Source organism: Crinia signifera, chromosome 4 (genome assembly GCF_055691185.1).
Source record: "Crinia signifera chromosome 4, ASM5569118v1, whole genome shotgun sequence".
Lineage (NCBI taxonomy): Eukaryota > Metazoa > Chordata > Amphibia > Anura > Myobatrachidae > Crinia > Crinia signifera.
The window spans coordinates 260,996,961-261,057,908 of record NC_139220.1 but is presented as its reverse complement, the minus strand read 5'-3'; the positions used below and the strand labels follow the sequence as shown (position 1 = coordinate 261,057,908).

General features: G+C 44.2%; 2 protein-coding genes across 16 annotated transcripts in view; both read right to left on the bottom strand.

The window, feature by feature from the left end:
- Nucleotides 1-8,639: 8,639 nt before the first annotated feature.
- Nucleotides 8,640-36,537, bottom strand: KIF23 (kinesin family member 23). 9 transcript variants are annotated; one of them, XM_083184415.1, is made up of 24 exons: nt 36,378-36,537; nt 29,164-29,230; nt 27,439-27,567; nt 26,871-26,976; nt 26,653-26,789; nt 26,319-26,434; nt 26,071-26,241; nt 25,778-25,810; nt 25,433-25,545; nt 24,499-24,620; nt 23,229-23,331; nt 22,709-22,788; nt 19,301-19,420; nt 19,058-19,217; nt 18,803-18,970; nt 17,665-17,822; nt 17,414-17,587; nt 17,059-17,247; nt 16,307-16,585; nt 14,132-14,365; nt 13,754-13,842; nt 12,906-12,987; nt 12,125-12,195; nt 8,640-10,596 (listed from the first exon to the last, which is right to left on the bottom strand). In XM_083184415.1, the coding sequence occupies exons 1-24, from the start codon at nt 36,389-36,391 to the stop codon at nt 10,581-10,583; spliced, it is 2,931 nt and encodes a 976-aa protein (XP_083040541.1). In that variant the 5' UTR covers nt 36,392-36,537; the 3' UTR covers nt 8,640-10,580. The 9 variants fall into 9 exon arrangements, with proteins under 9 accessions (XP_083040541.1, XP_083040543.1, XP_083040544.1 ...); XM_083184417.1 differs by having other exon boundaries at nt 17,095-17,247; XM_083184418.1 differs by lacking the exon at nt 16,307-16,585 and having other exon boundaries at nt 36,378-36,536.
- An 8,178-nt stretch (nt 36,538-44,715) lies between these two features.
- Nucleotides 44,716-60,948, bottom strand: part of PAQR5 (progestin and adipoQ receptor family member 5) — a 61,954-nt gene continuing 45,721 nt past the window's right edge. For 6 of the 7 annotated variants that reach the window (XM_083184408.1, XM_083184407.1, XM_083184413.1 and 3 more), the window contains 6 exons: nt 60,631-60,836; nt 59,523-59,649; nt 54,940-54,984; nt 53,773-53,869; nt 47,523-47,667; nt 44,716-45,852 (listed from right to left, as the gene is read on the bottom strand). In XM_083184408.1, coding sequence (XP_083040534.1) covers nt 45,611-45,852; nt 47,523-47,667; nt 53,773-53,869; nt 54,940-54,984; nt 59,523-59,649; nt 60,631-60,836 — 862 coding nt within the window. In that variant the 3' untranslated portion in view covers nt 44,716-45,610. The remainder of the gene's footprint in view (nt 45,853-47,522; nt 47,668-53,772; nt 53,870-54,939; nt 54,985-59,522; nt 59,650-60,630; nt 60,837-60,948) is intronic. The other variant, XM_083184412.1, reaches the window with a different exon arrangement.

Genomic DNA, 60,948 nt, shown 5'->3' with positions numbered 1-60,948 from the left:
TTCTCTTTGTGCTTACTACGGTTTCCTTTCACAATCCTAAAATATCCTGGTAGGTTAATTGGCTCCCAACAAATTAACCCTAGAATGTCTGTGTGTGTGCGCATATACATGTGGTAGGGAATATTGATTGTAAGCTCCACTGGGGCAGAGACTGATGTGATTGTTCAACTATTATCTGTACAGCGCTACAGAATATGTGTGCGCTATAGAAATAACTGGAAATAAATATGGTACAGACACAGGGTTTGCAGGTTATAGAGTTTTTTCAGGTTTTATTCTATTGTTAGATGCTTGCAGGCTATGTCTATTATAAATGTCTATGTATGAATACCAGTCCACCATGTGACAAACACAGAGTTAGACATGTCACAACACTAGTGTAAACACTGATGAATCTCCGTCTCAGAGGCTGGCAGGGCAGAGCCTGTGTAAATAACTATGCAGACTGAGGCCAGACTGGGGACCTGCCTCATAATTAGCCATGATCATAACAGAGCAGACAGTGGTATGGGCAGCATTTGACCTGCAAGTCCCTTTGTCTACCCAGTGGTAGTAATTAGCTGGCCTCAGCTCACCCAGAGGTCAGGATTAAGCCAGTCTCTTAGCACATAATGTGAGGACACATAGCTGGCTCTGCTGCTAATCAATGCATCGTTTATTCTCAAGCAGGAAGAAGACACCACTTAGTCAAAATGGCAACCTACAGCGTTCCGTTACAAAATTAAAGATTTCTATTTACATACAGTATATGAAAATTTGGCATAAACTGGGATGCAGCAAATTCAACTCATTGATAACTGCAAAATAAACCATGACAACAGCAGGGACTTCATCTAAGGAGTGTATGCAATATAAATATTATTATATACCATCATGTGTGTGTAAAAGTTAATTTGCATGTAATCTTGTGATTTTTCTAGAAACTAAGCATGGCAGTGTGCTTCTGCACCAGGGCAGCATAAGGGGGGGCTGTCCCGGGCCACCGCAGTCAATAAAGGGGGCGGGTCTGGCCCCCCTGAAGTCCCTGAGCTACAGGGGAAAGCTCCAGGCATCATCATCTACGGCGGCGCTGGGCACACCAGCGGGGACAGGCAGCAGGGCGCATTTTGCCCTTTAAAAATCAGGCAGGGCGCAGCACCCAACTAAAACAGCCTAATAGGAACACTATAATCATGGCAACACCCTTATATTTAAAAAAAGAAAGAAAGGGAAATTTGTAAAGGCCCTAAACACAGGTCTGACTTATCCAAGGGTCAAGTCTAACCTAATTTTCCCTTTCACTTCCCCAGCATGGGTAAGTATGATTTGGCACTTGATGTGACATTTTTACATGTGATGAATCGCATGTAAGGACTCCCAGTGGAGAACAGGCTGTGGTGGCGGGCAGGAGATTTTAAAACTCCCATTCAATGATTGGCTGCTAGAGCTCACCTACAACAGTCAGACTGTCCATTCATTTGAATAGGAGATCTGAAATCTGACCGCCATCACAGTTTCTCATTCCGGCTGCAAGCAACAGGGGGAGGATGCAGAGGTCTGCTTAGCGCTTCCCCATTCTGCAGACTATAGGTGTGCCAGTGGCTGCACACCTATGGCCCTACAAAAAAAAAAAACGGTACTTGTGGAGTATCACGGCTCCCATCGTATGGCATCGTATGCCATATGTAGTGGCATACGATGGCATGCGATGCTTACCGATTTTTGCTCAAAAATCGTATGCCATCGCATCCCCATCGTATGCCATATGTAGTGGCATACGATTTTTTACCGATTTTTGCTCAAAAATCGTATGCGATGGCACCCGATTTTGAACTGAAATGTGTATTAAACGAGTGAAATGCCCCCAAATGTCATTTTTCAATGCACCACCCCCACTATCAATGTCAACCCGAAGCGTGGCGAGCGCAGCGAGCCCGCGAGGGGCGGCGGTACGCCTCCTACGACATTTTCATACCCCCACTATCCATGTCGGCGTGGGGTTGAGAATAGAATAGTGTGGCGAGCGCAGCGAGCCACCGAGCCCGAAGCGTGGCGAGCGCACGCGGATACCTGTGAAGCCCGTGAGGGGACGCGTATAGCTGTGAAGGTATCCGCGTGCGCTCGCCACACTATTCTATTCTCAACTCCACGACGACGTGGATAGTGGGGGTATGAAAAGGACGTAGGACGCGTACCGCCGCCGCTCGCCACGGTTCGGGTTGACGTTGATAGTGGGGGTGGTGCACTATGAAAAATGGCATTTGGGGGCATTTCACAAGTTTAATACACATTTCAATGCATTCTGATGCATTTCAGTGCAAAATCGGGTGAGATTGTATGCTAAAAATCGCACGCGATGCAATCAGGATACGATGAAGAGGGAGCCGTGATACTCCACAAGTACCAAAAAAAACCTACAATGTACACATAAATCCGATTCAGATCATAAAAGGTGTGATCTACAAGATCCATTCCAATGCACACTGGAACAGGGGTCTGATATCAAACAGGTCAGATTATCCAGTTTTAATTGGAATGGAATAAAAACCTGCCAATTCAGATGTGTAAGGGCACCTTAAGGAAATATTTATCCAGTGATATGGGATTGGGGAAAACCATTTAGGGTAAGATATGGGAATGGCAGATGCATAACTACAGTCTAAATTACAAAGTGAGTTGCATCATATTACATAACCATTCTAGATTAAAGCACTCATTTATTTCAAATAAGGGAGTTTTAATCTACAGCCAGTAGTGGTGCATAACACCAAAACACAAAGATTCTAGATTGGACTGGATTTTGTCAAATTAAATATTTACGACACTCGGTTTCACTGGTCATCACCGGTTTTTTTTTTATTAAACAGCCAAAATTTCGTAAACTTTGTGATTGCAAAGAAAACATTTTCTGCCTTCCTAAACAATTTTTTTTTAAATTTAGGACCAGTTATATCATAAGTACACCATATATACAGCAGTTGTGAAAAGTGCTAAAACAAAAACAAAGCTTGTAAGACCAAATCAGAACCAAAAAAACAAAATCACTTAACAAAAATGTGCCAACACAAACAGAAGAGATTACACAGTCAGTGACAACCATTTGAATTTGTAGTGAAAGGGAACAAAGCAAACAAAAGAGGTGTAATAATTAAACAGGGCGGCTGTGTTGTAAGAGGCAAAGAAAAATAAATGTGTTACTATAGACCAAATACAACTGTATGTGTATTCGCAAACTGAAATGTAGGATTGAGCACGCTTTAGTAGTAGAGAGGCAGCCATCTTTCTTGCATACAATCAGCTGCACAAGTGCTGCCAAAAACTGCTGTTCCTTTCACATACATCTGATTAAAAAGCGACCCAGCCAAGGAAACCGATAAAAACAAACATTAAACAATTATTTTGTATATAAACTAAAATCTCTAGCAAATAAGGCTGCCTCATGATCTCATTCATAGTCTTATTACAATGTTGACGTTTGCACTCTGCAGCCAGGACAGTCCAGGAACAGAACTTGGCAGAAAGCGCACTCTGAATTTACTTAGTAGTGTAATTGTATAAAAGGCAGACGGCAGACGGTCAGCGACTCCTGAACCTGAATTTGGGCTGTCTGGGAAGAAATGCTATATTTGGCAGCTGCACAGTGCCGTGTTCAGTTCAAAATACTCTCCTTTGATCATAAACCATTTTAACTACTTCAGCCTATTCCTACGCACTGCTAATCCGACCACCCATGTGGCAACAATCTGCCTTTCAAACCCGCTGGGAATATTTGTATCACTGGTGACAACTTTGACACTTCAGCTAATGCCTGGTGCCACTGAAGTAAATTCCAGGCTAGAATACCAGCACAGAATAGAACAGTGGTCACACAGACCATGATTCCCAAACATATTCCCTCATATCTATTGTGCTATACACACACACGGGTATGGGTAGACATGACTTGGGTTGACACATAAAATAGGTCGACATTATTGGAAGGCTGATTTTTTATTTTTTTTCCAAAAGTTGAAATGGGCACCAGCAAAGTGTAACGCTGCGCTCACCATGCTTCGGGCACGGTGCCTTGCTACGCTCAGCACACTATTCTGTTCTCAGTCCAGGCCCTAGGGCAGTGATGGCTAACCTTGACATTTAAGCTGTTGTTGAACTACACATCCCAGCATGCTCTTCTACAGTTTTACTATTTGGCCATGCTAAAAATGATGAAGGGCATGCTGGGATGTGTAGTTCAACCACAGCTGGAGTGTTAGGATTCGCAGCCATCACTGCCCTAGTGGATTGTAGGGCATGTAATACCGCCTGTCTGAAAAATATATCATATATATATATATATATAGCGGGGGTTGGCGGCACTCAGAAAAACGACACCACACAAGGCTTTTAAACCGACGTTTCTGTGCTCAGCGGCACTTTTATCAAGGTGCAGGAACAAAGACAATACATACAAATAACATTTAACTACCCTACCTGATCTTCCGTACCGCCCGTCGCCTCCTCCTGGACTGGCGTCAGATGATGACCTCACAGCGCTGGGTGGTGCGGCGGGACGCACGGAAAGACCACGTGTGCCGGGTGCCGCTATGGAAACGCCTCAACAACGAGTGCGGTATCCAAGCAACGCCCTATAAACAAAGACAGAAAAAACCATTACCAAATGAGCGATGTGTTTACAGCAAACACATCGATAACCACCAAAAAACATTACATATTGGCAACAGGTGTTCAGGTTGTACTTGCATAAATCTGCACTGCGGTTAATGTGTAATACATATTTAAAATTACGTATGTAAAGGATTCCTGTAAATGACATACGTATTCGCAACAAGAGCTGCTATGGTACATTAAGAAATAACTATGTAAAAACACAGTGAAACAATCGATAACAATGGAAATTACCACCTAAACCTCGCATTTAAATAACAAAAGGAGCAGGAATTATTACATCCTATAATCATTTAGAAGCATTCTCTAAATGCTGTATTGGTAACTGAATGTATATCATAGAAAACAAGATAACCCCAAGTTCTCATTGAGACCTTTGGGGCTAAGGGTTTCTAGTGTGAAGATCCACCTACTCTCCAGCCGGAGGAGGCGGAGTGATCTGTCACCCCCTCTTTTTAGGGGGGGTACATGATCGATGATCCGATAGCGTAGGGAGGCTAAGTTGTGTTTTGCCTCGGCAAAATGCCGAGCCACTGGTTGTTCATGGTGGCCGGCCTTGATCGCTGCTTTTATTGCCGATCTATGAGCCGCAGCCCTCTCCTTGAAAGGCCTATCAGTCTTCCCCACGTAGTGTTTACCGCAGGGGCAACTGATAAGATAAACAACGAAATTAGAATTACATCCCACTCTATGGTGTATCTTGTATCTCTTCCCGGAATACGGGTGACAAAAAGACTCACATGGTACCATATACCCACATGTAGTACACCCCGTACATTTTACACAACCTTTCCATCACGGCAACAACCGCGTTGATATTCAACCTTTCACCAAGGCAATTATCTGCAACAGAGTCACAAGTACTGTCTAAGGGCCTCAACTTTGTGCCAACTACAAAGCCAGACCCATTTAACATCAGAGTGGAACAATTCAAGTTACATAGGCAGCTGAAACTAAAAGAATATTTTCAAGACAAAGTTGCACTTCCATCCTCTGATATATTGCCAAAAGGAATCAGAAAAACTTCAAAATTTGACCCCCAGACGTTCAACCCGGCTATTAAAACGTTTTCTCGAATGGTTGAGCAGGATACATCCAAAGCCTTGAAGAATTACAAGGCTCCATACTCCAACTTCACGAAAACTGAGTGGGCAGCATTAAAAAGTCTAAGTGAAGATCCTACCATCACGATAAGGGCAGCAGACAAAGGTGGTGGCATCGTGGTATTAGATACAGGTGACTATGTGACAGAAATAAATTCACAACTAGCCGATACCACCACATACTTACCTTTGCCTAAAGATCCAACAAGTGGATACAAAGTTGAACTTGATGGGATTTTAGAACATGCCTTTATCAATGGTTACATTGATAAAAGAACTAAGGACAGTTTGCATGTGGCACACCCTGTGGTGCCAGTTTTATATTCTATCCCTAAGGTTCACAAAAACCCGACAAAGCCCCCGGGCAGACCGATTATCTCTGCCCGGGGTTCTTTGTACCAAATAATCTCACGTTATCTCGACATGTTTCTTCAACCATGTGTTCAGGGAGATGCTTATTATTTAAAAGATACTAACATGTTACTTGCCAAATTGATTGCATTACAGGTTGTTCCAACAAATTGTGTGATGTGTACGGTCGACGTAACGAGCTTGTATACGTGCATTCCGCACAATGCAGGCTTGGACGCCGTCAGAGTGCTCATCACAGACAATCCATTGTATTCTGGACCTGAGGTTAGGTTCTTTATGAAATTGTTGGAATTAACCCTAACCCGTAACTATTTTGTTTTTAATGGCAGGTTCTTTTTACAACAGAAGGGCTGCGCGATGGGGTCCTCAGTGGCCCCATCGTTTGCGAACTCATACATGTTCACAGTGGAGAGGGCCTTGTTCATTGACAATCCTGTCACCAGGGGGTCGTTACTATTGTACACAAGGTACATAGACGACCTCCTGGTGTTCTGGGTGGGCGATGTGGGGGTCCTACACGGTCTGATTGATGCCCACAATGTTACGAGTTCACCGGTAAAATTTACTTATGTATCTGATGCTTCTTCCGTCCATTACTTAGATGTGGAAATTCGCATCAATAATGGTAAGGTGGAGACGCTATTATATAGCAAGCCCACCGACAGAAACAACATTTTGCTTAATTCGAGTTTTCACCCCGTCCCACTCAAAAAGGGCCTCCCGTTCTCCCAGATGCTCCGGGCTCGGAGGATCACGAGTGAGCAGGGAGACTTGGAGGAATCCCTGACTGGGATGGTCAACAAATTCAAAGAAAGAGGATATGATACACCCACACTGCTAAAATCAAAAGAGAAAGTGTTGGGATTATCTAGGGAGGAATCCCTAATCCCCCGCATGTCAGCAAAGAATGTCGACAACAAGATTATTTGGGTTAATTCCTTTCATCCTGAAAGCCAAAACATTGGCAAGATCTCTAAAAAGCATTGGCCCATTGTAGCCACAGATCCCACATTGTCAGGGTTAAACGGGAAATCTCTGATGCACTCCTACACGAGAGGGAGGAGCTTGAGAGATTTTCTCGTTAAAAACGATGTCACGTACCCTTTATCTAACAAAGCTCCCTTTTGGGGTAACCCTAAAAAAGGTTGTGTAAAATGTACGGGGTGTACTACATGTGGGTATATGGTACCATGTGAGTCTTTTTGTCACCCGTATTCCGGGAAGAGATACAAGATACACCATAGAGTGGGATGTAATTCTAATTTCGTTGTTTATCTTATCAGTTGCCCCTGCGGTAAACACTACGTGGGGAAGACTGATAGGCCTTTCAAGGAGAGGGCTGCGGCTCATAGATCGGCAATAAAAGCAGCGATCAAGGCCGGCCACCATGAACAACCAGTGGCTCGGCATTTTGCCGAGGCAAAACACAACTTAGCCTCCCTACGCTATCGGATCATCGATCATGTACCCCCCCTAAAAAGAGGGGGTGACAGATCACTCCGCCTCCTCCGGCTGGAGAGTAGGTGGATCTTCACACTAGAAACCCTTAGCCCCAAAGGTCTCAATGAGAACTTGGGGTTATCTTGTTTTCTATGATATACATTCAGTTACCAATACAGCATTTAGAGAATGCTTCTAAATGATTATAGGATGTAATAATTCCTGCTCCTTTTGTTATTTAAATGCGAGGTTTAGGTGGTAATTTCCATTGTTATCGATTGTTTCACTGTGTTTTTACATAGTTATTTCTTAATGTACCATAGCAGCTCTTGTTGCGAATACGTATGTCATTTACAGGAATCCTTTACATACGTAATTTTAAATATGTATTACACATTAACCGCAGTGCAGATTTATGCAAGTACAACCTGAACACCTGTTGCCAATATGTAATGTTTTTTGGTGGTTATCGATGTGTTTGCTGTAAACACATCGCTCATTTGGTAATGGTTTTTTCTGTCTTTGTTTATAGGGCGTTGCTTGGATACCGCACTCGTTGTTGAGGCGTTTCCATAGCGGCACCCGGCACACGTGGTCTTTCCGTGCGTCCCGCCGCACCACCCAGCGCTGTGAGGTCATCATCTGACGCCAGTCCAGGAGGAGGCGACGGGCGGTACGGAAGATCAGGTAGGGTATTTAAATGTTATTTGTATGTATTGTCTTTGTTCCTGCACCTTGATAAAAGTGCCGCTGAGCACAGAAACGTCGGTTTAAAAGCCTTGTGTGGTGTCGTTTTTCTGAGTGCCGCCAACCCCCGCTATACGTCGCCATTCGTGGCTGGAATTATTCCCAGGAGGGCACCGGATCATTATCTACAACATTTACCAGCATACCTACTTGTTATTTGGGAGTGCCTCCTAACAAACTTTGTGTATATATATATATATATATATATATATATATATATATATATATATATATATATATATATATATATATATATATATATATATATATATATATATATATATATATATATATATATAAAAAACATTTTTTAAAAAGGGAAAAACACAAGGAGGGCTTACAAAAGACACAGCTTTATTACCGTTCTATTACAGCAGTCTAGGCTACCATGATTTTACAGATCCCAATTGAGCTTTTGCATGTTAAGGAACAATGAATTCATAATGACTGGAGATGGGGCATAGACCGTGAGCGTCCAACAAATCCCTTATGAGATAATGTCACGGTGTTCTTTTGTTATGTTTCAAACATCCTGGTATCCATTCTAAACACATTAGGTTAGCCCCGGCCAGTTAATCAGCTTCCATGCCAAATTTTATACAATACACTTGAAAAAGGTTACTTCAAAGCGGATTGACTGTCTTGGGCAAATTCTCCACTCTTCCACTGCTTCATACATCAACTCCTTTGTGTACAATTCCACAAACTGCAACATCCCGCTTCTATACGCCAACACGTACACACTGAGTAATAATGGGGTAAATGTATGAGAAGTGATAAGAGCAGAGAAGTGGGCCAGCTGCTCTGTATCAATTTATGGTATGCAAATTATACATGTTAAGCCAATTGGTTGCCACGGGAAACCTCCACTTTTATTATTGCTTCATACATGTACCACAATGTGTGCACATTACTCAGCCATAGAAACGCTGATATTGTTCAGCTGACATCCATACTAGAGGACGTGGGTGTGGTATAAGATGAGCAGGGTCTAGCTAGACAAGTCAATGGGTCAGCAGGTACAAACTCTTGACACCATTTATTGGCATTAGTATGCCACATCTTGTATATTTTAGGCTATGTGAGTATAGTACAAACATGTACCCTCACTCACTACAGGTTACTATTTAGAGGTCCACCTGGACAGTAATCATGTCTACCATTGGACCTACATTGCTGATCTATTATCTGGCACTAGGAAAATTTGAGTGCAGCACAGAGTATTCACCTTTCTAAAAAGTGCAATTCCCTAGATAAAGTATATCAATTTAAGTAGTTTAAAAACCATGGCAATGAAAGTGGGATTAGAGGACATATCAAATCACATGCACCTAGGTGAATATCACCATCCAGCAGGCATATAAGAAATACAAACATCCACTTGGTGTAAGCACCAATTTGTGCCGTTTCAGAAATCCCATAATCCCGGTGGTGGGAGGAGTGTCTTCAAATCTGTAGTATCTTCAAGCCTCACAGCACAAAGCAAGCACTGTGATGGGGCCATTATAGAACAAAACATTGGTCCAAGTTACATGCCCATCCATAGAACATAACCTAAATCCAGCTACATGTGGCCCGACGTCTTCATTTTTGAGATGGAACAATAGTTTTGTATGTATGGAACACACACACTAGGCCTGAATTGGTCTTTCCTCAGCTGTGAAGCGCAACCAGGCCCTACAAAAGCCATAATATATCATGACAGCTTCTGAACGTTTATTAAAGCAGCCTAGTTCACCGCAGACTGGTTCTTCTCGCTCACTGAGGTTAGTAAAATGTCTATATAGTCACATCCTGTACAATAACTGGTACAGATTAAATAAAGTGTAAGGATGAAAAGCTTTGGTAAAGTGCATCATTGCTACCTAAAGAATAGCAGCAGTTTTTTCTAAACAGTATACACAAAAAACAAATAAAAAAAACAAAAACCCTACAATAAAAACCCTTTCATAGTCAGTTTAGAAAGGAGGAGGAGCATACAGTTTAGAAAGGAGGAGGAGCATACAGTTTAGGTCGATACCCCAAGGCAAATGATGCTCGGATTAGGCACTGGACCATATGAAAGGATGTATAAAATACACACAGCAAGACAGTGTAAAAGAATTTATAAAGCCTGCCAGGTATAAATCAATGGGAGGGCAGGCAGCGTAACAGCTCAGAGTCCTCCACGTAGACGGGATGGCACGTCTATACGGTGTTCTGCGTACACATATGTACATATATTACACACAAGTCCTGGAGAGTAACAGGAGGTCGTTCCCTATTAAAGACTGTTTAAGGCTTTCTGCGCCTGAAGGGGGAAACAAAAACAAAGTATTAGCACACAATCTTTGGGCATTGAGAAAACAATATGCTGCCGCCACAAGGATAACAAACATACCGCTCATCTCACCGTACATCCTGTAACAAGGTCTACAATGATCACTGCTGACAAAAACCTTACATCACCACCTCCAGAGTTCCAACCCCACAAAGTCCTTAATATGCCTCCATCCCATCTGGCGCACAGTTGTGACCATACCATGCCTCCATCTCATCCAGAGAATAATGGAGACTGGATGTAAGAATGGCTGTGTTTTTACCAGTTGCTAATTTAGAGCATCAGTAAAGGCAAGGAGGCAATAACGCTTGTCTTTGGAAACTGTCAATCATGCCTTCTAGAATGATCTTCACCAATGGTAGGAGCTTCCAGGCATTTACATCCTGGGTGACCAAGACTATGGTGGTCTAATACAGTAAGAGAAAAAAAAAAAAAAAAAGAGTGGACAAATAACTACCAGCCAGTCCACTCCCAACAGCTAGGGCTATGTTGGAAACAATGAGTTAGGAGATTGTTGGCTGATACTTCTCTCTCCATAGACCCCTGCGCAATAGAGGATCAGAACCTCACATACCCATTAAAATCACAGCTAATGACTGGATCAAAGGCCTAGGTCTGCCAGCACAGAACAGGGCACTGTCCCCCTAAGGACACGTAGGATCAGGGGCTACTGGACAATGAACCATTAATAGGTAAAGGGCTTAAGTCTTGGTGGGAGAAAAGCACCATCTGCTTAATAATCATACTGCACTGACGCGTAACTAAAAAGTCATGTGACTGCCTTCTGCACTCTTCCCATACTACAGAGGGGGCTGGCTTCATCTTTGCAGGGCTGGCATTTCTAATGCCGGCCCCGCAATCACCGCCAGGGGACGCTCACGCGCCCCCTGGGCAACGGAGACTTCCTCCGGGCCCCGCCCTAGCCTAGGTTTTGTCCAGTGCCCTCAATCCATGAGGCTACACATTGTACACTAGCACCTGAGTTATGATGTCACAAACCAGGTCATGACTTAAATGTAGGAGTATTTGCATATAAAAAATGTATTTCAATAAAAGTGGAATAATTCTTAGTAGCTACCCTGAGCCTCCAAGGTTACCTTCTAGTCATCAGAGCCATAAAGGGAACAGTATGTGTATATTGGAGAACTATGAGAAATGTATCACTTTCCTCTACAGTAAAGATCTTCTGGGAAGTCATCTGGTTCATTCCCCACAAGCTTCATATAAGCACCTGTAGTCTAGTCTTATGCGCATGAACCCCTAGCTATAAGATGTGTCATGGTCTAAGCCAGGGCTGGGCAATTGCGGCCCTCCAGATGTTGATGAACTACACATCTCAGGATGCTTTGCATTAGTTTTGCTATGTGGCCATGCTGAAATTGATGCAAGGCATACTGGGATGTGTAGTTCATCAACATCTGGAGGGCTGCAATTGCCCAGCCCTGGTCTAAGCAGTGATAGAATTATAGAATGAATGGAATGAAGAGTAACAACATACTTCGGAATAGCGTGATGTTGGTAACTAGGCCCCATGTTGGATCCAGGTCTCATTTCCACAGCAACAGAACACTGCAATGCAAAAGGCAAGAAGGTCAGAAGAACAATCAGCACAGCAGCATCTGCTAACATGTATCCTTAATGTCTCAGGTGTGACCGAATGCCTGTCAGGAACCATCCATGTGCTTATGGGGTTTGATACCATGGTTTTACACAAGTTTCTGCACGGCTGAAACGGTCATGCCAAATTTGAATTTATAACGCAATATATTTTGGCAGCAAAATAAAATATTGTAGTTAAACAGAATAGTTATGGGGGCAAAAATAACATAACATGTATACAATGCCCAAGCACTGGCTGTAGATTTGTCTAATTGGGTGGACAATCCCGGTATCGGCGGGATCCCGGGATTTGGCCCCAAAATCGTCGGGATTTCAATCCCGGGATTGGAGGTTCCAATCGTCTGAGCTGCCCTGCTTCTTCTGACGCCGGCGCGGCTCTGCGTAGCGTGACACAATGTCAGTAGTCACACTGCGCAGGCCAGAAAGCTGCACCGCCGCTCCCGGACATGGCCGCATTTAGCTTAGCTTATTCCCCACTGTTACAGCCTCATAAATCCTGCCACACCCGCCCAGGTATGTAAATATGCGGGCGGCCGGGGCATTTTTTTTTTTTAAATAGGGAAGCCAAACCCGAGATTGAGCATTTTTCAATCCCGAATCCTGGGATTGAAAAAAATGCCCCGGGATTGGCATCCCTAGTCTGTAAGCATCATACTTACTCTGGTTTCAACATCTGTCCACTCTGATTCTGTGGTCTCGGCCTGTGGAGGGTGATTAGACCCAGAGGATCTACGCTTGCGGCTAGAAGAAAAACAATGGATTTACGTCAGTTTTGTTTAATCAACAAAAAGATGTTCGTGACTAAAGGCCCATACACACACACACTACAATATCTTCTTAAGATGAGCGACCCCCATTATAAATCACCTCCTGAACAACTTCGTTCAGGGTCGTTTAGGAGGTGAATCTTTTAACATCGTCTAATGTTTATGCTGTGAATGACGGACTACCAACGATGCGTGTACCTGTGGGTTGTAAAAGACCATAGCCATCGTCCATGCATGCAGGTCAATTTGGCTATGGTCCTGAACACTTTTTTCAATCGAAAAATGTCCTGCATCGTTTGCCATCCGTCGTGCACCAGTGATCACCTGCAATGCGGAGGTCGTTCATTTTTCACTTCAAGGGTGAAAATGAAGGATGGGTCGTTAGTGACACATCATTGTGTGTGTATGGGCCTTAAGGGTGGTCAGGATGTGGCACTGAACCTGAACTATAGGGCAAACCTCATACCTTGTAACGTAAGAAACGCAATCTAACTCATGTGTATCTGCAGCTATAGTTAGAGTAGAGTATAGGGGAATGGTCACTGATCTTGGAGATGCACATTACCATTTTTTAGGTCCAGAAATGAATGCACCTTCTATGAAGCCAAATGGGCTATTCCAGATACAGCAGTTGCCAGGTTATTACTACAGTCATACAAATCCATGTGTGGGAAACGCATATATCACAGTGGGAATTCCCAGTACAGCCTGGCTTATAAGACAGGGAGGCTGATACTTACTTACTACCCGGTGGGGATTCTTGCCGCAGTGTTTCAATGTCCGTGAACTGAACAGACTGACCGCCACCACGAGTCCTGAACACATCGCCCTAAAAATTAGATTTACAGGTATTTACCTATATATTGAGAGATGCGGCTGAAAGACACCATGTGCTCACCAACAGCGTGACAAATCAGAAGAAGGTTACCTACATCTTTCTTGTATAAAAGCAATTTTATGTAATACAATTAATAAAGGAATGTATAGAAATTTATATAAGCCTGGAATAACTAGATAAAGCCAACGGAAAGTGTTAGGGCCAATGGACTGTCCGGTTTCTGACAGTGAATGGTTAAATGCCCACCACCCCCATCCCCCCCAACCATGGGCTCTGTTACCTTAATAAGTTTAGTCTCAATCTCCCCATCCGAGGCCAGCTGCTGGTGTGTCAGCATGTACTTGTCACACTTAGCCAGCGCCTTTTCGCTGGCTACCACCACTTTGATGGCGTTGGGGACCTGAGGCTGCATGACCGTGTCCGTCTCCACATTACCAGGCGGCTTATGATCTACCCATCTCTCCGCCCCTGCGGAGCGGGAGCGACGGTGCCTGGCGTGCACCGGGGGAACAGTCTAAGCGGGACCAGAAATCAAATCGAGACAAACAAAAATCAGTGACCAAATTACCGAGTATGCAGACAGCAGCAGTCAATAGGCCTGGTATACTCATTATTAACCACAGTTAGTCACTTTGTACCTAATCAGGAACCTTTTATCTATTAGGATATTTAATAAAGTGACAATTCCAGTGGTGTATAGTAAAGATTTGGGAAATTACAACCTACAGATAAAAGGAGTTCTCTTAATACACTGCAAAAAAAAAAAAAAAAAAAATGGCTAAATAAAAATCTTTAAAAAAAATGGCTATATATTAGCGCTCTGAATCCTTGTGCCAGGCGCACAGTTTTTATACGCATGAGAACTCTAAAGGTCCATACACACTGGGCGACTATGCGGGGAAAGCTGCTCAGAGCATACACACTGAACGGTTTTCCCCCTGCCCGGCACCGACGGCCCATACAGTGTGTATGGGCCTTTAGCTTTAATATCTTCTGACAGTCATCTTCACCTGTCGCCTATGCATTGTGGAAACAGATACGAATGGTAGTTTATAATAAAATTGGATACTAATTAGAATACAGACTAAATAGCCACATATGGATACTGGCCATGTAGTCACCTCATGTGTCACATTCTAGTGAACAGGTCTGAATATCATGCTCCCCTCCTTTCTTTCATATACAATCCTCTGAGAGTCTATGGTTACCAGGCCTATTGAGCAGCACTGTCTTAATGGCATTCCTATTTATTGTAATATAATTGGCATGCAGCATTTCATTCATTGAAGGAAAGCAATAGATGAAGGTTCTCATGCAGATCTATAGTTACCAAGCAGCACAGCCCAATTCCTGCATCTCAAAATCATATAGTAGCCAAGCAAAAGCACCATGCACAAAGCAGCTTAAGCATAGACTCCTCCCTGTACATAGGTCTAATGTAGTTCTATGGGAACAGGATGGGCAAATAGAACTTTCCAGCCTAGTAACACTCAGAACTCAAATATGCCATTGAAGGAAACACTCATGATTATGTAGGTCCCACAAAAGTATCAGTGAAAGTGTAGCAGAGCCATTCATATTTAGACCACCACAATACTTCCACAGCAAACTGTTTATACCAAGTGAAAGCCCATGGGATTGCTGTTAAGACACATGGCAAGGTGCTAAGTGGTTATGGAACGCACTAAAATCCCTGTGTGTTACACCTGTAGTACCCACCATCAACAGTTCAGGGTACTAAGGCCCCCCTGCTGGAGCGGATGCAATCTACAACGCATTATACTACAAAGCAAGCAGCCCTACAATACATCAGCAAAAGGGGCCAGTATCACACCACTCCTTCACTCATATGGGGCTCAATGACAGCAAGGTGCAATGTGGGCAACAAGTGACAAAATAAGCCAATTTGTTTTGTCTGATTTTCCAAAGAGCTACAAAAGAAGTCAGCTGTCACAACATGCTATCAATCAGTCACCATATAGCAAGTCTGAATGGAAGTGGTATACAGCATAAACTACTATAGTCATAGATTAGGGATGAAATGGATTTATGAACAGCACGTAAGTATCTGAAGGATGCCTTATACTGGGTAAGACCCAAGTGATTTTACTGACCATTAACAATGGAAACTTGCAATTAGGTGAAAGCTGGTGGCAATTTATCCAGTGGAACTAACCATTCCTGTCCAAGATTGTGGTGCAAATACACCAGACTGCAATTTCAGAAATCCATTTCCTTCCAGCAACAAGGCCAACCTTGATGTCTGCTGCTTCTTGTGACGCGGCCACAGGAGAAGGCGGATAACATCACGGTTCTAGCCACGGACTATATCAGCAGGAATATTTCAAACTGCGCGCATGAAAGCAGCATTTCAGACATCACAGATGTCAGGTTTTGTTTTTTCGTCTAAAAGCAAATGCTCCTCTACTAACCAGAAAGGGAACGACCCACTAACCCTGAGATGCTGCAACTCTTCTAGCTCTGTCTGCACGTTGGATTCATGATAACCTGGCCTGTTCTCTCCTGTATTACACTTCCTAGCTGCCTCTGGCCCACAACGCTTGCGGAGGGGACCCAGCCTGCTCTCTGGGTTGCGCTGTGGTGTTTTCTGTTCCCAGTGGGAGACGCAGGAGGCCACGGAAATGCTGTCGCAGGAGTTTGAGCGCCTGTGCAGTTGAAGCGCAGCATGGGTGGGAGTGCTGAGGGGTGTCTGGGAAACAGGGTTACCAGGGAACTAAGAAAACCAAAACACAGAATAAAACATCTGAATGGAAAAATAGAGACTTCCAAGACTAGGCATCCGGCATTGACATGTATTCGCCAGCTGAGGTTTGAGTGACTGCATGGATTGTACAAAAGCAGTGCTGAATGCTGATCTCTGCAGATGCATAATAGTTCTTGTACCTATATAGGACACTGGAGCAGCAACACTTATTTGCTATGAACCGCATTCAACATGGTACACTGCGTGTGTACTCTAACACTCTGTACTGGAATGTGTGTGTTAACCGCTCTGACATGAAAGGGAGAAACAAAGGAGATCTGTACAACTAGGTGAAGAAATCTGGAGAAGACCCAGTGTGTCCCACAGAAAATGCCAGACATAAAAGGTGACAACCCCCCTCCTCACATGCTAGACTCCAAAATAAGAGGCATGCTCATAAGCCCTTCACCCCCAACACCCTGTAAACACCATGTGACACATACAGGTACAGGAGATGGAGAGATTGATCTGATGGGAACCTTCGGCTCGCGCTCCCGGTCCTTTTCTCTAGATGGTCTCTGTGGCCTCTCGCCTTTGGTCTCTGTTACAATAGCTTTAAGCTGTTTCAGCTTCTCATCTTTCACCCACAGCTTGTTTTGCATCTCTATCTGTTTGGCAGCGACGCGCCTCTCCTGTAAGGAGAAATATAGAAACGTTAAGACATTTCCAGGATAGTTTCTTCTGGTCACCTTTATATCTTAAGCACCAGTGACAAACAAACCGATAACCAGAGAGGTCACTCTAACCTATGTTAGCAGCAAGTAGTCTACTGGTCACCTGTCGCGTGTAGGCACTTACACATTCTTTCTCCCACTTCATAGCGTTGTCAGTCACCACACCCTGCAACCGCGCCTCCAGCCGCCTTTTATCAGACAACTGCCGCTGCAGCTTTTGATTTTGGTTCTCTAGGTCATTCTGCAATGTGCGCTTTTCCTCCTCGTAAATATTAGTTGTCTTCTCCAAGATCTCAATCTATGAATGGAGAAGGTCAGTATTCCTTTGAAAACAAACTGATGAATGTGAAAGATGGCAGATGATGGAATATTCACCTTGTACTCTAGAGTTTTAATTTTTCTCTCCATCCGCTCCATTTCAGATTTCTGAGATGATATTGTCCTCTCCTTCTCGGACATCTTCCCTTGGGCAAAGGTCTCTTTGGCACTTACTAGTCCATTATAGTCTTGCAGCATGGCTCTGAACGAGACGACTGGAGAAACAGAAGCGTGTTGGATTTGTTTTTAAAAAATTTAACAGAGGAATACACACGACCCTTGAAGAAATGAATGGGAGCCCTAATTGTGGTATTTGTCATTAGGTCAACATGGCTAAGGGAGACAGGGTCGGAGAGTCAACACAAGCATTAGATTGACAACAGGAAGGTAGACATAAGTCACGTTTGTCCCGGATGTGGAAAGACACAGTAAAAAGTGTACCACGTCCGCTCACCATTCGTCAGGCAATGTGCCTCGCTATGCTTGGCACACTATTCTATTTTTCCACCATGCCCTCGTGGATGGTAGGGCATGAAATAACGCCTGTCGACTCAAATAAAAAACAAACAAAAAACTCATGTCTACCCTGCAAACCCTGTTGACCTATTTCATGTGTCAATATAAGCTGCATCGACCTAATGAAGGTATACTCCTCGTTGGAGCATTTCAGTTGTTGCTCCAATCTGAGTTAAGATGTCCAAAAGCTGGGTATAACTGTGCAGAGCAGCTAAACCAAACTAAAGTCCCGGCCAGGTGGTGAGAATTGCTGTCTGACGCTCAAGACATTTTGCACATTTCTGCTTGCCACATCCGGCAACTTAGAAATATTGGCACCGGCAGCATTTGAACCCAAGTGTCAGAATTTTTAAACTTATCCTGGATGCACCCAAACATTTGAATCATCCCTATTATATCCACAGCACTTGGTTGGGGATTAGTCTAGGATCCGTTTTGGTATTCATTATGCCTGAGCACATACAGATGTAGCCTCCCTCAGCGTGTCCACCGGTGTGCCACCCGCTGGTAACTGCAGAGAATGGGGCGAGAGCGCCTCAGACCGGCGCGCACGCGCCCCATTAGCCGGTGCAGGCTGGCAATCAGCGTGGATCCATCTGTACAACATGCAGATACAAAGCAACAAATGCTAGGACGATTGCAAATTGATCATTTTAAAAAGCTTTGAGTACCACCCTACCATTCTTGTTGAATTCTTCAGCCATCATCTGGCGAATCCTGCGTCGTTTCTCCAGGGCATCAATAAGCCGTGGAAGAGTCTGATCATCATTGGCATCCAATAGCTCGCAGGATGGGATGGGAGGAAAACTTTGAATGAGCATCTCCATTACTGCCTGGTCTTCATTTTCTAAGGAAATCATGAGGGTTGGAAACTCAGAGGGAGAAAAAAAAAAAAAAAAAAAAAACACAATCAAAAAAGTATCCACGCACTTACCTCCATTTACAGGGCCACCACGATCCTCCAGTCTACGAGAAAGTTCATCTTTGAAGGCTTGATTCCTGTAGCGACGCCCAGGAGTGAGGCCACATATTGGTTTGTCTACGGGTCGTGCAACCTCAACTTCCTGAGTCATCTCAGCAAACCGCATAACTTGCTATAATACATACCAGTTTAAGGCACAATATAGTAATGTGGGACAATTTTATGTGACCTTCTCCAGACACTATGAATACTCACAAGACTTTCCTCATGATCATCAGCCTTCGGGTTAACACATACAATCATTCGCACCTTCCCTTCTCCATCAAAGTAGTTCTTGAATAGGTGAGTTAATTTGGAGTCTCTGTAAGGCACCATCTACGGACAAATTAAATCACAAATAGTAAATTAAACAACTTAGTTAGAAGGAAGAAAATGGCTTCAGAAAAAAAAAAGCCTGTCACGGCAAGAACCAAAAATCCCACTTTTTCCTTTCAGCCTTTGGTGGAAGCTGGGATATCCAAAAAGCCCCCCTAAGGGTGGGTATGCTTCAGAGCTGCGCTTATTACACCTCGGCTGGCCAGCCTCTCTTATGGGCATCATAGGACAAATAAGGAGTAGGTTTTATGAAAGGGTAGTCCTGCAAACATATATAGGCAGGCACTGGCAAAGTCCAAAAAATGTCTGCCTACACTGGACATCTTTGAGATGACCTTCAGCGTCAGGCGGAGGGATTGTCTACCAGCTTGGGAGCCTGACTGTTTCCAGAGCAGGCCTCTCTGATCTTGGAGTCTGCAAATCTTATCAAGCTCACTGAACACTGTTCTTGAGAACTGGATAGCTTCCAATGCTTGCATAGATTCATGTTCAGCCTTCCAGGAGCAAAGCCACAAGGCCCTGAGTGCTGGCACAGAGGAAGCCAATATTTTAGCGGCAAACGTTCCCATGTCTATAGTTGACTCATTGGGGGTACTTGATTCTCTGATGCTATCCACAAGGGATGCAAAGTCACAGCGGCGTGCCCCCGACTGCAGATCTTCTAAAAGATCATCAGCCCAGGAGCCAGTGACCAAGGATGTCCACACAGCCGCATAAGCAAGGTGTATAGCAAATCCTGCATTTGAAATATGGACTTAAGGAACTGTTCCAGTTTCTTATACACAGACTCTTTAAGGAAAGTCAAAGGAACTCTGAGAAAGGAGGCGCATCAACTCTAGCTTGAGTCATAGGATCCTCCAAGTTAATGGATGTTTCGTCCTCCTGGGCTTCAGACCAAGTGTCTTCAGCTGAGAACTCCTCTGAGAAGATAGGGAAGACTCCAGTAGGTAAGACCCTGTAGCCAAACTGTCTGCGGCGCAAGCTGCAAGGATTGAGCCACCGACAGCACCTGTTTTAAAGGGAGGGCAGAGGTACGAGAGGCAGCAAGCTGAAGCTAAAGAGGTTGCCCACTCCACTTCATGGATGGCCTCCTTATTAGCAGTTGACACAATGGAAGCTCCACGCGGTGCAGCATTCACAGAGCTTGTGCCAAACATGAGAAATTCTCCTTGCATGTAGAACGAATATAAGCATGCAGATCAGGAGCAGGCCCGTCCCTGAGTGATGGCTGATGAACCCTTAGAGGGAATTGTCACAGTAATCTAACAATCTGCAAACACACAGTAAAGGCCCCCTTACATTAGAACGATTTTGCCTGATTTTGGCCAATTTCCATGTTTCGGGACAATATATCGTCTGAAAAGTACCACATCGTTTGTGTTTTCCATCTGATCCGATGCCCCGTGAGAGTTGGATGGGAACCTCTAGGTTGGTCGGACTGCACCTGTGATTTGTCGGAATCGGATGGAAAATGGAACGCTTTTTGCGCATGTGATATTTCGCAGAAAGTATAGTACACATGTAATTTGGGCAGATAAATCTCAATACAACTTCTTGGACCAAATTGCATGCACAAAATGACACCAAATTGGATGCAATCACTCCTTGGGAGGTCCAGGTGGAGTTCAAGGGAAATTGCATCCAATTTCAGCATCAGATATAACGTTCTAATGTAAGGGGCCCTTAAGAGTAACTGTACAGGACTTTAAATATTCCTAATATATCAAATAGCACACTTCTAGAGAAATAAGCTGCTGGTACTAAAACAGACAGAAGAAGTTATCTGTTTACAGTTAAAGCTTTCTGTATACACCCGGTGCAATGTGCACTATTGATTTTTAATTTATAGTCAAAATCCAAAGCACATAGTGCAAGTTGCACCATGCCATGCAGCACCCGATGCGCAGCCCCACGGCATTGGATCATAGTACAAATAGGCTGTGCTGCGCAGTCTATTTCTACTATCTTGGAATGCTGCTCTCCCCACAGCACCGTTTCCTCCCTGCCAGCCGGTAACTGCGCCGATACCAAATAGCCTGTGGCAAATCAGCCAGTGTGGACACCTTAGTTAAACTAAACCGGATGTGTTTAAAAAAAACAACCTAGCAGGCTTCTGAAGGAGCGATTAAACTCAGCTGTATACAGAATTTACTGACTAAAACAGTACATCTAAATCACGGAGTTAAGTGTCTAATATAATAGACCATCTAAACTCCTTTAGTTACTGAAGCGAATAGTTCACTTGGGCAGTAAGCATACATTGATATGAAACCTACTAAAAGCAGAACCAATTACAGATACTTATAAATAAACGGTAGCCTCTTTAAACCAGGCACCAGCACAAGAGAATGAGGTAAGGGAGTCTAAACCTGACACTAGAACAGTGGAGGCACAAGGGAGGCAGGTGGTCACTCTTTGAGGAGTTCACAAGATGGCCCCTGAGCTGAGGGGGAGATTTGTCCCCAAGGCAGGAAACCAGGGACAGGACAGGACTACGTAGTCCGCATCACTCTCTCCAAGTGCTGGGAGGTGGTCGGTGAGAGCAACCGACAGGTACACCCACTGGGAGAGGATGAGAAAGCCATCTGGCACCAATAAAAAACTGGTTCCTGAGGACAGGGTACGAGGGAGGAGTCAGGGGCTGCACTTCTCTACAGAAGTTATCTCCTTGGTGCCCAGGTCCTCCAGGCCATCATATTCATAGTCCCAGTATGGGATGAAAGGAAACAAGGTTTTCCTACAACAATAAACCAAAATAATTGTTTGACTGAAAGGGCATATCAGCATCTCCTTATTCCTGTGTCACAATCACCCTTTTAAAAATTACAACGGATGGCCAGCCGAGGGCAACACAAATTAATGAGCAGAACCACAACAAATGTTCACATAGACATTAAAAGTAAAGTGGATGAGGGCCTAAGCAAGTTTATTGTAGGCAATACCCCAAGCAGCTCCTAGTCAATAGGATCGCATACGATACACCTGAAGCAGTCCTTTTACATACTTAAATATGTATTGTATGCGATCCAATGGATTCTTGATGCGGCATTGACTATCTTGGACTCCATTCTGCACTGGATCATGCTATTTGGGCCCTTTTAATCAGGTTTCCTCATCCTGATGCCACGGATAAAAAAAAAAAAAGGGCCCAAATCACACTAGTGGATGGGGACCTTAATACACCCACCCAGATGAATCACATAAAAACTAAGCATAGGAATTGGTATAATCTTATCAGAACTCATAAATCACATACATAAAAAGGTATAAAATTCACAGGAGCCTTACCTTATTGGTACCACACATCTGGTTCTCTCGTAGAATTTCAATACAAGTTCGTAAAGTCATCAATGACTGGTTGATGTTTCCTATAGTCAGAGAGAGACAATTTTTCACAACAAATAAGTTATACTTTTCAATTTGTCCAATAAGCATTTCTCCAAAAACTAAAGCTGGCCATACATCAGAAAGATCGATCTTAAGATCGATTGCGCTCATGATTGTGTACAATTTCCCTTGAAATCCCCGGCAGTCCTTGGTGGTTTTTGGACACACAATCTACACACAATCCATCATACAATCAGTCATACAATCCATCTGCTGTATGATTGTGTATACAAGATGTGCACACAATCCATCATACAATCAGTCATACAATCCATCTGAAGATTGATTGTATGATTTGTGTACACAAGATGTGCGCACAATCTGCATACAATCCATCTTACAATCAATTGAGATTGTATGATTGGGTACAATATCTTTCTGATGTATGGCCACCTTTAGTTTGTACTACTAAAGATCTCACCGGCTTCCCGTAGTCTGTTGCCCTCGGCTTTGGTCCGGTTTGTTCTCTCACTGCCGGCTAAATCTACAAGGGAGAGCTGGCTCACTGTGACTTGCTCCTTTTCCTGCACATACAATAAAAGGATTAATAATGCTTTTCTTTGCTAAAATTAGATTACAAGGTAAAAAAAAAAAACATTTTTAACAGAGCCCTTTAAACATACTTCCCTCCAGTTTAACATGTTGTTAAATAGAACAATGCAATTTTATACTGCAGTCACACCTAATAAGATCTTACAGCAGTCCAAGTTATCAGTTTGGAACAGGAGGTGGGAAATACTCCTGAGTTAAATAAATATCCCAGACACAAAACAACAACAAAAAAAAACAACGCACAGCTGCAACTAGCATCTGGGCTTTCAGCCCCTTTGTTAAATGGATCGAGCGTACTGTAATAGGAGGTGGACAATCTGAAAGACACCGGGAGACAGCAGTCGTAGGGGACCCAATTCTGACCTACAAGATCAGCGGCTGGGGCAGAGAGATACACACCTCAATCTAATATATAATAGCAAAAATTTGTCTGCCCTTCTATACAAATCCACAGTTTACAAGTAAAGACCGTGACATTTTACATACTAGTGTCTTAAAACATGGCAGAGGCAACTTAAATTCCAAATCAAAATTGCTGTGGATATTTTTTATTAATAAAAAAAATTACAGCAGTTTTTGCTGTACACTCGTATGTATGTTCCAGCATAACTCTGGAATGACCACAGCAATTTACACCAAACCTGATATGACTTACAATCTGTGAACAAACAATTCAGGGGTAAGACATACCCTAGCACCCCTAGGGACAAGGCAGCAACACAGTATTTCAGCAGACAGCATAACTCTGGAATGACTGGAGCAAATAACACCAATCTTGGTACACGTCAATTACAATCTGAACAAATACTGTGGGGTAACATCCCCAGGGGTGGGACAGCAGCACAGACTATATCAGGATATGCATGATAGGTCAGTGATGACAGGAAAAAAAAAAAAAAAAAAAAAAAAAAAAGAGAGAGAACACAAACCCACACAGTTATATAGTGGCAGTAGCAGGGGCCTCCAGCAGCACAGAGAACATCAGGAGATACATAATGTGCTGCGCTCCAACATAAATCAACAAAACTAATGGTATTTATACTGTGTTTAATATTTAAATTGTTTTTTGTAAAGAAAGTCTTAAAAATCGCAAGCAACGCAGGGTACTTCAGCTAGTTATTAATAAAATGATCAGCTACCTGCAGAACATTATCCCCATCGGCATCAAGTGGGGCCTGTGCCAGTTTGATCATGAACACACTGTGGGATCGGCTGGATTCGCGGTTCAGGGTAGTGTTGGCAATTCTCCTCCTCTTCTGACCTGGAAGAAAAGATGTCAGCCACCACACATTTCCACTGCTACTAAAAACACAAAAAGCACCTGTACAGTAAATTCTCGATTTAGAGCTGGACACTGTTACTTGAGTTGCTGCAGTGATCATATGATAATGTCAGCCACCCCCATGTACCAGCATGCACCGGAATGTGCAAGGACTGACATAACAACTTTCTGCATCCCTGCACACGAAAACTTTGGTGATTTTAAAGGTAGGTGCAGCATCTGTCAGATTACAGCCTCTGTGGCAGCCAGCTGTACTGCCGATAAAGCTACTTTCACAGACCCCATCATAATATACCCAGGAGACAGACTTACCAGTTTATTCAGGCCATCTGCCAAGAACGCACATCACAGTGCCACTCCATTTCTGAAGCCATCTGATCAGATGGCAAAGCCACCTTTGTGCATAAAATAATCATTGCATGTGCCACTAAATCAGTCCCTAAATACTATATTTGCCATCAAACAGGCTGTACAGACTATGAAGTCAGGTGTTCAATGGAGTAGCTGGCTTCTTGCGATCATGCTCATTGGCCCTTTTCATATTTGCATAAGGGTTTTTCTAATGGAGCATTGACTATTGTGCATGCCAGAATGAAGTATTACTTGTAGCAGGTCAGAACCCAGAATTATATTGGGCACCCCACAATGCAACACCGGTTACCCCCATATTTGACTCTAAAGAGCTAACTTGGGATAAGCAGCAACTCCCAGACCTTGCCCCCCCCCCCATTACATTGGTCATTCACACAGTCAAAAACCTGGCTCACTGCATTTCCACTTAGGGATCTCACCTCGCCAAAATACATCAAAGGCCTCTTCTGTGGTTTTAACTTCAACTTCTGTGCACCCCGCAACATACATGTTGTGGTTCTGATCCTCGCGCAAGATCTTCGATTGTGGCGGTCTAAGACATGACAAGGAGAGTAAAGTCAGCAGGATATGTGGAGCTGGTGCATAAGTATACAAAAGTGATGTAAAAGCCTGATGAGCAAAGCCAACATGCAGGATGATGCCACCTGTACAATAAATGAATGGAAGGGCAGTGAGATGAGGCGGATGGATGATGATGCTATACATAACTAGGATCAGGCAGAAATCGGGGGCAACAAGGCACAAGCTATGTAATGTAAACATACATAAACTCTGCAATCTTTCCCGGTGTGTTCCACCTGATGAAGGAATAGCAACAGGTTACAATCTATGTTGCGTCACTTCAAATAATGGAATGTGTACGGCTCAAAAGAACAAGATCATGAAACAGTCCCAGAAAGCAGTAGAAACTCTTTTCACCTCACGATAAAAGCATGGAGTAAACACTGAAAACAAGACCGCTTCAACGCGGCTTAATACAACAGAAAGGAGCATACAGCGTCATTTGCAAATTACACATTACGGAACTTTAGGCTCCACATTCAATCTTTTCACTTACTTTGGTTTAATGGGATCTATAGGCATCTCCTCCAGAAGATCAAATATGTAATTATTGTAGATCTCTATGTAAGACACAAAGACGCTGTACACACTGTCTTCATCCACATCCTCCACTCTGCAGTTATCTTCTATGTTAATCATATCAGCAAACTCAGTTTCTACCCTCTGCCTGCAGGATACACACATGTATGAGTGACATTACTGGGGCAGGAGGAAGTGTTATATAAATACAGCAATCTTACATACCTGCCGAGCGGAGTCCTGGGCATGACCAGTGGTTGGGCGTCTCTCTTCTGCCGCTCTAACAGAGCATCTACCTCGTTTTGTACCTCTACACCATTCCTATCATCAGTCTTAAAAACCTACAGATAACAGGTAATACAAGTTCAGAGAGAATGTACTAGCACTTCATATGGCTGCCAGGTGAGGTGGCCACCCTGGCACGGTCTATACAGACTACAAACAAATGTTAGAGTGAAGCTAATACAAAATGAACAGAAAAATTTGAAACAGATACAAGAGGAAAGGAGAAAAGTTTACTAATGCTGCAAATGTTCCTTACTGGCCACAGTAGACTTACATATCTCTTGGCCTGGAAGGAACTGATGCTGTTGAAGATCATGTTGAGACATCGAGGTAGAAGTCCTCCTTGCCCAGGAGATCCGGTCATTGTGAAAGTCTTGCCACTACCGGTCACACCATACGTAAAGAGCAACCCTAAACACAAAACGGAAGCTTAGAACCAAAAGCATAATGCTAATACATATTGTAAGAAATTATGCCCCCAATAAAACCTACCATTTTTACCACGAATGAGATCTTCCACCAAGGGCTTGGCAACAGCATCAAATAGATCTTTTTGCGTTACCAGCACACCAAATACTTGCTTAAAGGAATACTGGGTCTACAGCAGGATAAAAAGCACAATAAATCAATATAATGTGGCAAATACAAATGGGCATATCTGCAAAAGTTTGGGCAAGATAATTAACCTCAATAAACATGAATAACCACTATTTTCACTAAGGTTGTCAGTATTGGATGCAAAAAAAAAAAACACAGCAAAATAGGTTTGGTATTAAAGCCTGACATATGCTCTGTGACAACCACAAGTTTTCATCTCGATAACCCCACTTAGTTCTCCATTTGTGGTGCTTTATAATTCAACAGTCACTGCTACCAGTCAGGCTCCCATAATAATCTGTGGGTGTCTAGCAGTACGTAAATACAAAGATATTCTAACTATATCTGTCCACGCTATGACACTATAGCACGCTGTGATTCAAGACTACCTGGGAATCACTGGGCTTTATGCATTACCTCCATTAATATAAGGCACGTTACACATCCAGCATAAAATGCTCACCTCTTTATATTCTCCATTCCTGGTGACTTTACAGCCATCGGGAGGGTGCAGCTGCACAGTGGTCTCATTGATCACCTCAATGCAGCATTCCTGGTCTTGGGGGCTTAGAGGTCGTACCCTACAGTAAACCTGGGGAAACAAACAAATCAGGACCTATTACAGTGTGGTACCTGGGTCTTCAAACATTTTAGTGACTAACGATTCAATTTAATTCGTTTATGGCACAATATAATATGGAGTAGATTCATGTCAAAGACCAAACTGGGATAGCATCCATTAGTCCAGGGATGGGGAACCTTCGGCCCTCCAGATGTTGAACTAAATATCCTAGCATGCCCTGCAACAGTTTTAGCATGGCCAAATAGCAAAACTGTTGCACGGCATGCTGGAATGTGCAGTTCAACAACAGCTGGAGGGCCGAAGGTTTCCAATCCCTGCATTAGCCACTAAATTCCCCTAGTACAAAGCCTCTGCTGGTGAACTGAAAAGGGGAATAAATTAAATTGTATAATACTAGGGAGGAATTCAATTGTCTTGGGTACAAGTGCCACATGCGAAAATTACTTATAGCCCATGTCATGTTCAAATGCGCTGGGTTTAACCACAAAGTGGCTAAACCAGTGTGGAAACTACTGGGCACACAGAGTTTGGGCATCAGAAAGCATGTCTCTGGGTGGTTCTGTGCTGCTCAGCAGAGAGATAGCAGAAGTAATGAGCCCACAGTACGCATGACCCTTGGCTTAAACAATGTTTACACAAGCTGACCGAACACCTAAAGATTTATGGTCTGATCTGGCTGGAACAAACATCTGGTAATATCTGAATGACATTTTTCAGCATTTTGAAGCAAATGGTCAACTCATTTGCTCCCATAAGTTACCAGGTTTATGTCCCAACCAGTCAGATAGGACAAAAAAATCTTTATGCTGCCAATGCATGAAGCGAAAAACTCTGCACGTTTTGAACTAGATTGCATCTAGTTAAAAATGCATGTTATGGGCTAAAGCACTGTGCGATTTGAAATAGATGCAATGCAATATAGTTGAAAAAGTACAAACAGCACATGCATTGAATATACCCCCAAAGTTCTTTAGCGAGCTGTGACAGCAAGCAGTGCTGATTAGTCACCGTCACAGCTCGCGGGTCAGTATTGACGCCTTCACCCATTTCCACTTCACTGGGTTTTTACAGCGAGGAACGGCCGCCAAAACGGCAAGGCTAAATGCAGCGGGCTCCCTGCATTAGCCATGAACCTCATCGTTTGGGGGAATCCTTGCTATCCTCTGACAGCGAGAATTCCCCCAGAACTTTGAATAGGGAGAGTGGCCGGCGAGGTGGTTAAACGGCGAGGACGGCTTGTTTGGCGATCCTCCCCAAAAACAAGCCATCCTCGCGATGAAAACCCCCTCGCCTCCTGCATTGAATACACCCCTTTATGTGCGGTGCGAGATTTGCGTGGGAGCACGCACCACGCCTGTCAGTCACACCGTGTATGGGCAGCATCAGATGTATGGCCAGCTTAACGCCCATACAATTGAGGCCATAGCAGCGCTCAATAATAAAATTCTCCCCATAAAATTTATTTCTGGCTGATTAAAAATAATGAAGGCCAAGATTAAAAGGGGATGATGCTCGCAGCCACTCAATGTAACCATACACGTTGCTATATTGTATACAATGTTGCATCTCGGGAAAGAGTATCTGAGTATGATAAAGAAATCTTACTCCAACTGGCTCCTTCTGATTGGTGTTTGGTTTCTTTGGAGTTGGTCTCCATGGAGCCCTGTTTCTGCTGCAGAGACAAAAAGCCATAATAGGTATTAAAAAAAAAATAGGAAAAACACACAAATGTACAACAATTAATGTTAAGCACAATTTATATACCACAGTGAACAAATGTATTTAAATAGGGGCAACTCAATTGTTTGGCACGCCTGATGCTGGCATCTGTCTGAGGTATCCAATAGTTTCACCAATCATACACCCATAAGTAGTTAACGTACCTAATGGCCATCGGTTTATGGGCATAAAGTGGTTAATCCAGTCTAAAAGGACTAAGTTTCTACATTTTTTCATCACACCTCTGGAAGCTCCAAGAAAAGAAAAAACATGACTGCTGCCACTAATGGGCACCTGACCGGAGAAACAACTCAATAGCTACAATCAAAGCCCATTTCTTTGGGCACCCAGCAGGGGAGCATATGCCACAATCACCCCCATAGATTTCTATCATTCCCCATGAGATGTCCACTCCAGCAGCACTGAGAGCATGACTGACTAATTTTTGTGCGCATAGGTCCAGTAACATGAAAAATTCTGCAGAAACTTCTGGTTTTGGGCACACTAACCAAGACTTGGAAGGGCATGTTACTGGTCCAACATGGGCGCATTATCACTCTGTCTAGACAGGATATAGGATTCGAATGGGCAGGTAGAAACAAATCGCCCGCACGATATCAAGCTTCTTGAACAGTTTTCAGTATATGAAATGACTTTCAGCCGATGTATCACAGTAGTATAATGGCCTCTGCAGGTCTCTTCCAACTCACTGCAATCTGGCAGACATCAGGTGGCTGTGGGCAGAAGGGCTGTTTTCAGTCATGAGGCCTGGCCTACATTTTTTTTTTTTAGCTGGATGCAGAATGGGGTCAGATTCCTGTTTTTATTTATTTTGCTTATAGGGAGCTGCAGCTCTGAAGCAGTTAGCACTTCACGCTGTGACACGTTATTTTAGAATGATGCAGTTTTCCAACCAAAAACTCACAGCATTCGGGTATAACAAGACGCATTGCAATAGGAGGACAGACATTTTATCATGGAGAAGGTGAATCTAAGATTTGTCCTCATGCAAACTCCCATGCCCATGTTATGTCTGCTGAATTTGCCAACTACCGGTCAAAACAGACAAAAAAAATTAAATAAAAAAAGATGTTTAGTATTCAGAAACTCCTCTTCAGCATATAAACTATGACTTAGACCACCATTGTAAGAGCAAGCTATGTCAGGCCCTTTAGATAGAGGAGCCAAAATAAAAAGGTACAACTAAGAAGGAAAGCAAAGATCAAAAGAACAAGATCTACATACCAGGACCATTAGGGATTTTTTATCTTAACGACAATTAGGATCCAGGAAAGCCTGACAACCTTTGTTGGATCCTTTCTGGGTAAAATCACAGTGTACTTGCACAGAACTGAATATTAATTTAACCCTTTTCTGGCATCATCATGCTCCTAGGAGTTTATTTGGTACTTGTGTATTTGTAGGGCGCCCAATTTACATGCGTACAGCACCGTAGGGAAATCACATCGCATGCAATTTGCGGTGCAATGCGATGCAATTTTCCTTAGTTAATTTTTAGTGCACCCCTGCTTGTGGATTGCATCGCATGTCATTTGCAGTGCAATGTGATTTTTCATTGTATAAGCACCCATGCACACCCCCCACTATCCACGTCACCCCGAAGCGTGGCGAGCGGGCGCGTCCTCCCAACCTTTTCATACCCCCACTATCCAAGCCAACGTAGAGTTCATTTTATAAAGTGTGGCGAGTGCAGCGAGGGGACACTGAGTACATGAAAACTAATCCGCTGCGCTCGCCACACTTTATAAAATCAACTACACGCCGATGTGGATAGTGGGGGTATGAAAAGGTCGAGAGTACACGTAACTGTAAAGTACAGTTTATTTACTAAAATGGTAATTTCAGATGGGATGTTGCTTATGCTGCCCATATACTACAAGATTACGCACACAACCTGACCACACATTTAAAATTGTATTATTTACAGTTTTATATAGCGCAGCATATTCTGTTGCACTTTACAAAGGAGACAGTGATACAACAAACAGGGTATTTACAGACAGTCAAATTGTAGGAGGGCCCTGCTCGCAAGCTTACAATCTATAGGGAAATAGGCATTGATACATAAGGATAGATACTGTATTCTTTATTGCATCGATTCTACCAGAATGCAAGGTTCCGTGACTAATTCTGGAATTTGATACTTGAAACCTAAAATTTCACAGACTCTCCATATTCTGAAAGCTGTATTGGCACAACAGGCCAGTTAAACAACTTTAATGCATTGAATGATCGGTCATGTACATACAGTGAACTTAACCAATCAAAACTGCTGCGTATCAGCCAGATGTAAATGATAATTGTCCAGTTTATGGCTAGCTCAAGTTTCATGTAGTTAATTAAATGATCAGTAAGTGATCAAATGGTCTTAAACATGTCCTCATGCATAAAGCTAAATGAATCATTCAGAATCTATAGAACTGGAGAAAGACCGGTATGTAACCATTATATAAAGAGCAGGTAAAAGCATGCAAACCTGAACCATTGGCGAGTACACAATGAATGCTAAAAACTACTCTAATATCTAGGCCAGCGGTTCCCAACCTTTCGACACAATGCAGCATAATCAAAATCACACACTTCAATATGGCAGGATTTACATAACAATGATGCCCTATCTAGTTCAATTTAACCTAAATCTTAGTGTACACTTCCATATCCCGAGAATAACTCGTATAAGGTTAACACACAGTAACGTACCTTCAACATGCTAAGTACATAATTCCACATATTCTAATAACCACGATGTCCGTAATACCCAGTAAGGTGTGACCTAAAGGTACCGGTACCTAATTATTGTCCTGGACCCGAATCTAGTATTCGGTCTGTGCACAGAAGTTAATGTACAACTCCCCGGGGCACGTGTCTCAAATGAAACGACCCGGCCTTCCTACGGATCAATAGCCTGGGTGCACGGTAACGAGGCCTTCCTACGGATAAGTAGCCTAGGGTAACACTTATGGATAAGTAGCCTAGGGGAATGGGACTGCCGTATCCTGGTCTGCTTTTAATCCAGTGACACTGTCACTACTACAGAGCCGAAAGGTCACCACAGTGCATGGACGGCTGTCTCTGCACGTTGATCTCGCCTTGGTTACTAATGGGGAAACACCCTCCACAACCAGGGGGGCTAAGCTAGGGCGGCTCCTTGCTATCAGACTCAGCAACGGTCAGGCCTTCCCTCCCTAGATCCCACTTGCTGGAGGTGCGCTAGGTGGGTTCCTAATAGTGGCCACCAGGGATCAGACTCACGTTTAGCAGGGGTTGCCAGGTAGTGGGCTTCCTGCCTGGGTAGGCTCCAGTCGGGTCCTTCCAGACATCTACGCTCTGCTACTTGTCCCCCTGTCAGCCTGTCCCTTTTCCACAAAGCGGCTGGTGTCACTGGCGCTAGCGGGCCTGTCTGAGCGGGATGCCTGGGGCACCTGCTGGTTAGTGTGCGGCATAGTGAGGGGATTCCGTCAGCGGTGCCGAATTGGAGCTGTCACTCACAGTTCTGTCTGCCGGTGTTTGGCTCCGCTCCTGCGGCTCTCTGGGCTGCCCGCTGCTCCTCCCTTCGCGCTGGATTCCCAACGCTGCAGGGCGCGGCCAGTCTGCTCCACGCCATCGGGTTGAGGGGACACACACACACAGTGTCCAATGGAGGGGGACACGTACGCCCCTCCCGGCACTGCTGCCGCGGTCTCCTGTCCCTTGGCAGCTTCTCCCTCCTCCGCACAGCACGCTGCTCCCAATCCGGTCCCGTCTCCTGCACCTTGTCGCCAGGACCTTCGGCTGCTGGTCTCCTGTTAAGGGGGACCCGCAGCAGGGTGCCATAATTATGCATGTCCATATATTAAGGAGTAGCGGAGGAGTAGTGTGCGGTCAGGAAACAGGTCCCTCTGTGTCTGGCACTGGCTGTATATGGTCTCCAGGTTGCCGCTAACACCTGCAGGATTAATGTCGCTGTTTCCTCCACCAGTGTCAGCTGAACACTGATGTCTAAGGGCAGCGCTGGTAGCTCCCAGTGGATTGCTGGTCGGGCAAAAGCACGAGGAGCAACTGATGACGCTGCAGATGGAACTGGACGTGACATATCATGGTTAATCTCCACGGCAAAGGGAGACTTTCTCCGCCATTAACAATTTTATTTTCAAGTAACCCAGGTTAGGAGCCACTGATCTAGGAGACTCCTTTTTCTAGTGTAAAGATAGACTTAGTACATGTTTTAAATTACAAGCACTGCATATATAGGCATTTGCCTCTGTATACACCTATAACTGGCACATTCCTATGCTGTGATACAACTTGCTAAGAAAACAAATGCCTACATAATCTCAAAAGGCAGGGGTATAGAAGTGTACTCCGAACAGAGCGCCACTTCATAAGCCAGCTATTACACACCAGATTTATTTTGCAATAGAGAAACAAAAACTATATTGCATGTATCAGACAATATGCCCAAATCCTTCTAGAAACAAATGCAAAGAATTTGGCACACATAAAGTATAAATGCATGGCTGATTTGATTTTTTTTTTTTTTTTTTTTATACACACACACACACACACTATACAGTAATTTGATTGTGAAAACAAAACTCATTTCAGACCAGACAGTTAAGTCATTCATCAACGTTTCCTTTGCATTAGGAAACAAATACGTAAAAAAAAAAAAAAACCAAAAAAAAAACAAACACACACTTAAACAGCTACTTAAATGATAACAAAACATGTAGATCTGTCATCTGACACAACAACGTCAACTTTGCTCATCCACTACAATGGCAGATATTCAATGCTGTGGGCGAGTGGTGACAGCGAGCAGGGATTCAGTATGAAATCCCGGCGGTCGGGATCCCAGCGTTCAAAATCCCAACGCCGGACGTGGATCCCCCCCCCTTGCGGGCTCTCTGCGCTCGCCACGCAGCGGGCCCGGTGCCTCGCTACGCTCGGCACGCCAATTTATTCTCCCTCCAGGGGTGTCGTGGACACCCACGGAGAAAGAAAGTGTCGGGATTTCGGCGGTCGGGATTCTGAACGCTGGGATCCCGACCGCCGGGATTTAAACTGCATCCCGCGAGCAGAGCTTCCTGCTCGCTGTCACCACTCACCCTGACAGTACTCAACGCAGCCCCCCCTCATACACCAATTCCCCCTTGCTCCATTTTTTGAGTGAGGGGGAATTGGCGTATGCAGCTCCTGAACCAGCGAGACTCGCGGCTAAATAAAGCAAGTTTTCTGCATTATCCGCGGGTCTCGCTGTTTTGGGGAATTCTCGCCGTCCTGTGAAGGCGAGGATTTCCCCAGAATGTTGAATAGAGCGAGCGGCTGGCGCGGGGGTAAAACAGCGAGGATCGCTGGTTTTCTGCAATCCTCGCTGTTTAACCCCTCATTGGCCGCGGCATTGAATACACCCCAGTGTGTTAAAGTATCATCGTTTCCATCAATTGAGACCAGATTTATACAAAAGTCCTATGTGATGAATAATTTGTTAAAGCACATGGAAAAATACCATTCATTAGTTCCATTTTGGCCAAGAAGCATTATCTATCCAAATAAATCAAGCCAAAATCTGACATTATAGGACAGTCCCAGTTGATAAGTCAGATGACTGGATGTGTGAAAAGCAGCCCACATGGTGATAAAGTAAAGACAGTGGCATGACAACCCACACAATCAAATACATAGTATTGGCTACAGAATAGTTGTAACAGCACACAGCAAAGCAACACACAAATGTGATCAGTCTGCAAATACCGCATTAATAGCACAATGCGATCTTACAGCAATAGTAAAATAGAACACTGGGGTACAGGTACACAATAAAATGAAATAAATAACATATATCTTTACTAGTCTTTTTTTACTATGATTGGTTTAAATGCCCCATTTTATATCTGTCAAAAGCAGCAGTGACATGTCCAGACCTCCTGGACACTTCCTACCGAGTTTACTCGCACGAGGGTTAATGGAGTACCCTATATCCAAAAACCTGGTCTCATTCGGCACATCTGACGATCTTGTAAGACAACACCCCACTGGTGTTTCCTTAACACAGTGGGGTATATTCAACAATTTTTGCGAACTGTGACAGCTGGGTTTTTGCAGTGACATGGAAACGCATGTGCGGCCGCTAAAACAGCGAGGCCCATGGCTAAACACAACAGGCTCCTTGTATTAACCATGAGTCTCGCTGTTTGGGGAATACTCACCATCATCTGACAGCGAAGCTTTCCCTGGGACATTGAATAGAGTAAGTGGCTGGTGCAGGGGTCACTTGTTTTCGGCGATCCCCGCCCCGGCCGCATTGAGTACGGCCCAGTGACTATCCTGGTTAAAAGTGTCTATTTTCCAAACAAACTCTGACCCTAAAACATTCAGAAATGTGTTTTCACATGCTTTGGCCAAAATAAAGCTTTGTGTTGACAGATATAAGCATCATCTCCTACTTCAGTGGTCCACAAACTGTATCCCTAAGCACCCTGGGGTGGAGCGAGGCTCTTCCATGGAAGCCTTGTGTTGGTTGTCCAGGACCACTTTAAATTATTTAGGAAAAAGTGATATGTACAGTAAAACAATGCTACTTGCTGCAAATCATAAAACATGTGAACAATCAGAACCACCACATAACATAACCTAAGGCTTTATTTACTTAATTTAATATTGTATTCCAAATTTTTCAAAAGATAATTTTTACCCTAAGGGTGCCAAGAAAAAATAATAATGATAAGCTAGGGTGCCATGATTCAAGAAAGATTGACAGCTTGCTATGGGAAGACAGTATATTAAACTGTTGGCATTAGATCACTAAAACAGGACTTTGTGTCACGCCACGTTAGATTAGATTAGACAGGTTTAGCCTCTGTCCCCCCCCCTTACATATCTTGCACCTGCAGCTCCCCTGACAAATGTCCCCCACCCTATAACCTCCTCCGTCACTGCACTGTATAGCACCCATCTAACCCCTCTCCAGACAGGCGTCCCCTCCCAGCCCAGCACTAAAACTGAGGCCGCTGAAGTTCCCCCGGCACAGGACAAAACAGAAACCATCGATGAAGCGCCACAGACTGGGAGAGGAGCTCCGGATGACCCTAGACACTTACGGTGGCTTCATCATGTCTGGACCGCTTGCTGCTGCCTCTGCCTCTCTTCGCTCCGGACCCGAAACTCCCTGCTCGGTAAGTATTCCCGGCGTCGGTCAATCAAGCGAATCTGTTAGACTTCCCCTTCCCGCGCACTGTATTTTTTAAATTCAGCCAATCACAGTCCGGGGTGACGTCATCCCGTTTTCTACAACAGAGCGTGGCCGGGGCGTACAGACACGCTGAAGCAACAGTTAGGCAAACAGCGCTACCTAGTGCCAAAGCTAGGCATTATTATTATATTATTATTATTATTATTATTATTATTATTATTATTATTATTATTATTATTATTATTATTATTATTAATAATATTATTATTATTATTCATAAAATCATAAATCAAACTTTGTTAATTGTGGTGCTCAACCTACAGAGTAGCAGCACATTATATTTGTTATCATTTTAATTTTTAGTACTAGTGCCCAGAATTTTATCAGTGAAACCGTTTCAGTGAATTAAATGAGTGTCTGAAGTTCCCAGAATACCCTTTTTTCCTGAGTACTGGTATCTTTTTTCATACGAAAAGCACTGATATTATTATTTCTACTAGTAGTAGTAGTAGTAGTAGTAGTGGTAATGATAATAATAAAAATGTATTAGCAAAATGCACAGGGGGTCAGTACTCATGGGACCCCTGTGGTTAGCTTGTATTATATATATATATATATATATATATATATATATATATATATATATATATAGAAACTGGGTAGAAACAAACCTACATAGAGGTAGGAGGACCCTACTCGCAAGCTTACAATCTATAGGGATAATAGTAGGAATACATAAGGATAGAATTCCATAGCATGATACAATGGGACTATGTAAAAACCGGACCGGACTACACTCCGGACCGCCGGACAGGACATCACAATCTGCAGTCCGGAGCTTGTAGGGTCCGGTCCGGGGGGTGTCCTGTCCGGGGGGGTGTCTTGTCCGGGGAGGTCCCTGTGATAGCTATCACCAGGGACATGGGGAAGGGGTGATTACAGCCTCCCCGGGTGGTCCGGACCGTCCGGTTTTTGCTACATGCCCGGACCATACAGGGAGGCTTTATTCTCCCCCTGCTCCTCTCCCTGGTGACAGGTGTGACAGGCAGCCCCCCCCCCCCCCCGACAGGACACCCCCAGACAGGACACCCCCCGGACCGGAGGCTACAAGCTCCAAAATGCAGTTTGATGTCTGGTCCGGCGGTCCGGGGGTTTTGTCCTAGTCCGGTTTTCACCCATACCCTGATACAATCAGATATGAATGCTACTGGAGGTGAGTTTCCAGGGAATGCTTGAAAGTTTGGAGGCTAGCGGAGTCTTAATGTATGTATATATATATATATATATATATAAAATAGAAAGAGGCGGCACTCAGCAGACTTGAAATGAATGGGTTCTTTACTCCAACAGTTTCGGGGTTACCCCCCGTCGTCAGGGACAGACAGCATACAGTTTACAAGTTGATAACAAACTGCCACATATATATACCAGTACAATGCCCGCCCCTCACACAATTACTTACTAATTGCGCTCACCTGCCGGGCTCATGGGATCAGCTGCACACGCCGTCTAGGCCGGAAGGCCCTTCAGCTGCACATGTCCCGACAGCCAGAGAAACAGAGTTCCGTTGACGCCAACCCGGCGGTCAGCCACCAGCCGGAAGTGTCAGAATGAACGGAGGACAGCGCATACATGCTGTGTGTTTCTCTGGCTGTCGGGCAGGGGGGACATGTGCAGCTGAAGGGCCTTCCGGCCTAGACGGCGTGTGCAGCTGATCCCATGAGCCCGGCAGGTGAGCGCAATTAGTAAGTAATTGTGTGAGGGGCGGGCATTGTACTGGTATATATATGTGGCAGTTTGTTATCAACTTGTAAACTGTATGCTGTCTGTCCCTGACGATGGGGGGTAACTCCGAAACTGTTGGAGTAAAGGACCCATTCATTTCAAGTCTGCTGAGTGCCGCCTCTTTCTATTTTTTATTGTTTGGTGGATCTGTCAAGACCTCCTTAGGGAGGCACCACAGCCATTGCTCCTCACATTGGGCCTTATTCTGATCGTTGCGGCCAGATCCGAATATGCGGCCAGGACCGTGCGTGCGAAACCCCGCCTTCCATACGGATCGCCAACTCCGTCCGTACGCGGTAAGAAGCTGGCCGAACGGACCGCACGTGTATTTTTCATGGAATACGCCTCCTCCATCTCAGGGAACCTCCCCCATCATTCGATGGTCGCAGACCATCGAATGCAGGACCGAGTGGTCCACCAGCTCCCGCAACCTCAGACCACACGGACATTTTTCCGTGCAAAAGCAGGATCTGGGCGGGCAGCTGACATCCGGCAATGGCATATGTCCGCCCCCTACACGTGCATCACGACTGCATTACCATACATACGCCCAGCGTTTGCATGGGAACGCCCATGAAACGCGGGGCGTATGCATATGGTAATGAGCCCAAATAGCCCTTCACGCCCCTCTCCACCCCCTGTTCGGAGTGTTCACATTTCATGCGGGATTTGGCCGTACGCCCCGCTCGCACATGCGCAGAGACACCTCTGCACATGCGCAGACACAAAACATCGGCGGCACGAACGCACGCGGATATTACTGCACCAACCAGAATAAGGGCCATTGTTTGTTCCAGTGGAATATATCTGAGTGCCGGGCTCTCTGCAAGCTATATATATATATATATATATATATATATATATATATATAACAGCATGGTGACGGCGGCACTCGAATAATTGACACAGACTGCCAGGGGTATCCCAACGTTTCAAGCCCTTGCGGGCCCTTTATCAAGGTGCAGAAGACAACTGAGCAAAAGTGACACACATACCTTTATGCAGAATCCATCTCCGTTCGCGGGCTCCCCCGGCGTCCCGCCCGGCGCAGTAACGTGACGTCATTCCTGACGGAACGACGCTGAAGCCGCGAAGGGCAGAATGAAGGCACTCCACACGTTTCAATGCAGATAAAAAGCTGTATTTCAGATGCTCATTCTAGCCAAGTACTTTCGGAGCCTCCGCTCCGTCCTCCTCAGGGCATAGGCAACAGCTATCACAAGTAAGACATAGACAAAGTGTGTCCCCAACCCACCCAAACACATAAACACACATTTATACGTTACCGGCATCACCTCTCCTCCCTGCCCGGCGCCGGCGTCTGCGTTCCGGAAGTGTCAGACCCGAACTTCCGGTTTCTGAGGCGGATGTTCTGGACGCACCTGTTTGTGCGTCCAGAAAATGCATAATGGAATATATTCCTTATTGGGTACTTATGTATTATCTGGACTCCCATGTTAAATGCACCCCATTTTTTCATACCCCTACTATCCAACTACGCATGGAGTTGATTTTATATAGTGTGGCCAGCGCAGCGAGCCACCGCGCCCGAAGTGTGGTGAGCGCAGCGAGCCCCGCGAGGGGACGCGGTCTCATAAGAAAAACGGGAGTCCAGATATTACATAAGTACCCATTATTGTATAGTTTTGTATATTCCATTATGCATTTGTTTATATTTTTCATCTGTATTGCAGATATGCGACTCCGCAGCACCTGTACACTCCACTGCAGCAATGCCTGATGTTCTAGCCTATCCAGGGAGTGCTAGAGACCCGGAAAGGCTGGTGGAACGCGGAACTGAGTAGCTGGAACGCACAAACAGGTGCGTCCAGAACATCCGACGTGGATAGTGGGGGTATGAAAAGGTCGTAGGACGCGTACCGCCGCCGCTCGCCACGCTTTGGGTTCACGTTTATAGTGGGGGGTTGGCGTGGGGCTGCATTTGACATTGTAAGCACCCATTTGGGCGCTTAAAAGCACCCTTTAGGGTGCTTATACAATTTTTAATTGTATAGGGGGCCAAAATCGCGTTGCATCGCAATGCGATTAAAACATCGCGCGACCAACATCGGGGGCGCCGCTAAAATACACAAGTACCAACGTTTTAAATGGATACATGCACTGTGGAGCGCACGTTCTGATCTTCTCACATATATATATACATACACACACACACAATTACCATACAGTGGCACTCGGGTCCTCCAGAAAAAATACTCGAAACAAGACTTCAGGACCCGCGTGCCACTGTATGGTAATTGTATTGTATCTGGACCCTGGCTGTTTGGATTTGTGGGTACCGGGGATGAGCTGTTATCTTTGGAATAGTGCAGACTCTACACACCATGTGTATGTGTGATATATATATATATATATATATATATATACACACACATACATACAGACATCCATGGCAGCACACGATCAATAAGAAAATTCGGTACTTGTTTCCTAGCACGGCCACAATCGCGGGCATCGGGTGTAATTTTTAGTGGTCTGCGACGCGACCGACGCGATGCCCCCGATTTTCCAATTGAAATGCATTGAAAAAAGTCAAAATCGCGTCGGTCGCGTCGTATGCGGCTAAAAAAGGCTTACATGGTCCAGACGCGATGCCCCCGATTTCCCATAGGAAACAATGTTAAATGCCTCAATTTACCCGCGATGCCCCCGATTTCCCATAGCAAACAATGTTAAATGCCTCAATTTCACCAAATTATCATAGGGAACAATGGTAAATGGGCCAGAAACCCCCAAAAACACCCCTGAACAGTGAAATGTCCCCCCAAAAGTAGTTTACGCCACCCCACGATCAACGCGAACCCGAAGCGTGGCGAGCGCAGCGGTACGCGTCCTCCGACCTTTTCATACCCCCACTATCCACGTCGGCGTGGAGTTGAGAATAGAATAGTGTGGCGAGCGCAGCGAGCCACCGTGCCCGAAGCGTGGCGAGCGGACGCGAATACCTTCACAGGTAAACGCGTCCCTTCGCGGGCTTCACAGGTATCCGCGTGCGCTCGCCACGCTTCGGGCTCGGTGGCTCGCCACACTATTCTATTCTCAACTCCACACCGACGTGGATAGTGGGGGTATGAAAAGGTCGGAGGACGCGTACCGCCACGCTTCGGGTTCGCGTTGATCGCGGGGTGGCGTAAACTACTTTTGGGGGGACATTTTACTGTTCAGGGGTGTTTTTTGGGTTTCTGGCCCATTTACCATTGTTCCCTATGATGATTTGGGTAAATTGAGCCTTTTAACATTGTTTCCATAGGGAAATCGGGGGCATCGCGGGTAAATTGAGGCATTTAATATTGTTCCCTATGGGAAATCGCGGGCATCGCGTCGGTACCATCGCACCCGATTTTTTAGTGCATGCGATGGCCGCGATGCCCCCGATTTTTACTCACGATGCCCACGATCATGATCGTTGTGGCCGTGCTAGGAAACAAGTACCGAAAATTCACATAGGCTGTAACTACAGGCTGTATATACCTGTCCTGATGAAGAAGCTGAATTAAAGAGCTTCGAAACATTGACTTCACGTTACAGCCTATGTGAAATTTTGTTATTGTCTGTGGAAGAGTATATGTAAATACATACCACTACAAAATAGATAACGCAATAACCTAACCAACATAAAGTAAACATATGGAACACTTATAGTGTAGTTTATTGCCTTTAAATGATGAGGGTATACTTGTCATAGGGTATACTGCCCATACCAACATTTATTTGAAAAATGCCTACTGTACTGTATAGGACAGGGCTGCAGTATTTTGCCTACTTGTTTTCAAGGATGGTATGTGTGATACTAACTGTACATTGGGGTTACATACAGATGACCGGAGTTTGGGATGCCAGCATTCAAAGGTGATTCTGAATGCAGTGCCAATACGACTACTTGATAACCGGAGCACCAAGGAGTCCTTGCTGTGTGAGCAAGTAATGGTATTGGCACTGCATACAATATCCCCATTGGATGAGCAAAGCTGGATGGGGCATGAAGAGTCACCATGGGGAATAGAGTGGTAGGGGCCCATACTTAAGGGGTGTGGACACCCAAAGCAGACACTTGTTTAACTATTAGGCAAATCTTGGTGTAGTTACTTTAGTAGAGAACCAAGCACCCATGTTTATCAGCGATCCCATTCCACCAGGTAAGATACTCTGCACTCAAATTTTACACTTCTACTCTATTACAGAGTCTGGAACCCTGCCCCTAGAGGAGGAGTTTGGCTCCCAGGCAGCGGGGCCCCCTGTAACCCTGTGGGCCAATCTGACTCAAAAAGGGCACTATGCAGTGTGTGGGTACGAAGCTACAATATACAGTGTATTCTAACACCTTTCTATCATAGCCAGCAATAACTTAGTTATTAATGCTACAGTAGCTCTTCTGTGGGATCCTTTACTCCCCACATTCATCAATGGGCGTCCATGATCCAATGGATGCCGCAAACACCCCTCAAGAACCGTCTGTGATGCTCTGATCCAGACATCACAACTTGACCTTTCTAAAAGTTGCTCAAATCCTAAGGCTCTTGCTCTTTTTCTCTGTTTCCACATCATCAACTTCAAGAACTGGCCGTTTACCGGTTACTATATCCCACCATGTGGTTGTTTGCTGGTCGAAATTCAATGGTGTTGTTCTATGAATGGACTTTTTCTATCACCTAGAAAACTTAAATGGTTGCCGTATATAGAACATTGTGTGAGCTATACTGTTTATTTTTAATATTTTCTGTGACATTTTCCCCCTATGATGTAGTTTTCAGAACGCATAAAGCCTTAATCCTATACAATAAAAGGCCATTGCTGCTCCTCCCCTCTAAGAACTGGCATATTTATGAGTGCACCCAATTCTTGAATTACTTACCCCTCCTTATTACTGCACTGATGTCAAGATCACTGTACAAGTCACTGAGAAAATTGCACGTCTTCAGGTGATTTGCACAGTAGTAAAACCGCTGGGAAAATAGCAGTGGCAACGTTTTCCCAGAGATCTGCACATTAACATTAGAGTATGGCGCTTTTTAAGCTTTCTATGTCGGCAGAGATGAGGGGTCCAGATGGAGGAGGCTGCACACAGGCCTCCTCCTCTCTTAAAATGCTTGTATGGGGGTAATTCGAGTGATTTTGCATGCCGGCAACCACTAGATGACTCCCGACAGTGTTCCATTCAGCAGGGCAGGCAACAGGGGGGGTCAAGGGGGACAAGTGTGATAGGCCCCAGCAATCTCAAGGGCCCCAGAGCTTCCATGCCCCATCACGGCCGCTGGCCTGTCAGTGACCCTCGGGGCCAGGCCGTTTACTGTGCACCATCTGTGTGTGGCTGGGTCTGACTGACACTGTGTGCCACTGCTGTCTACTGTGTGTGCGCTCTGCCGTTCGGTGCTCAGAGCCATCTACTCTGTGTGTGCACATGACCTGTGGCCGCAGGTACATAGCCATACCCACCGCTGGCACTGTAGCCTCAGTCTCTGACTCCTGTACTTTATAGCACATGCGCAGGTCGTCTGTTCTTTGCCTGCTTGTAGTGCTCGGCGTTCTTTTCTGAAAGTGACAGGCCAGCAGAAGGCAGGAGCCAGGCCAACAGTACTAAGAACGACATAAGTCTGCACCTGAAAGCAGGATATGGAGCAGCGAAAGGTTAAATGAGGCTCGTACAGAAGAGGGTTGTGTGGATTTGGGATTAGGTGGGGGCCCCAGAAATATAATCGTACAGGGCCCCAAGATTTCTGTTGCCAGCCCTGCCGTTCAGAGGCACACAGCTGCCAGCGATTATATTACGGTTATGTTTTCTCAGCAGATTGATGGGCTGGTAACTAGTTTAGCCATAATTTGTCACTGATCAAAGTAATTTAGTTGCAGGTATCGTACCTTCTGTCAGTGGTCCTCAACCGCAGTTCTCAATGCACACCAACAGTCCAGGTTTATAGCTATCCCTGCTTATGCACAGATGGTATAATCAAGCTGGCAAGGTACAAATTAAGTCACCTGTGCTTAATCCTGAATAGCCATAAAATCTGGATTGTTGGTCCGCCTTGAGGACCACGGTTGAGGAGGGTGTGGTATAACGGGCCGACAGTTGGGATTCAGACGGTCAGTATACCAACATCGGAATCCCAAAAGCTTGTACTCCGACAAGGGGGCCAGCGCTCTGAACCCACACTGTGGGCTCGGTGTTGCAAAACAAAAGTTCTATTATCCCTCAATGGGGTCGTGGAGAAAGAATAGCCCCTGTAAGTTGGGATCCCGACTGTCGGGCATATAACAGTCAGGATTCCGATGTCTGTAAACGGACCATCAGAATCACACTGCCTTCTGTAATCTGCAAAAATGAGCACAAGACTGTACCATTCTTGTAACAAAATAAATCACGTGCATATTATTTTCCGATGTACAATTGCAACTAAAGTAGCCACATTATTCCAGGTGACATATAAAGCAAAGTCACGCAACCGAACTTTTAAAAATATACATATTTTATAACATTTATTCAACAACATATAATATATAATAACTGCAACAAATTATTTTCTGTAATAGGCAATACTCCACCTATAAATAACATGAACGCACTCACAATTTTTATGAATGTTTTTCCGAAAACCAAAATAAATAACTGTATCAAGATCATATATTAAAGTGTACTCTCTCAAAGCAAATTTCCTTCATATACAGATTGTGCTGTAGCAACATAAAGCCAGACATCCAGTGTGACCCGGCCTGCAGGGCTTCTAAAGGTCATACATGGAAGGGTACCTCTGGAGGGCGCTGTGAATAAGTTATGTGACGGTATTAATAAGACCTTTCAACTATGTACAATAAGAGGTATGTATTCATGAGGTTAGAACTTGGAATTATTGACATCAGGGAGGCATGAGAGGCACAGAGTCCAGCTTCATTTGTACTCATTTTAGTCTAAAAATGGGTACAAACACATAGTGCAAAATTTTTTCAATGGTAACCAGTTGTCATAGTAATTTTTTGCAACGTAACTTTTCTTTAACCCAAAACCAAACTTCAAGTCCAAGGAGTGTGCTTCTGTGGTAAAGAACAGTTTGAAAAGACAAGTAGTGTCCAGGAGAGATTAGCGTTGTCATTTTTATGGATAATGATGTATCTGTAACGTATTAATGCAGCGGTCAACAATAGCGATGGTATCCATACAGTGTACTCTTCCGTCCACAATGGTAAAGTTGTATCTTGGTGAGGCAGGAGCTTACTGGTCATCTGACTTGGCTTTTTTTTACCCAGTGCCAATTGAAAGCAGTTGAAGTAAATTCAAAAAATGTCTAGTGCAAATAGGCACCTCCCATAATGTACATTGTACACCAGATACTCTATAACAAAGGCTCACAATTTCCTCTTTTTATTTCGTGCTTCAGGCTTCCAGTACAGAGCCCAGGAGAAGACAGCAATGAGCAGTAAGGAAATGAGCATTGCCAAGGACCAGGCTCCCACAGTGTTGGAGAAAGATGGCACAGAACTGTAGTCGAGAAGCCACGTCCTCCGTAGATTCATATCCATAATCAGGACTTCCATCTGGAAGTAAGTGCCGAGGATGGCACAGACATGAAACAGCTGGTGGCTGTGACCTGAGGTGGCAAAACAGTGAATGTTAGGGCTTTAGGTCTAAACATATTGGCAATATATGTTTCTTAATGTTGTTATTTTGGTGCATTTTATATTATACTATATAATTAGTTAGCAAAGTTAAAAAAAATCTGTGCGACTTAATAGCAAATACAAAAAAAAAAAAAAAAAAAAAGGAGCAATTTGCTGGAACCGTTTCCATTGCCATGAAAGGGATGCAAATGCTTTTTTTTTTTTTTTTAACATGCAAGGAAGATACAGACTGCTTTTGCAAGTAGCCACACACTTATAATTAAGCTAAAACATGCCCCTACCAACCTTAAGGGGGATATTCAATCCTGTGTACTATTTCCACCAGGTGGAAATAGAGGCCGACAGTATTCAATCCCGGCCCGGACTCGTCTGCAACAGGTTCGCCTCCCTATAGAGTGGAGGAAACGTCCACTGGATTGTCAAATCCACGGCCTTTTCCCACTGTCGCCGCCCGTTATCAATACCGAGACTTTATGACTGTCGGATAATATTCAACCAGTCGGAAGAATGGACCCCGCATTAAATAGATCGAATAACGTATAACCTAATAATGTAGGAAACGGCTGCTATTTGCACCCGGCGGAAATAGTTACATAGTAGATAAGGCTGAATAAAGACTTGCGTCCATCGAGTTCAACCTAGATTTTAATAGCTTATCCCTTGTTATTTAGTATATTCTGATATTTTTAAAGACAGATTATGATTCTTATTTGTACCCTTGGATGTTTTTAACCAATAAATGATTATCCAACCTTATTTTAAACATATTTATAGTGTCTGCCGACACCACTTCTCCAGGAAGAGAGTTCCAGTTTGACTGCTCTGACCGTAGAAATTTTTCCTTCTAAGGGAACAAAATTTTCTTTTTTTCTAATCTAAACTCATGCCCATGTGTCTTAGATTCCTTCCTTGCAGTAAAAAGGGTGCTTGACAGTTAGTTCCTTATATTGGCCCTTGATATATTTGTACATGTTGAGCATGTCCCCCCTAACATGTCTCTTCTCTAGTGTAAATAATCCCAATTTGCTCAGTCTCTCCTAGTAGCTTAAATTTTCCATTCCCCTAATAAGCTTTGTTGCTCTTCTTTGGGTTTTTTCTAGTTCTATCATGTCATTTTTATAGTGTGAGGCCCAGAATTGTACTCCATATTCAAGGTGAGGTCTAACCAATGCCTTGTACAGTGGCATTATTACTTTTTAGTCCCTAGTTTCCATGACCCTTTTAATACATTCTAGAATTCTGTTGTCCTTTTTTGTTGCTATGTGACATTGAGCACAACACCCCAGTTTGTTATCTATTTGGACTCCTAGATCCTTTTCCAGTACTGAATTACCCAATGCCTCCCGCTTAGGTTATAACTAGCACACTGGTTATGTCTCCCAAGTGGCAGGATTAAATACCCCCTATATTTCTATGCACAATTTTAATCTGCCCCACCTGCAGTGCATCATGGCACATGGTTTTATTTGCTCCTTACCTTGAACCAGGCCCAACAAATATATTTACTCCAGCACAGTAACCACGTGTCCTTTTAGCAAATCCCAACCCGTGCATAGTGTCATTATTCCATGTGTAGAGATGGAACAATAAAGTACACAACAGAACTAGAGCTTGTACAGAGTGCAGCAATGTCACTCACCGATATAATCAAAGCATCCGGGGGCGAGCCTCTCTGGAAGATGTGTGGCAAACAGAAAGCCGGTGAGGAAGGCGAGGATAGTATGCCAGATGTGCATGGGGAGAGCAGCGTTGTGCGTACAGTCATCACCGGAGCATAGGAATAGCTGCGTACAGACAGAGGATTACAGGACTGCAAAACCCCGAACATTCACAGAACATAAATGAATAACAGAAGCTTAGTATAACATTACTGCATTTTCTTTTCTTTTTGTGTATATTTTTACAATCTTATTGTGGGTTTTCATTGCATGTTTTATGCAATGTATTTTTATGGCTTCTTGAAGTGTTATCATTTCAATATGTTGTGTGTGATGTTTTTACTATTTGTGAATAACGGAACATATAATGCAGTCCAAAATATCATCCTGAAAATTGCAACCTAGTTAGGGATAAGGTAGTACAATAATTTAGCTGACCTATGACCTAATTAGGAGTTATTCATTCGCTGTCACAGTAAAGCAGAACTAAAAATAATAAAAACATCCCCAATGGCACTTTTTGTGCAGCAGTGTTTATGTGGTGACAAACTTTCTTCAAAACACCCTTATACTCCTTTCACACTGCACCTATAACCTGGGGTGTTGCTGGGTCGTGGTGCGGTGTGAAACCACCAAACTGAATAACCCGGGTCAACCAATCTGGTAATTCAACCTGGGTTATAGAAGGGTTAACCTGGGTCACCCTGTGTATAATGGGTGACACGGATTCAGTGTGCAAGGGTTGGATCTAGGTCAGGACCGGGTGCCAAAATCCAAGATCCGACCTGCCTTTAGCAATGTGAAAGTGATATAAAAGACAAATACTAGCAATTATTCCAGGATATATCTTCAGAGGGCACTGTGCAGCTGATGCTGAGATCCTTACACATGGCCTGGCCAGCGCCGGGCACCTCCCAGAGGCAGCGGCTGCGGACGGTGAAGGGGACAGTGCCTGCAGAAGGTAAAAGGCAGCTGCGGAAGGTGATGGGAATGGTGGCTGAGGAAAATGATGGGTACAGTGGCTGAGAAATGTGAAATGGAGGAGGAAATGGTCCCCCAGAGCCTGATTAACCAATCAGTGCCAGCTGGATTGCCTAAAGCCAAAGTCTACTTCCCATGCCACAGACATTAGCTCCTACATGCCAGTTGTATAATCATGACCTGACCGCTTACACATGTGTTGCGCAATTCCAAGAGGAGCTACATGTGTATTAGCCTAGGGCACCTTGAACCTTTAATTAGGCCCTGATGGTGGCTGAGGAAGTTGAATGGGGTGGTGGCTGAGGAAGGTGATGAGGGAGTTCAGTGTTGAGGGGATGAGGAAAGTGATGAGATGCTAAATTGAGAAAGGCAGAAGATTTTGATGAGTTGCTGGGGGCCCGGTGGATGGCGTGGGACCACGTTTTGGTGGTCTGGATGAAGGAAGCGCTCACTGGTTTGGACTTTCTGGAGCTACTGGTGTCTAGTCTCCTGGGCTATCTGTGCCAGCCCAGTAGATGAGGTCAGTATTCTGTAGGGGACTTTTGTGTGTGTTCTTCTGTGTTGGGGACAACACAAAGGTACTGGGTACTTCACTGCAATTACAGATCCTGCCTTCGTGACCTTTTATATGAACACTAATGGAAATGTAAGGCTATTTCAGACTTATGAGGAGCTTTACAGAACAACCCCCTGATCTATGCTTCCAAAAATCTCTTAAGCAGGAAGCATCTATTAGTTGACAGAGCGGAACAAAATTCAACAGGTCACAGACCCACAAGGGTCCACGGCCATATGGATCTAAGGGTGACTACTATAAGATACTCCCCAATAATATTTCCCCTGCCCTCTTGGAGGTTTTTCAGGTTATTCACCTAAACATTCTCCACCATCCCACTGTCAAAGCCCTTACCATTTTCCTAACCAAACCCATTGGTCTCCTCCTATTCTCCCTTCCAAAAAACACATTTTAAAATTGCTAGACAAATTATTGTCAGCAGTCACTTCTTCCTGACTTTTTAAACTCCTCATGTATTGGAGTTTGTTGAAGAAAGTTGCATTTCATTTGATTTAAAATAATCCATCCTCCTTATGTTAAATATAGCTCCTGCTATATCTGTGATGCACTAATGTGGTCTGTTCTCAGGGGCGGGCTGGGCTGGGGGGGCAGGGGGCCATGTGCCCCCCGGGCCGCTCTAACAAGTAATGGTGCGGGCCGCCTCATATATTACCTCCTCCTCCAGTCCTGTACAGACAGGCGGGAGCCGCAGCATTGCAGCATTGCAGCACGGACCCGGCCGGCAAAACTTGAAAGGCACTGAGAGTGCCTGTGACAGGCTAGTGAGGTGACATTTATTGGAAGTTTTTATGGGGGGGGGGGGGGGGGGGGGGGCGGGAAGGCAGCCTGTGGTGTCCAAGAAATAATTATACAGGGGAAGTAGCCGGTGGTGTCCTGGTATAATTATACAGGGGGAGCAGCCTGTGGTGTCCTGGTATAATAATTATATCAGGACACCACAGGCTGCTCCCCCTGTATAATTATACCAGGACACCACAGGCAATAATTATACAGGGGGAGCAGCCTGTGTTGGCCTGGTAATAATTATACAGGGGGAGCAGCCTGTGGTGTCCTGATATATTTATAATTATACCAGGACACCACAGGCTGCTCCCCCTGCATAATTATACTAGGACACCACAGGCTGCTCCCCCTATATAATTCTACCAGGACACCACAGGCTGCTCCCCCTGTATAATTTTACCAAGACACCACAGGCTGCTCCCCTGTATAACTATTACCAGGACACATACAGCCTGTGGTGTCCTTTTTATAATTATACAGTGGGAGCAGCCTGTGGTGTCCTGGTATAATTATACAGGGGGATCAGCCTGTGGTGTCCTAGTATAATTATACAGGGGAGCAGCCTGCGGTGTCCTGGTATTATGCAGGGGGAGCAGCCTGCGGTGTCATGTATTATTATACAGGGGGAGCAGCCTGCGGTGTCCTGGTATTATTATGCAGGGGGAGCAGCCTGCGGTTTCCTGGTATTATTATGCAGGGGGAGCAGCCTGCGGTTTCCTGGTATTATTATGCAGGGGGAGCAGCCTGTCAAAGTTATACTAATAAAGTGTCTTTGTTATAATTAACTCCAGGCCTATTTTTTATTTTTTATTAATACATATTTTTTAAACGAAAAACCTAAATTTAACGATGCGCTGTTCTTATGGGCCAGTGCTCTGGACTTGCCCCCCAGGCTAAAAGTTGCCAGCCAGCCCCTGTCTGTTATTTCCACAGATCTACAAGGGTGGCGTCATTGCTTTTCTAGTTAAACAGAGGAAGCTTCATTAATATACTTTCCGTTCCTTAACTGTGTATCTTCTCCAATGTTATTGAAAAGTTATTCATACATTACAACTTATTCAAGGATTAATTGGAATACAATAAGACTTTTACAGGCGTAGCCCAGTCATTGTCATACTTTGCAGGACTCTCCATCTAGAATTCATTCTTCATATTGGAACAAACATTTAAAAAAACATACCTCTCTTCTGTCAATACCTACTTTGACACTTCCCATTATAGTTTATTAAATCTAAGAAAGCAATGACTGTCCCTGATGAGTTGCTAATGATGCTAATGTTTATCACTGCCTCTGGGATTGCCCACTAGTCCGAGGATTCTGGTCAAGGCTTAGGAAGTATGCTATGCATCATTTGGTAACTTTTCTGCCTTCAGACCAAAATGGGCAACTTTGGGGACTACCTCAACTTGCCACAGTGACTGGGCGCTTCCCTGTATTTGTAACTTTATTGAAAACTACAATTACACACTACCTCCCTCTGCTCTGTCAAAGCTTTACAAATGCTTTTCCACTATTACCTGTTATGAATTAGGAAATATAGCAATGACCACCCCTTCCTTATTTGCCTTTTTTTCTTTCTGACTCACTTTAGCTTTTAGCCTGTTATAATTGGACACTGTATGCATGTGTGTTTAGGACTCTGCCTGTCCCATGTTGTCTATGTATATTCATATTCATTTGTTATTTGACCTGCTTAAGATGCGAGATGTTATTCTATACTTTAGTAACTGTTCTTTTATGTTGCATTATATTTACATTTTTATATCAGTGAATTGTGAAACTGCGGACCCTCTGGTCACACATATTATATACAATTAGAAACTTAACAGATCTTTATTGTGATTTGTTTATTGCACATCTGCTGATAGTTTCAAGGGAATTCAGCCAGCGATTTTGTCTTCATTATTTGGCTGTGTTTTAAATATTTTATTGTATACGTTACTTAAATACCATTGGTGCATACATTTTGTAGCTGAACCAATGAGATAGTGTTGTGTTTTCCAAGTGGAATATAAAAGTTCCTATCTTATGAGTATAAATTCAGAACAGTACAGACGGTGTAATGGTTAGCATTACTGCCTCACAGCACTGAGGTCATGGATTTGATTCCCACCATGGCTCTAACTGTGTGGAGTTTGTATATTTTCCCCGAACATGCGTGGGTTTCCTCCAGGAACTCCCACAATCCAAAAATATACTGGTAGGCTAATTGGCTCCAAACAAATGAACCCTAGAATGTCTGTGTGTGCGTGTACATGTGGTAGGGAATATAGATTGTAAGCTCCGCTGGGGCAGGGACTGATGTGAATGTCCAAATATTCTCTGTAAAGCGCTGCGGAATATGTATGCGCTATATAAGAAACGTAATAATAATAATAATTTTACACACATTACTTAATAAACTTAGTTCTGATAGGTACTCCAAGGGAAAATTAATTTCTTCAAAGAACATTGACAAACTACACTTTTACATTTATTATAGGGAAACATTTATCCAACACCATCTGGCCCTGTGTGAGATAATAACTGCCCACTTAGTTACTTATTCCACCAATTAAATACATCAAATTTAATTGATAATTGGGTACAATTAAACTAAACAAAAATTAGGCTTCATTACTTCCACCGCAAGCCCTATTGAATGTATGCATCACTTAATTAGAACCATTCAACAAATAGCAGAGTGGTTGCTATAGGCGATATCCCCTCTTTTCACATTTAGAAGCTTTAGTAAATCTACTCCTGTCATTACGTATATCAGAAGTGACTGGAACCGATGGTGACATATTATTGTACTAGAACCGATGGTGACATATTTATCAGATTGGAACTCATGGTATCTGCAATGGGACTGTAGTGCTGAATGTGCTGGATCCGGAATGAGGACACTAGATGAATCCCAGGAGGTGCAGATGGTATTGCAGGAACAAATCCACTAACTAAGCATTAACTGCATAACCTGAGGAGCACAATTTAAAGCTCACACACACCAAGCTGTGTGACTTATGGCACTGGGAGAGCTGGGAGTATTATACCTGTAGGTGACATGAAAATGGCTGGAAGCATCAGCTGACACTGAGGCTGCATGGAATTGGTTTCGGAGACTTATCATCTGACACCAAGAAAGATGGTGATGTCCACATTGCCGGATCAGCCAGCACAATGCATGCAGAGAACCCAGGCCTAACTGCCACCAGACCATTATAACAGGTAGAAACCAATGCCGCTTCTTTGCGCATCCGCTGTGACCGTGACAATGGCCTAATCAAAGTCCTGATTTGAATCCAATTGAGATGCTGTAGTAGGACCCTAAACTGACAGTTCATGTTTAGAAACCCTCTAATGTGTCAGAATTAAAGTAATTCTGCAAAGGAGTGGGGCAAAATTTCTCCACAGCGACACTAAAGAGCAATCTCCAGAAATCAAGGGTGAAAGTGAGAGATTTGGTAAGAAATCTCCAGGTTTTTTTAAACAGCAATCATTTACACTGCAAAACCAGTTTGATATTGCAGTGTAAGTGATTGCCGCTTTTAAAAAACTGGAGATTTCTTACCAAATCTCTCACGATCTGAATCTCTCGACCGATTAAATTTCACCCAAGAAGCGGTTAGTTGCGGCAAAAGAAGTCACAACCAGATATTACCTTTCGTTGGACAAAACATTTTTTACATTGGTGATACAGGTGTTGGATAACTTTTTCCTTCAATGAAAAAAAAACACATTTAAAAACAGTATTCTAATAAATGCTTAAATGTCCGTACCATTGATAAAGATATAATAGACAGCTGCTAATGCATGTAATACTTGTATGAATCACAAACAATGCTCCCTGTAATCCATTCCGTTTTCAGTGCCTCCCTCCCATTTGCTGCCCAGCTCTAAGTCTTACCCGGTAAAATAGTGGAATGCTGTCAAACAGGTAGGGGTGTGCAAAGGCCGTCGTCCGCAATACCTTGCTGAGTCGCGGGCGAGTTTCCTCCGGAAACCTGCAGACACACTGATGTTAAATCTGTTGTTTGACCCTACCTTGTGCAAACATGCAGAAGCCCCTTACTGCTGAGATCTAGTGAGTCAGCACATTCATCACTTCAGATATACATATTAGTTGGAATTAGAATGAATCGGAATGCTATTTAGTGATTTCCATCCAATTACAAGACATGCATCGTACTGTTGTGCGCAGCTGTAAAATATTTAGTTAAAGTGTACCTGTCAGTGATTTATAAAGCCATAACATTGTCTTAAAGCAGTGGTCAGGGAACTCGTCCTCATTACCCCACGCAGTGCATGTTTTGCAGGTCTCCTCACAGAATCACAAGTGAATTAATTGACTCCACCTGCGGAGCTTATAAAATGTCTGAGTAATTAGTACACCTGTGCACCTGCTGGGTTACCAGCAAAACATGCACTGTGTGGGGTAATGAGGACAGAGTTCTCTGACCACTGTCTTACAGGGTTTCTCCACAGAACTGTTGGAGGCGAGAACTATTTTCTCACTGTGCATTGCTGCCATTCATTTTTAAGTTTCTGCTGAGATTCCCTTTGAACAAAGGATTATTATTTGCCAAGATGACTGTTACATAACAAAGGCGCTGTTCTAATTATCCACAGGTGATAATTGTTTATTATAGTGTACACTAGACTTATGCAAGTTTTCTGCTAGTTGTGTGGAAGTTATTTCGGTGAACCATTGCAGATCGGAATGGATGATCTGTCCGTGGCTTCCGGCATATCTACGAATCTGTAAGAAATTATAGATTTTCTGGTAGACACGGACATCTTGGTAGTGGTTTCTTTAAATGTATTATTAAATCAAGAAACTGAACTGTATAATGACAGGTACACTTTAATCATTATTTACAGTATGTAATCATTTTCAAATTAATATGTTTACAAAACAAGTGCTACAGTTACCATTGGTCTTGTACGTGTGTTAGTGAGAAGGGCTGCACCCCTCCAGAATTACCCCAATTTGTAATGCTCATAGATCCAATAGACTGCAGCACACATAGTATGTGAAGGATGTGAAGCTGCTCTGACCTTGCCTGTTATTTACCTTTCTATCAGGAGTTCATTATAATGCAGAACAGGAGCACCCAGCCTGTCGGCGACAGTTATAGAAGCGTGAATACACTGGAGTCATAGTAATGAATCAGAGACCAATAGTGTGTATAAAGCAGTGAGAGCATGTAAAACAAAGCTGGTTTCTGATAGACTGATGCCCCGCCCAAACAAAGTGAAGGGAGCAGTGTGCTGAGTGATCTAGTTAAGCACAGATCGCTCAGCACACAGTGATGTGTGCTGAGCGATCTGTCACGGCCAGTGTTCCCAATGTAGAGAACACTGGCGATGACCAGACCTATACTGCATGCAGTAAAAATCTAGTCAGGCGAAATTGGTGAGAAGGACTGCTCATCGCCGGCACCCATACACATGGAGCAATCTGTGCTTCATTAGAAATGGGGCTGTAATCGCCCCATGTGTATGGCACATAACCACAAGTCACAGATGTACAAGCTATGGAATAATGTGACTGAAGGGCTGTTTCAGAGATAGAGGCATACCCAATGGTTTCTGTGCATCTCTGAAGGTTGTTGCTCTGCGTTTGTGGCAATCTCTAAGCCACAGCCTGGTTGACATGCTGGGAACATTTAGGGGCAGGTGAGGCGGCGACTGCCCCTAAATGTTTACAGCATGCCCCAGTTTTGTGGGTTGCCAAGGCCAGGGTCTGCATCTTTTTGAAAAAGCTGGGCATCCCTGTGACACGTCAGGTGCACTCCATACAGCGGTCTCTCTTCTCAAAGATTGCCATCCTTTCACCACTTACCAACACAAGAACCTTCCAGCAGTGCCCACACCTACCCAGACCAGGCCTCAGGAGCTTTATAGTGCAAGCTACCAGGCTACGAGCAAACCTTCTCTACTCCAGGGGTATCCACCTACTCAGTGCGAGTTTGACACCACGTGGGATCCTATCATAGTGAGTGTCCAGACTTGGGATCTGCACTGCACATTATTCACAAATACTGGTGGAAATTTACTAAGATGGGAGTTATATTTCAGATGGGATGTTGCTATGGGCAACGAATCAGAATCGACTTCTTATTTAGCATCTTCTAGAAGATAATAGTTAGAATCTGATTGGTTGCCCATAGCAACATCCCATCTGAAATAGACCTCCCATCTTAGCAAATAAACCCTTTGTCTCAAGACAAGGTCAATACAGGAACGAGACATTTCACTGCTTAGTGAATATGTGATATGAAAGAGACTGCATTTAACAGTATTTTAACTATTACCATTATATTTATTGAGATTTATCTTATTCATTGGCTGTGTTTTTTAAATAAATGCTTTTAAATTTCATCATTATTATGAACCTTTCCTCAAACTAGCAGTTGACTTTTTAAGCGGTCTTCTCAGACACAAAATGGATGCCTCCAGACAAGTACACATTGAGTAAAAGAGAACAACTGTCCCTTAAGGTCAGCTCTGAAGTCAGACATGCAATACAAATAATAGTAGTGCACCTACACCTTACATCAAGGCTGGCAAGTCCACCAGTCGCCGCCTGCACAGCCGCCCCCCCACACACAGCGCTGTTACCCGCAGGCATGCGAATGAATGAGTAACATACTCATCCATTCGCAGACTTCCGTGCGGGCACAAAGTCATTCAATGGTTGCGTTCCATCGAATGATTTTTCTAGCGCTCGCAACTGAAAGACACTTCTTTGGTGTCTTACATCTGCGAGTGCCTGTACGGGAAGCGGGCGGGCATCTGACATCCACTGATGTCAGCTGCCCCCCCCCCTCATCGGGTAATTACCATGAAACGCTGGGCGTTCCTATAGGAAAATTACCCAGCCCGCAACACCACGCCCCCACTGATGTGTGCGCGCGCCAGCGAATAATCTATTCGCCGTAGCTGCTCGCACACAGCGGCTACACATGCGCATAACAGACTATGAGCAGTCGCAAAACATCGCTCCCCTGCGCGAACATGCAGGGAAGTGAATCAGAATAAGGGCCCAAGTCCAGAAAAGAGGGTGTTAAGTCCACACAGCTATACCGAAGTGGAAAACCAACTAATACCCCTTTTACACCGCCGAAAAATCCGGGTCAGTGGCGGGTCAGACCCGGATCTTCGGCGGTGTAAATCCCTAACGCCGTGTCCCTTTACACGGGACTTCTTCCCAGGTCCTGACCTGGGTAGAACACGGCTAGGACCTGGGTAGAGGGCGGTGTAAATGGGAACGCCGGGTCGGATGACATGAATGGGGAACGTCCAACCTGCGGACCGCAGCGTCCGCAGGTTGGACGGATTGTCAGTCTGGCACTGACAGCCGGCGCTGCTGTCTGCTATACTCTGCAGACAGCGGCGGGGGAGGGAGGTGAACGGATGCCTGTGTGCGGCATCCATTCACCTCCTGTCCAATGGCGGGGGGTGCGCGCGGGGACAGCTTACCTTAGTGCTGGGCTGCCCCCAGCAGCGTTCCGGGTACGGCGGCGTCGATTGGCGCTTGAAGATGACATCGCGCTGTCATCTTCAAGCGCCGGGAAGGGGCGGGAGGGGGGTGCGGGCGTTTAAGCCCGTCCGGTGTAAATGCCCCTAAACGCCGGGTCGCACCCGGCTTCAACCAGGGTCCAAAAAGCCGGGTGCGACCCGGCGTTTTGGTCTAAAAGGGGTATAATATTGTGTTATAGGGGATGCAGTTAAAATCCCGGCATTCAGAATCCCGACCGCCGAAATCCCGACACATTCTCCCTCCGTGGGTGTCCACGACACCCCTGGAGGGAGAATAAATTAGTGTGCCGAGCGTAGCGAGGCACCGGGCCCGCTGCGTGGCGAGCGCAGCGAGCCCCCAAGGGGGGGCGATCCACGTCCCCCCCTTGTCGGGATTTTGCCTGTCGGGATTCCGGCGTCGGGATTCTGAACGCCGGGATTCAGTACTGAATCCTGTTATAGGCCCGCACAATGAAAATACACAATTGATAAACATTTGGTGATGCACCCTGGAGAAAAGTACAGGAGCGTGAGCCACATGTAAAGCGCAACGGAATCTGCTGCGCTATAGAAGAAACTGTAAATAAATAAATAAATGGTGGGCCAAAACCAGAACTCTTTTTTTGGTGCACTCTTACAAGAATGTTGTATAATTAAACCATAAGTTTAAATCGCTTATTGTTGGAAGACCCTGAGCATCAATAAATAACAATACTTTAAATAGGATTAGAATCACCAATTATTAATATGTAATAAAGAACAAGGCTTGTTGTGGGGACACTGCTGCTGTTAAGAATTGGATATTAAAAGTGACGCTTTAAATCTAAAACAATACTGTATATGAAGAGTGCACTAAAAAGAAGTCCTGCTTTTGGCCCACCTTTGTGGATCACACCCTTTGGGAATTTTTCTCCCAAGTGTCAGCTTATTAGTTGCTGAGAAAAAGATCAGGGGGTTATTTTGGTTCACTACTTCTGGCAAATTCCTTCTTAGATGGACAAAACCATGTGCACTGCAGGTGGGGCAGATGTAACTTGTGCAGAGGAGTTAGATTTGGGTGGGCTTTTACTTCAAAGTGAGATCTATATTGCAGTGTAAAAATAAAGCAGCCAGTATTTTCCGTGCACAGGAACAAAAAAACTCACCCAAATCTAACTCTCTCTGCACATTACATCTGCCCCCCCCCCCCCCTGCAGTGCACATGGTTTTGTCCATCTAAGAAGGAATTTTTCAGAAGGAGTGAACCAGAATAAGGCCCGCAGTCATACAGAAACTCCTAAACGGTCTATGGTCTTTTTTTTATTATTATAAAAAAAAAAAAATAACACATAACAGTTCAATAATGCCAAGAAAAATGTTGTTGAACCATCACCCTCAGTGTAAATGGATCATGCCTTTCTATGTAGTCATAATTTATTCCTATACTGTGGTAAGTGAGCACAGATGTCAGATAAGGACTTGAAAGACAGGTAAATAGCGCTAACATGCAATCGGCCTGAGATAGCGAAGCGGTGGGTGAACAGGGTGGAATCTAAAAAGTGTCGGTGAACGGTTTCTTTAATAATTGCGTTTACACTTCATAATTTGGGAGAAAATAAGTTATTAGACAGTAGCATAGATGGCTAAGTAGTGATATTTCCTTGTACACTTTTTTGTGAGCACAACAAGTGCAGTCTCAGACAGGTCTGTGTCTATGGGCTGCAAGTGATGAGTGTGTCTTTCCCTGTATAATGAATACAACAAATGTTACATTGCCCAGGCAGGCTAGGAAAAAATATCCAAATTGCATGAGTTACACTATGAATTGTTGCCGCATCCACTGTACTCGCCTGACTTGGCTCCCTGCGACTTCTTTCTGTTCCCTAACTTGCAAACGTGGCTTGCGGGGAAAAACAAAAATTCATAGCACAATTCATGCAATTTGGCAGCAACAAATCCGGATGAGGGACCTGGTGCATTGTCATACGGACAAAAAAAACTACCCCATGAATCAGTCTGAAATTTGGTATGGTGTTGTTTAAAAGATGGTAGTAATACCAACGTTCCTCAGCAGCTCCACCTGTCTTCAACACAGGTACTTATTGAGCCAACCTCATATGATTTGACATCCCTGTTGCTCTAGAGCACACATACCTGGAATAACACGCCATTCCAGTACAGATGATGGTATTGAAAACAGCACATGACACAAACCACTGGTGAAAGGTGCCGTTGATCCACCGATCCGGGAACACATACGCAGAGTAAGCTATTGCCGATCCTGAAAAGTAGAAACCAGAATTCTGTGATAAAATGGCAGAAAGGACAGACAAGCAGGTTCAAGAGCATATGAAATATGTCATATACGGCGATGTGTACTCATGATCACGAGGCAATTCCTTAGCATGACATCAGAAATGATAAACAAGGCATGACCACGTCTAAGGAGGTGGGAGATCACAGCTATATTGCTGGGCCAGGAGATAAGCATACATGAAAAACAAATACGGAGTATTCCTAAACCATTGTACAGCATAATAATACATCCTCTACTGTAGCCTTTGCTGTAAGACCAGAAGCGGATTTCCCACAAGGCAACCTAGGCATCCACCTAGGGCCCAGCAGGCCCCATATAGATATGCTGGCTGCAAAAACATATACATATACTCACAACAAACGGGTAAGAGTCAGCCTTTAAGTCTATTTCCAAAAGACAAAGAGCCTGATTTAGATTTGTACACAATGCTGATGTTCACACAACTGAGCATTTATCAGTAAATTGCGCACAAACGCTGATCACACTCACCAAGGTACTTTATTGATGCAGCCTGCAATCAGCAGCAAGAACATAGTGCCGTGGAGTACTTGTACTAATATAGTGCCATGGCCCAATCAGCACCTTGCTACCATTATCACTACTAGGTGAATAGGAAGATCAGCTTTCAAGGATGTTAAAAGAACTTTCATTGATCTCAAAATCCCCAACAACCAGTAGAATCCAAAGGGCAACAACTAAAATAACTAATAGAATCCCAAGGGTCACAACTGCAAGAACGGCACAACTTACCAACACCTATCAACACTGTGGCAATGCCCACAGGCCACAACATCAATATCTCCCCCTGGGGTCCCCATTATAGATTTTTGAATTTACCATAGATCAGCTCATTGCTGGTGGGGCTTCAAGCTGCAGTGCCCCATACTGGTTAGTCATTTATTCTATATACCTGTAATGTGAATGCATCTTTAGTCAATTTCCTACCCAGACTGTACAAGCTCAGAGCCCCATAGTCCAGAAAAAAGCAGATGTGCCGGGCTTGGGTTGACATGACACTGAAGGTATGGGCACAGGTGGACATCAGTGGGTAGATGCAGCATGACAAGAGGTAAACGAGCAGCGGCCACAGATACGGGTCATGCAGGGCTCCAGGAGAAGAGAGGACAGACAGCATTCGCCATAAGAAGTACCTGTAAAGAGATGGGATGTTGTTACACAGAAAGCAATGACAATTACTAGAGATAGAAACAAGGAATTTGGTACTTACCGATAATTCCCTTTCTCCGAGGCAGCAGGGGACAC

What these genes read in the sequence shown, in the direction of transcription:
- KIF23 (XM_083184415.1), bottom strand. An exon ending in CCCAGGACTCCGCTCGGCAG is followed by an intron (nt 26,242 to 26,318) that starts GTATGTAAGATT and finishes TGTATCCTGCAG; the next exon opens with GCAGAGGGTAGAAACTGAGT. An exon ending in TGGTGGCCCTGTAAATGGAG is followed by an intron (nt 18,971 to 19,057) that starts GTAAGTGCGTGG and finishes TGATTTCCTTAG; the next exon opens with AAAATGAAGACCAGGCAGTA.